Genomic DNA, 72,089 nt, shown 5'->3' with positions numbered 1-72,089 from the left:
CATGGTCAACTTGTAAGTCTGTTCTCAGTTCAGAGGAATAGCTCCCATTCCAAGGATTCCATGGAGTATTTATATCAAAGGAAATGAGATACACTGTGGAGACAGGGAGGACAGGAGTGAGGACTTCTGGGTCTTTATTCCAGGTCTTCCACTTACTCACTCTTTCCCCTGAGAAACTTACTTTATTTCTTGCTTTTGTGTGGGGCCTGAGATCTGTGGCTTTTGTTCTCACCTTGTGCTGCGGCCCTAAGATTCCTTAGTTCCATATGACGGCAACTTCCTGCTCATCCTATATCTGCTGGCCCCAAATTCTTTGTCACCTCCACTTGGATTTTCTGTGTGTTCTGAGAGCAGGACTTCGCAGCCCACCTGAGGAGTTAACACTGTGCCTATTCCTGCAACCCTCCTCTTCACAAGACAGATTCCATCAGGAAGGGAGTGGAGTGTGAAAGCATTGATAATTCTATTCCAGTCCACATCCCAGGGTATTTTTACTTTTATCTGAATCTGTAGGTTTGGAGTCACAGGTTCCCCCTGTTGGCACTTTCATCTAAACCTGCTTGTATAGAATAGAAGACACAGACACCACATAAACATGGTTACCTCAATAAGACAAAGGCACCAAAAACATACATTGGAGAAAATACGGCGTCTTCAACAAATGGTGCTAGGAAAACTGGAAATCCCTGTGTAGGAAAATGCAATCAAACCTCAATCTCTTACCTGGCACAAAAATGAACTCAAAAGTGGATCAAAACTTGGGCACCAGAACAGAGACCCTGTGCCTAAGAGAAATAAAAATAGGCCCAAATCTCCATCATGTCAGCTTAGGAAATGACTTCCTAAACAAGACTTCTAAAGCACAGGAAATAAAATCAAGAATCAATAAATGCGATAGATTTACACTAAAAAGCTTTTCAGCAAAGGAAACAATAATGTGAAGAGAGAGGCTACAGAATGGAAGAAAATCTTTACCACCTGCACCTCAGATAGAGTATTAATCTTCAGGATATATAAAGAACTCAAAAAACTTAACACCAATAAAAAAACAAAAATAAAAAAATAAAAAATAAATAACCAAACAATAAATGATTCAAGGAACTGAACAGACACTCGGAAGAAGAAATACAATGGATCAACAAACATATGAAAAAGTGTTCATCATCTCTAGCAATTAGAGAAATACAAATTCAATCAGAGAAATACAAACCAAAACTAAGATTTCATCTCAGTTCAGACAGAATAACAATTATCAAGAATATAAGCAATAGTAAGCGTTGGCAAGGATGTTGGGGGAGAGGCACACTCATTGCTGGTGAGACTGAAAATTGGTGCCACCACTCTGGAAAGCAGTATGGCGACTCCTCAGAAAACTTGGAATGGAACCAACATTTGACCTAGCTATTCCACTTCAGAATGTGTTTGAAAACTGGGTTCTCTCTTTCCCCTCAACTCTGAATGACTCTGCCAGGTGTGCATTTCTATACTTAGTTGTCATCCTTTAGCATGTTGGTGTGAATGAGTGTGTTTTGTCTCTCAGTTGTGCAAGGACAAGAGAAAGTATTGACACTCACACTGGTGGGCAGAATAAATCCCTGTCCCCTCACATGGGCACATGTCCTAATACCCAGAATGTGTGAATATTACTTACACAGCAAAAGGATTTTTCAGATGATTAAATGAAGGACTTCAAGAATGGAGGATTGCTATGGCTTATCTGAGTGAGCCCACGCTCATCACCCAAGTCCTCAAGAGTGGAAAAACTTTCCTGGCTAGAGTCAGAGGGAGCCATCACTATGGAAGAAAAAAATCAAAGAGATGGTGACTTGGAAAGGGTTCACTCTAAGGTTGCTGGTGCTGAATGGAGATGATGAGGAAGGGGCCATGCACAGAGAAGGGCAGGCAGCCCCGAGAAGCTGGGAAAGACAGGGCCACGGCTTCTTTCCTAGAGCCTCCTGGAAGGAGCAGCCTGGAGAACTCAAGTCAGTCTTCAGAGGTTCAGAAGTACAATATTGACAAGTGTCCTTAAACACCAGGTTTAAGGTCCCTGCTGTAGCACTTGGTGCCTGCTCTCCTGGAGGAGGGCCAGGGTTCTCCCCTGGTCCCCAGGGCACTGTCTTCTGGAAGCTGCTCTGCTGTGTGAGCCGCTGTCTTCTCACCAGACCTGCAGGACTTGCTTCAGATCAGTGGCTTTCAAGCATTTTTTTACCCTGGGCTTTCCCTGGAGAGAAAGGTCTCTCTCAGGATGAAGCCACTGTGCTGAGCCAGGCAGGAGTTAGGGGTCTGGGGCAGAGGTGGGTCTGCCAGGAGGGTGGTCCTGATGAGAGGAGGCCCTGGGCCCCACCAGCCCCAGCTCTGAATATGAGCATTTGGCTCCTTGTATAAAACACATGGGAGAAATACAAAGGTCATGTCAGGTGGATAATCAATGAAAAACCATGATTCTGAAAATTATATGATGTGGTAATTGACGATTGTGAAGCTCTGTTTTAATAGCTTAGTGTCTCAAGAAAGCATATTTTATATTTCCTCAGAAGACTAGAAAGAAAGGTGGGGGGGCATGTTTATTAATGTAACATTTTTAAATGTATATGAAATAAACACTAAATTATTTGTAAGCCCTCCATCCAGAGATATAAGTATATTTTTATGTCTTCCGATTTTTCTCATTTCTCTTTCCCCCTCAATTCCTTACATATTGACCCTAGGAGACAAATGATATAACTGTCAACATGATGGATTTTTAGTCAGAAGCCCTAGGTGGGGTGAAGTCTATCCTGTGTTACAGGAGGCAACTCAGTTAGCCTGTCTGAGGGGTGCTCATCTATATAAGGCAGTGACACAAATCATACTTACTACTATCCTGAGGATAAAGGAAATGATACTGTGATTTTCCATCTTCCCTGCACATTATAATCACTCAAAATCTTTGACATTTACCAATGTATGTGTCCTGCTTCTCCAGAAAGCCCAATGTCATTTTCCTGAGTTTTTAAGAATGCTTTTCCTAGGTTACTTGTGTAACCAGGATTGAGAATATGTGGAATAATGTGTGCAAGCTCTTGCTACTTAAAGAACAAAATGTACAGTTTTTTAAAAACAATGGATTAATAAAACATGTTCCATAGCAAAGTACAGGTAACAGCTTTCATGGTAGATATTTGTACTGATTTTATTTGCATTTTCCATGAACTGGATGGTATTTGGTAGCCCCTTCATTCTAAGTTTTTCATCACAAATTGTAGATTTAGATGACTTTGATTATTTCACTCTTCTAAGGATTACAGGGAATAATATATAAAATAAATATATATGTGTATATTTATTGTATATATTATTATTATATATGTATAGCATATATATTATATAATATATAACCATCCTTCTCTCTATTCAAGTATTCAATATAAATTTGTAGAAAAGTTACCATCTAAGGGTGCTGACTTTTTTTTATCTTCATTCAGCAAAGAATTGAAGAACAGGACACAGAGATAGCAAGCAAGAAGCAGGTTTATTGCAAAGGCAACAGAGATATAGAAACAGACTTTTCTAAAGAGATAGGATGCCAGAGCTGAGAATCTGGTGGGAGAGTTGCAGCCTGTTCTTTTTACAGTCTCTGGAATTTCCTCCTTTCCTTACCTTCTCCCCGTCCGTGAGCTTCTCACTGTTGTGGATTGATGCTCCTTCTGTCCATATGTCTGTTTCAGTTTTTCTATTAGATTCCCCACCTGGGAGTCTAAGTACAGAAGTGTCTGTCTGATGGGGTCCCCTGCTTGTGTTCATGAGCACCTCTGTCAAGCAGGAAGTTGACCTCATCAGAAGACCCTCTTCATGCTCCTGTGTTCTCACCCTGCCTCCAACTGCCTCGCTTGCCATTTTGCCCTGACTGCTTAAGCTGTTCTACATCTTACTCAGAAGAATTGCTGGCTCATAGGGTAAAAACATTTCTGAAGCTTATGTAAAATGAATGGAATGATCATGTTGCATGTATTAGGGCTAAAATAAGAAAAAAAAAACTTACTTCAAATTGACTTAAACCATAAAAGAGATTTACTGGGTCTTGTAGAAGGCAAGGAGTGATTATGTAAATTTTGAGCATTTCAATAATATCCTGTGGACCTGTCCATGTCCCTGCATCTCTCCCTTAGACCACTATAGTTGGTACATTTTTTGTATTAAAATAGAACTGCCAGCATTTCCTGGGGCAGCCTTTTTCCTGAGACGCATATGGAGAGACAGGTCTCCTTATGAAGCTCCCCAGAAAAGCAAGGAAGGTGCTTTCCTCAAAATTCCAGCAAGCCATGCCTCCCCTCTTACTGATCTAGTTTTGATTGATCAGGGATGACAATGTGCTGATTAACTCATCCAGAGGAGTTGGCACTGCCCTTAAAAGAGAAGCCAGCCCTATGGGCATCCTGCAGGGTTCCTAGATTGCAGGGGAGATGACATGACCCGAAGGAAGGGGTCAATAGGAGGACAGTGTAGACTGAGAAGGCACCTACAGTATCCAGGTGAGTGGCATTTGAGAAAGTGAAAGCCCAGTATGTTCAGGGTTGAAAAGAAGGGAAGAAAATGAAGTGGGATTTAGCAGTAGTCCAAGAAAGTTTACCATAAGCAGCTGGTAGAAGTTTCCACTGCTGCACGGACAAACTAGTTGGAGTGTCCTGTGCTGAGAAACAACCCTGGTATGGTGGGGGTGTCCTGTGATAAGCCACACAATTGGGGAGTTTAGAGAAGCAGCTTCACTACCACAGGTGCCTTGGCTCAACTGAAGCCAATGTGAGTAAATTCCATTTTGTATAATATTTTATGGTTCAAATAAAAACAGCCAGTTTCTTATACTTGACAGAGTAGCAAGTATAAGTAAATTGCATTTGTAGGTCTTGTTTCTTACTAACTTCTACTAAACCTGGGGAGAAGGACTTGAAAGCAAGATTGTGGCTCTGCTTTAATATTCAAAGGCCTCTACTCTACCTGGCTCTTATTGGCTCTTGTTTTATAATTCCTGCAGCTTTATAAGCTCATGGCCACCCATTCTACCAGAAGACCTTGTACTTTGGACTTTACAAGGAAGCAGTGATATTAGGAAAGAGGCAGGTTTGTTTTCAGACAGAACACAGTGAGATGCTGAGGGAAGAACTGTCCAGAAAGAAGAACTTCACTCAGTCCTGTGATGAGAGGAGGTTCAGAGATGGCAGTCAGCACAGGAGACAAGCCTGGGTGACCTTCTTGACTCTTTGTGGCTCTTCAAACACCATGGTGTGATGGCTCTACTCCCAGCTGCACCATATCCTATGGAAGGATGAGCACAGGTCACTGCCCACCCCCCAAAACCCAATTTCCAGTCCAGCAGGGCTGTGGTAGGAAGGAAAAGACCAAGCATTTCTGGCAAGCTTCCAGGTAAAGCTGACATGTGCATCCTGGGGTGCCCTTTGAGAACCTCTGCAGCAGTGCAGGGACATTTTGCATCATGAAATGGTTGAAGATGAGGGCTCTGGGGTGGGAGGGTCCTGGATTTGAGTCCAGGTCTTTATCAGCCCTGTGATGTGGGAAAGACTCCTTAATCTTGAAACCTGTTTCTATAATATTGAGGGGGCGATCTGGATTAATAGGTCATCCCAAAGGACAGATATGCCTGTCCTTCCTGTCTGGCACAAGTCTCTTGCCCTGAGGAGCCTACCATCCACTATTAGGTCACTTTATCTCTTAAACACAACAAAAAATCTTATTTTAAATTCATTCCAGTTTTATGTGCATTCATTAGTAGGGTAATTTGAGTAATATCTGTTTCTACCAAAGTATGTTTTGCATGAGAGCAGAAGTTAGACTCTTACTTTTAAGTTAATCATGGCGTCTCCAGTAGGTCTCAGCAGTATAATGAAACCTGCTTCACATATATTTTAAATTGGCAAAATTTAGTATACAAATTAGCATGGTTCCAATTCATCCTTTTCAAGATATAAATTTATAGTTAAATATTTTCAGCTAATTGTTTCATGAACCTTCAACATCAGCTCTCACTCTCCCATCCCCAATTACATCTAAATTTCTTAAGGATATTGGAATGTTGTGTGTGAAACTTGTGTATAAATGGCTGAATCTTATCAGTGCCAGGTGATTGATGGCCTTATGGTGACTTCCAGTGCTAAGCAGGTCAGTGGTTCCCAGTTAAGGCATGTGGTTGGGAGGTGTGCTCACAGGGAGACACACAGTTAGGAATGGCCATTTCTCTAAGCCTCTAGATTGAAGCCCCCTCTCCTGCTAGAGCTTGGGCACAGGTGTCAGGAAAGGTCTTGTGTTGATTTACTTTAAGGCCATCACACCTGTGGCCACCTTCCTTTTAGTTTCCACCTATCCATGAAAAAGATCTCCTGGTGTCTCCTCAGCATGCTGTTGCTCTAGCAATGCTCTTGATAACATTCTGCTCTGCCAGTTTCTTTAAGTCCAGGCTCAGAGGCATCTAGGACATGGAAATATTAATATTTAGATTCATTTCTCCTAGCAGCTGTGTTATTGGATTTCTGCCTCTTGCCAGCTCACATTAAATTGGAGTAACTCTCACCGTCTCCTCTTAAACAGGAAGCACTGGTGGGCTGATGTCTAGTTAAAAAGATTACACCCGTCCAGTCCCCCTCAACAGACCTGAAATACATCTATAAAAGCCCCAGTGTGTCTATTTTAGGGACCTTTACAGATCATTTAGTGCCTCCAGGACTCTGAATAGAGCAATTGTTCATTGCTTTATTCAGAGTCAGAAATGTAATTGTCAAGATGTATGTGAGCTAACTTTTTTTTCCTATACTTTTTCCCTCACTGGCTTAAAACCTTTTAGTTGAAATAAAATATGCATGGTGTCTGTTCAAATTAAACTCTTAAGGAAGAGTCTTGGAGAAATTTGGGAACTCTGAGTTTTGTTACTGGATGAATTAATTCTGTAATATAGAGTTGAAACTTATTTGTATACAGGGAATATGTGTTTAGTTCCACATACTGAAGTGCAAGAAATACAGTTCTCTGTATCAAACTAAATCAATTCTGAGTCCCATTTTTCCAGCTTCCATGTTTTAGTGGGTCCTCCATTTCCCTTCTATCTAGGATCAGGGTATTCTATGTGACTCTGGAGCATGGGTAAAAATCATCCACAATGTTCAGGTAATCTTGGGCTCACTGTTCAAGCTCTATAGATCACTTAAAGCAAGTGATTTGTTGTCTGTCCTGAGTGATATTCTGACCACCCTATGACAGCTCCTTAGCCTTGATGAAGAGTCACAAAATTGCTAACAAAATAATACGTGTTTATTTCAAGGTCATTTGGGGTGTTGATTCTCAGCTCAAGAAAAGTGCATGGAGCACCGAGCGATAGTCAGATTTCAGCACAGTGACAGTGAAAACCCCAGGGAAGGACTGAAGACTGTCCCAGAAGCCAGGTCTTTGCTCCTCCACCAGACCCATTGGTGCAGCATGCACCATTGCAGAACTGTACCCTCCCAAGAACATCCAGAACCTTTTTTTTCTTCCACGGGGAGATATTCACCAAGAATCTAGCTGAAACAGGGCATCTTTGGTTGTCCCCAAGAAAACATCCACACAACTGTCTTCAGCCCCTGATTGCTATTTGGAGACTGGTATTATTCCAGGAAACCTGACCTGATCCCTGGCAATCCCCACCCATGAGAAAGTGGGGGCTGGTGGTGTTACTGGCTACTCTCCCTGTGATAGACAGGAAATATTATTTTTATTTATTTGTCTTAATTGACATAATATTTACATGTTTATGATGTTCCATGTAATGTTTTGATACATTTATACAATGTGCAATGATCATAGTCAACATTTCTCTCTTCAAGAATTTATCCTTTCTTTGTGATGAAAACTTTCAAAATCCTTTTTCATTTGTTTGAAATACACAATTCATTATTGTTATCCACAGTCACCAACTGTTCAACAGCACACTAGAGCTTCTTTATCTTATCCATGACTCAGTACCCTCTGATCTTATCTGTGATTCAGTATCCACTGGTCAACATTTCCCATCCCTCTGCCCGACCCCCACCACTCATCTGCCCACCCTCTGGCACAGGCTGTTCTTTCAACTTCTATTAACTTTGTTGGATTCCACATAAGAGGAGGTGTTCTTATTGTCTTGATCCACCCCTTTGCCTTGGACCCTGTGTATTGAACCTCAGGAGTGAGATTTCTCAGAGTTCTTGTTCACCCTCATGGTGAGCAAATTCTGCCTTGTGCATTTGCCCCTTTGTATGCAGAGGTTCCACATCCCAGAGCTCAACCAACTGCAGATGAAAAATATTTGAAAAAGTGTGTCTTTACTGAGCACATGTAGATTTGTTTTATATTATTCCTTAAAATACAGTATCCCAACTATTGACTGAGCATTGACCATATATTGGGTGTTATAAGTAATCTAAAGATGACTTTTAAAAATGTGTGGTATTTGAACATAACTTACAATTTTATGAAGGGACTTGAACATCTGTAGATTTTGGTATTGGCAGGAAGTCCTGAATCAAGTTTAACTGATACAAAGGGAGGACTTTCAGATTCTCATGTGAGGGTATCTCTTGTCCCTAGAGGCAAGAGACAAAATAGGGCATTGTTCATGGCCTGGACCTGAGGGGGCATCCGAGCTGTCCTTGAGCAGATGGCCTGGGCTTGGGTGCAGAAATGTTCCCTAAATTTCCCTAGCAGTGAGTAGCAGTTTTTCTTGTTTCCCTAAGAGTCCCCATTTTCTTGATAATTCCAGTCCTAGCAATCTGTCCCATAAACACTGGGGTAAATATTAAACAACATTCATGAAAAAAAAAATTTGCGACATATTGATAAAACAAGATAATGGAAACATGAAGTAACAGAAATGTGGTTGGATAAACAGTATAGTTATTCAACAGTGCTGGCACTCATTAAATATGTTGACAAGGAAGGGGTAGGGGGCTTATGAACAAATAGAATTATATTCAGGTTCTGTTATCACAGGGACACCCAGGTGCAGAATTCTGAATAGGTTAGAATGTAGTAACAATGGTTAATGTCACAGGTCCACTCAGCTCAGGTGTGCCTCCCAAAGCCTGGGTCCAACACTAGCGTAGATAGTGCTTGCTGTGAAGGCATTTTGTAGATGTGGTTAATGTTTATAACCAAATGGCTTTAACTGCAGCATCTTAACCTGTAGATGAGCCTCATCCAATCAGTTGAAAGACTTAGGAGTGAAAACAGGTTTTCTAGAGAAGCAAGGATTCTGTCTGAAGTTGGCAGCATAGAAATCCTGCCTGCCTGTGGGTCCTGCGGGGCTGCCCTACATGCTCACATGTCTTTGTATGGCAATTTCTGAAAAGTCTCAAAGTCGATATTTACATATCTGTATGTCTACCTCTCTCCTATTGATTCAGGCTCTCTGGAGAACACTGATAGTTATAGCAGGTAGACAGATTGATAGATATGCTGTTTATTGCCTATAAGGTGAGAAAGTAGAAGGATAAAGTAGAAAATACTAAAAATACTAGCTAGAAGAGGCAATGGAAATAAATGGGAGAAAAATGAAAATGGATTCATTTAAATAATGTAGGTATATTATTTGTCTTTATAAGAAAGTGCAAGTTTTTGCTGATCTTTGATTTTGAAACTGGGAATGCTTTTTATCTCTTCAGAAACTAAAATTTCTTTGCCTTTTAAAAAATTGCTGCATAAATAATTATGAATATTAGAGCAACAGACTGATTAGCTTATAATTTTTATGTTTATAAAAATGGCATCCTTATTTAGAGAGGGGGAAAAAAAGGTGCTATTCCTGAGATCAATCCATGTTAATTTTTGTTTCCTTTTCAGATACCTAGTATAGAATTATGTGACTCTACCAGAGGTTCTTAATTTTTCTATTGATTACATCTCAATAAAATTTCTTAAGCAGCTAACTTATTGAACAAGGGCAAGGTCCTTAGTCTGTTTGCCTAAGGTCAGAATGACACAATTGCTTGGGGACAAGAGCGTGAGCCCCTTGGATCGATTATGGAAGGTCAGTTTGGTTTTCCAGTTATCAATTTGCAGTCCCAACAGGAATGTGAGTCCTCATTGCTCTGTGTCCTTGCTCATACCTGTGATTGACAGCTTTTTACAATTTTGACAAACTGATATGTATAAAACTGTTGAACTTTTAAGTTCCAAGGTTTATTGGTATATAGGCAACAGTTCAGTGACTATCTATTTTTCTCATTTTTTCTATATTTTAAAATGGTTTTTCCTTTTTAATTGTTTTAGGAGTTTTATATACATATATAAATCTAGGTATGTGTATATATGCAAATATTTATGTATATATTTGATTTCCTATTATCTAAAATTCTTTCATATTTTTACCCATTTTATTTTTGTGTTTTTTTAAGGTAAAGCATTCTTTTTTTTAACCTTTATTTTATTTATTTACTTTTATGTGGTGCTGAGGATCAAACCCAGTGCCCCACACATGCTAGGCAAGCGGTCTACCACTGAGCCACAACCCCAGCCCCTCCATTTTATTTTTATTATCTCTCAGGCAATTTCCTGGCATGCTTTAAATCTTTTATTATCTGCTTATTCCAGTGGTGTTTTCTCTGTAGCATTCTTTGCTACATGGATTCTGTGTTTTTCTCCAGGGTAGTTTGTGATAGACACTCCATGAATCCCAGCAGCTGGGGACCAGGTTTGCTGAGGTACTTGAGTTGGGGGTCTAGGAACCACTTGCAGAGTGTGTCAACCTCTCTTCCACAAGGAGCATCCACTATGGTGATGGTTTCTCAGTGGAGAGACTTTGCCTGAAACCATGGCTCAGGCCAAGAGAGAATTTTCTATTGCTTCCTGTCTTTGCATCTCTGTTTCATTTTGTTTTGTTTCCCTTAATCCCCCTTTGCTGAGAAGCCTGAGCATCCTAGCTTTATGTAGTGGTCTGAGTGCCAATTTCTTGCCTTGCTTAGATTTAGGACCTAAACTTCTATGTCTGGGCACTAAAATTCATCCTTTAGTTACAGGATTGACTGTGCCCCATCTTCCCTGAGAGCAGCCACCACTTCAGTGCACACCGTTCTGTTTCCTCTCAGTTTCCAGCATTGTGGCAGGCTATTATTCATGACCTCAGGCAAGCATATGGACATAAGAGGATCACCATATTTTGTGTACTTCTATTGAGGAGATTCAGTGTGATCCAGACTGATATCTGAAATTTGAAGTCTCTTTATTGTGTGTGCCTGGTTATTGACTTGTTTTTAGTTTTATCCTTTCTTTTTTCCTTGCAAATGGACCTTCCTCTCTTCTGCTCAGCCCCGTCAGCTCACTCAAGCTCTAAGTTCTTATATTTTCCCTCCTCTGGGCCCACTGGGCTTTGTATAAGTAAAAGAAAATGCTAGTCTTTTAAAAACAAAAATCCTGCCAGCTCTGACCTGATGGATCCAGGGAATCTGGATTTAATGTTTTGCTTGGGAAGATAATGGGAAAGAGGAATAACAGATTTCCTTCTTTCTCATTCTTTGTAGCAGTGAGAGTATCATAAACTTATATATGATTACATTATTCACTAAAAACTTACTGATATTACTGAGGCAAATTCATTTCAAATAATTCTACACAGATACACACACACACACACACACACACACACACACACTTTAAGGAGCACATATAGACAAAAGTAATGTGCCTCTGAAAAACAAAGCTTTGATACCAAAGCTTTATGCTCTAGGGAAAAAAGGAAAGATGTATGTCTGGGGATAGAATGTCTCAATGTCTTGCTGTTTTTATCTTGACATTCATCCTGGGAAGAATTTTTATTCCAACTGGAAAAAAAGTAGATAATGGATCTTTTAATCTGTTCCCTTTAAAAATTAAGTTCTAAAGGTAAAATTATATGAAACATCAATACTAAATTTGTACTATTTTTAAAGTTTTATGCTTTTTTATTTTCTAAACATTGTAGATACACTATATAGTTAAAATGCTTATTAGTATACTAATAGGCTTTTTTTAAAATCATGCATTTATTTACTTATCAGGAACTAAAGAAGTGCTGGATGATTATTTTAAAATGATTCCTTATGATTTATTCAGTGGAGAACACTAGAAATATAGATTTATAGTAACTAAATTGAAACCAAACCAACAACGAAATATCCCCCAGGGAGACTAGGTCCAAAGTTCAAGTGCAGGATGTGAACTTTATGGTCAAGAATTTTTTAATGTTCCCTTTTAGTGCATCTCCATCCTTTCTACTCTTTCCTTGGTGAAAATCATAAGAGTCTACACAGACATTTGCAGAATTCTGCATTCAACAGTAGAATTCTCATGCACTTTTTCTTATTTGTACTAATTTAGGCCTTGACAAGTTTATAATTTTTCTTCCAGGCTGTGTTACAGGACATTATATCAGGACTTGTGTGTAAGGAGTATTTTTTTCCTAAAAATAGTGTGGCTCTTAAATTTCCAATTGTTATGTAAAACATTCTTTCAGGAACTGTTTTTCTGCTTCTCCTTCCTTCTGAAAAAGCAAAAGTTTACTTGTAAACTCACGTTAAAAATATAAATCAAATAATCTAAAGGTTAGTAACAAAGCAAACATATTTAAGAAATAAAATAAACATTGTTGAACAGGCAAGAACTTTTTTCTCCTTAGAATCCTTTCTTTAGAAAACTGCACTATTTTAAGAACATTGTCCATTAGATTTCTTTGCCTAGAGCCAATGAAACTCGACCAGTTTTAACTGCAATCAGACACTCAGACTCACAGACAGGACTGGCAGGTGAAAACCAAGGGCGGGTGGGGAAGCTGACCCAAGCACAGACCACAGGTCATTAAAATTAAAATAAGGCTAAAAGCAAGCAGCTGTTCACACAGAATCACCCCTAGGTTTGAGGGACCCCCATATGTTAGTCAGTTCTCATTGGGATGTTACTTGCGTCCAGAGATCATTCCTGCCTCACTCTGTCCCACTATCTTGAAGTGACCTTGTTACAGCATCATCACACCCTTTCAACATTTCCTGGTTATTTGCAGCTGCTACTACTAAGTTTTGAGCTGTTATTGGAAAAATATTAAAACCATACTGAACACTAGTTCTTACTGGGGGTTATGTGTGTATGACTTCACTCTAATCCTGATATCAGTTTATAAGGTAAATATTATAGTTATCTCCATTTGCCAACTGAGAAATTATAGACTAAGTAATATGCTTGAGAATCCATGGCTGAAAATTTTCTCTCTAGAATCTGGGTTGTAGCCATTACTTATTTTTTTAAGTGGTTCAAATAGTTCCCTTTTGCATTATGCAAAGCAGGCATCTCCAGCTGAGAGGAAGAACAGTTATGCAGGAGAAATGATTTGGAGAGAAAAAAGTGTGCTCAGTATGTGACAATGTGTGTGTGTGTGTTACCGTTAAAACAACAGCCCGGTGGGGGTAATATCCTACAGTGCTTAAGAACTCTGTCACTGAAGATTCACAGGGAAGGGTCTATTATCAAAAGATATTCTGTAAGTTCTTGAGATAATTGCTTTACTCTAATCAACTGGGCCCTCAGAAGACTCAACTACTAAAGCCCTACCACCAGCAATTTGTGCAAATTACACACAGAGAAAAGGAGAGGAAAATAGTCAACTGAGGTTCTCATGAAAAGTACTAGTCTCTCCCTGAGATGATGATTCCAAGTGATGATGGTGCCCATTACACATCCTCACTGACCACTGATTAGCTGTATTCAAATTTCATTATCTCTCAATTTAAAATTCTGTTAAATTTCATTATGACTTCTTTGACTCCTGAGTTATTTATATGTTTACTATTTAAATTTCCATGAATATAGGCCTTGCATAGATAAATTACATTTATTTATTTATAATTTAATTCCACTGTGGTCAGGAAACATTTTCTAACAGAGCAATTCTTTGAAATTTCTGAGAATTTTTTTTTTTTAAATTTGTACAGTCCAGGATATGGTCTTTCTTTTTGAACATTTTCATTTGTATATGAAGAAAAATTTGTCTTCTGCAGTTGTTTGGTGTAGAGCACCTCAACTGTCTCTCAGTCAAGATGATTAATGTTCTTTTTTTATTTGTTCTTACTGATTTGTTTTGCTTTGTTTGCTCTGTAACAGAGAGGAGTACTAAAGTGGCTAATGAGTACCATGGATTTATCTATTTCTCCCTTAAGTCTTTTAATTTTGCTTCATGATTTTCAAAATTTTCTTTTTGAAAAACTAAAATTTTTGACATTACAAAATATTTCTCATTATCTATTATAATACTCCTTGCTTTAACTTCTACCTTGTGTGGTATTAATATACTAATTTTAAATTTATTATATTTAGTATTGGGTGGTAAGTTAAGGTTCTCAGCTTTTTTCCTACTATCTGTGTAGACAGCATATATTTTGTTCTTTATTGATTTATTGGTGCATTATAGTTGTACATACTAGTTGGGTTTATTTTGCCATAATCATTTTTAAAATGCTATCTCCAAGAGATAAATATCTCACCTCAAAGGCAAAGACATCCACAGACTGAAGGTAAAAAGGTGTGAAAAAAAACATAGCATTCACATGGATCTCATAAATAAGCAGTGGGTTCTATCCTCATAACAGGTAAAGTGGACTTCAAGCCAAGTTAACCAGAAGGCAGAGAAGGACATTTCCTACTGCTTAAGGGAATTATATATCAACAAGACATAACAATTTTAAATATACCCCAAATATTGGAGCTTCTGTGCAATCAAACAAACCCTTCTCGATTTCAAGAATCAAATAGACCACAACACAATAATACTGATTTTAACTTGCCTCTCTTATCACTGGATATATCCTTCAAACAAAAAATAATAAAGAAGCTATAGAACTAAAAAGTACAATTGATAATTTAGACTTAACAGACATATAAAATATTTCATCCATTGATGACTAAATATACTTTGTTCTCAGTAACACTTGATCCTTTTGTAAAATAGACCATATTTTAGCCCACAAGCAAGAGATATTTCCCTGCATTCTATCAGATCATAATGGAATGAAACTAGAAATTTTATCATTGATAAAATTAAAACTAAAAGTTATTTCAACACCTGGAGACTAAATAATATGCTATTGAATGACCAATGGTTAGCTGATGAAAATAAAATAAAAACACTTGAAGGTAAATTTAAAAAATGACACAACATATCAAAATCTCTGGGACATTATGAAGGTGATTCTAATAAGAAAATTCACTGCTTTGAGCTCATTCATTGAAAGAATAGAAAGTCACCAAATAAATAACCTAACATTATATCTCAAAGCCCTAGAAAAAGAACAAATCAACACCAAAAACCGTAGAAAACGGGAAATAATTAAAATTAGAATTGAAATCAATTAAATTGAAACAAATTTTTTTTAAAAATCAATGAAACAAAAATTTGGTTCCTTGAAAATATATATAAAATTGATAAATTCTTAGCCAAGCAAATAAAGAAAATGAGAGAAAAAAACTCAAATAACTAATATCTGTGATGAAAAAAGGTATTATGACAAGCAATACTGAAATATAGATGATAATAAGAAACTATTTTGAAAATTGTACGCCAATATATTACAAAATCTTGAAGACATTGGAAATTTTCTAGAGACACATGACCTACCTAAATTGATTCAGGAGGTCGTAGCCATTTTAAACAGATCAGTTTTAAGCAATGAAATTGACGACTCCATCAAAAGCCTACCAACTAAGAAAAGCCCAGTAACAGACATTCAAAAAGGAACTCACGCCAATCCTCCTCAAATTATTTCATGAAATAGAAAAGGAAGGAACCCTTCCAAACTCATTCAATGAAACTAATATCACCCTGAAACCAAAACCAAAGACACATTTAGGAAAGAAAATATCCCTGGAGAACATAGATGCAAAATTTCTTTTTTAAAATACTGGCAAATCACATACAAAAACATAAGTAAAAATATAGACCACCATGATCAAGTGGAGTTCATGATACAAGGTTGGTTCAACAAACGGAAATCAACAAATGTAATTCAGCACATCAATAGATTTAAAAATAAAAATCACATGGTTATCTCAGTAGATGCAGAAAAAGTATTTGATAAAGTACAGCACACTTTCATGCCCAAAAAACTAGAAAAACTAGAGAGAGTGGGAACATACCACAACAATGTAAAAGCTGTGTATGTTAAACCCAAGGCCAACATCATTTATTTATTTTTAATTGCCTTCATAGATGTACATAAAGGTGGAATTCACTCTCTCACATTTATGCATGCACATAGTATAATTGCATTTCCTCTACTTGACTGTCCCTCCTCCTTCCCCCTCAATCTTCTCCCCCTACATTACTTATCTTCCCTCTGTATGATGTCTGCCTCCACTTTCCACCTCCCTGTACTTTGCTGTAACCTCCATATATGACATACACACACACACACACACACACACACACATACATATGACATATATATATACAACTCCATTGTGTATGGGCATCTGGGCTGGTTCCATAACTTGGCTATTTGTGAGTAGTACTGCCATAAACATTAAAGTGTTAATATTGCTATTATATTCTGATTTTAGTTCTTTTGGATAGGTACCTTGCAGTAGAATAGCTAGGTCTTTTGGTGTTTCCATTCCTAGTTTTTTGAGGATACTCCATACTGCTTTCCATACTGTTTGTACTAATATGCAGTTCTACTAGCAATGTATGTGTGTACCCCCCTTTTCCCCAATCAATAAATGAACAAAGAAACTAAACAGACATTTCCCAAACACAAATGGGTAACAAATATATGAAAAAAATAAGTGATGGATATCCCTAGCAACTGGGAAATGCAAATTAAAGTGGTCCTGAGATTTGTTTTCACTTCAGTTAGAATGACAGTTATCAAGCCACTGCGACTCTCAGCCAGCAGTTCAGTGCCAACTTGGTGTCACGGTGGGAGGGAGCAAGGCAACTGACCTGAGTGGTTGCAGCATGGCTTGGAGTTGGCATCTCCATGGGGTCGACCAGGGGCGCTGGGTGCTGTGAGAGTATTTCCACTTCTAGTCCCAGGACAAAGGGTTTGGAATTCCTAGAGAATCACCTTTGTGAGAAGCTGGAAATAATTTCTTTAATTCCATCTTAGTTTTCCATCTTGTTGCATTTCTAAGGCACATCAAGAAGCCATGAACAACTTAAGTAATGAGTTCAACTGCCACTTCCTTGATGAAGGTTTTATTGCCAAGGACATTCTGAACCAAAAAAAATTATGAAGTGTCTTCTGATGATAAGAATGCCTTTTATGTTGCAAACCATGGAGACTTGCTAAAGAAACATCTAAGATGATTAAAAGCTCTTCCCCATGTCATCCCCTTTTATACAGTCAAATTCAATGCTAACAGAGCTATAGGGAGGACTTTAGATGCCATTGGGATAGGATGTGACTGTGCTAGCAAGACTGAAATATAGTGGTGCAGAGTGTCCAAATGCCTCCAGAAAGAATTATCTATGCAAATCCTGATAAACAAGTTGTCTCAAATTAAATGTGCTGCCAGTATTGGAATCAAATGATGACTTATGACATTGAAGTCAAGTTGATGAAAGTTTCCAGAGAGCATCCAAAGGCAAAGTTGGTTTTGCAGATTGCCACTGATAATTCCAAAGCCATCTGTTGCCTCAGTGTTAAATTTGGTGCCACACTTAAAACCAGCAGAATTTCTTTTGGAACAAGCTAAAGAATGAAATGTTGATGTCATTTTGTGTCAGCTTTCACGTGGGGAGTGGCTGCAGTGATCCTGAGACCTTCATGCAGACCATCTCTGATGCCCACTGTGTCTTTAACATAGGAGCTGATGTTGGTTTCAGCATGCATGTGCTTGATATTTGTGGTGGCTTTCCTGGATGTGAGGATGTGAGGTTTAAATATGAAGAGATCATCAGTGTGATCAACCCAGCACTAGGCAAATACTTTCCCTCAGACTCTGGAGTGAGGATCATAGTTGAGCTAAGTAGATAATATGTTGTTTCAGCTTTCACGTTTGCAGTTAGTATTGCCAAATAAATAAATAAATAGATAGATAAATAATTGTATTAAAGAAGCAGATAAGCTCTGATGATGAAGATAAGGCAAGTGAACAGACCTTTATATATTATGTGAATAATGGAGTGTACATGTCATTTAATTGCATCCTTTATGATCATGCACATGTAAGGCCTCTGCTTCAGAAGAGACCTAAACCAGATAAGAAGTATTATTCATCCAGCATATGGGGACTGACATGTGATGGCCTTGAACAGATTGTCAAGTGTTGTGACCTGTTGAAATGCATGTGGGTGATTGGATGCTTTTTGAGAACATGGGCACATACACTGTTGCTGCTACTTCTACTTTCAATGGATTCCAGAGGCCAGCTCTCTATCATGTGATGTCAGGACCAACATGGCAATGCATGCAGCAAATCCAGAACCATGGCTTCCCGCCTGAAGTGGAGGAACAGGATGTGGGCACTCTATCTGTGCCTTGTGCTCAGAAAAGCAGCATGAAACGTCACTTAGCAGCATGCACCTCCACTAGTATCAGTGTATAGATGCCACTCTGTAGCTCTTCACTGCAAGTTTAGCTTAAGGGATCTGGGGAAGGAGGGGGTGAGACCATTGAAGTTAATATTGCTAGTTTTAAAATGTCTTTGTAAGAGTAGCGTTGGAAGAGATGCAGCAATATGGGAGACAAGAAAGTGGGGTCACACTTATGGAAACAATTTGCATGTTTGTTTTTTATGTATTTTGATTCACTTTTTAAACAAGCTATTAAAGAATGTCCCCTCAGCTGCCCAGCAAGCATTTGTACCTTGTACAATGGCAGAATGAGCCAAAAGCTTAATGTTGTGACTTGTTTTGAAAATAAAGTATCTTAGTAATTAAAAAAAAAAAAAAAGAAATAATAATAAATTCTGAAGCAGATTGTGGGGGAAAAACTGTCTCCAAAAATTTTCTACCATTCTCTTCATACTATTTTTTATTTCTTTTGCTATGAAGAAGCTTTTTAATTTGATGTCATCCCACTTGTTAATTCTTGGTTTTATTTGGGGGGTTTTAGAGGTATTTTTCAAGGAAACCTGTGCCTGTGTCAGTATGTTGTGGCCTTGGCCCTATCTTTTCTACTAGCAGATGCAACCTTTCTGCCCCTCTACCTAAGTGATCCACTTTGAGTTTAATTTTATGCATGGTGAGAAATAGGGATCTCATACCATTCTTCTACATATGAATATCCAGTTTTTTCCAGCAAAATTTGTTTAAAATGCTGTCTTTTCTCCAACATGTATTTTGGCACCTTCGTGAAATATTAGATGCTATAAGCTTATGGGTTTGTCTCTGTGTCTTCTATTCTGTTCCATTGGTCTGTATGTCTATTTTGATGCCAATACCATGCTATTTGCTACTGTAACTTCATAATATAATTGGAGATCAAGAGTGAAGTTTTCAGCATCACTCCTTGCTCAGGATTGCTTTGGCTCTTCTGTCTTTTGTGCATCAAAATGAATTTTAGGACTATATTTTCTGTGAAGAATGTCATTGATATTTGATAGCAGAATGCCAGCTTACTAATGGGAAGTGGTGTGGTCATCAGATGACTCTGGAGAGTAAAAAGCCCTGACTTAGGAATTTTGTTAATTCCTTTACTATAAATATTTCTACAGTGGCTGATTTCAACCTATCACTCATTTGATAACAGGCTTGACAAAGTCTTAAACATTTTCATAAGACTTGTTAGTCAGTTTGGGCCAGTCACCAGCACACCACTGAACAGCTACTACTTAAACATACTGGATTTGTATGTTGCAATAATGATGATAATTTTCCTGCAATGCCTTCATTCAATTAAAACTCGTCTATTAAGATATCATGTCTATGTAAAGACTTAAAAGGCAATAGTGGTTATAATTTTGAGTCATAATTTTGAAAAGCTCATCAAAGCTGTAAGCATTCTCCTATAGAAGGAAAAGTACACATTCAAATTCTTTAATACAATTTTGGAAGAACATTGGGCTTCCTGATATTTCTTCATGGGACTCCGATTTACAATTTCTTTTATTTTTTCAGGTTGGATAAAATAATATGGCAAGCATCTTTTTTCTTTTTTCTATCTGTAATTTTTATTAGTACCTTATAATTACATATGATAGCATTAATTATGATATATTCATACATGTACAATGCATTATTTGTTTTCTTTTATTTCCCCATAACCATATTTCCCTCCCTTCTTCCCCATCCTCTCATCTACTGGTCACTCTTGTATGTTCTTATACATACATGAAGTCCCTTTATTTTTTTCCCTTCTAGCCTCTAAATGAGAGAAAACATATGACCCTTGACTTTCTGAATCTGGCTAATCTCACTTAGCATAATGTTCTCAAATTCCATCCATTTTCCTGCAAATGACATAATTTTCTTATGACTACTGAAACTCTATTGTGTATACAAACCACATTTTCCGTATGCATTCATCTGTTGATGGGCATGCGGGCTGGTTCCAAAACGTGGTAATTGTGAATTGTGGTGTCATAGTCATAGCTGTGCATTTGTGATTATAGTTATGGTATCTTTAAATCTTTTGGATAAACACCTGGAGTGGTACAGCTGGGTCATATGGTGGTTCCATCTTAAGTCTTTTGAGGAACCTACATTTGGATGTTCACAGTGGTTGTGGTCATTTAAAATCAACATTGTGTTAGTGTTCCTTTAACCCCACATCCTTGCTAGCATTTTTTATTATTGTGTTATTGATGATTGTTATTCTGAGCAGAGAGAGAATCTCAATGTAGCTTTTTAAAATATTTTTATTAGAGCATCATAGTTATACATATAACATAGCAATATAGTTTTTGCATTTTCTGATGGCTAAAGATGGTGATTTTTTTTTCACATTTTTTTGTTGGGGTCATTTGTGTTTCTGCTTTTGAGAAAGGTCTGTTTAGTTCATTTCCCAATTTACTGAGTGGGCTATTTGTTAGTTTTTTTCTTAGATTGTCTGAATGTTTTCTATAGTCTGAATATTCATCCTCTGTTGGAAGAATACCTGGCAAACAACTTTTCCCATTCTGTAGGCTCTTTCTTTGTGAGCTTAATCATTTCCTTTGCAGAAGATTTAGTTTGAATGCTATTCAGTTTATTAATCCTTAGTTTTCCTTCCTGAGTTTTAGAGGTCTTATTGAGGAAGTTGGTGCCTGCTCCTGTATGATAGTGCAGACTTCTAGCTGCTATAAAATTTCTGCTCTAGTTCCTAGGTCTTTGATCCACTCTGACTTGTATGCAGGGTGGGAGATGAGAATGTAGTTTTATTCTTCTACATTGAGTTTCAGTTTTCCCAGGACCATTTGTTTAAAAGGCTGTCTTTTTTCTTTAACATGTGCTTTTGGTGCCTTTTTCAAGGATCTGGTAACTTAAACTATGTTGGTTTGCCTGCTTTCTAGTTAATTCCATTGCTCTACATGTCTATGCCAGTGGCATGCAACTTTTGTCCCTACAACCCTGTAGTATAATTTGAAGTTGGAAATTGTGATGTCTCCAGCATTTTTCTTATTGCTCAGCTTTGCTTTGACTATTTTGGATCTTTTATATTTCTAAATAAATTTTAGGACTTTTTGTTTTTTGCAGTTCTACCATTACCAGGAATGCCATTGATAACTTTATGGAAATTGCACTGAATGTATAAATCACTTTTATTAAGTTGGCCATTCTGCCAATATTAATTCTGCCTGCCCAGGAATATAGGAGATGTTCTTATTATTTAGTGTCTCCTTCAATTTCTTTCTTTTGTGTTCTATAATTTTCCCTGCAGCAGTCTTTCACCTCCTTGGCTAGATTTATTGGTATTTATTTTTTAAGGCTATTGTGAATGGAATTTTTTTATGCTTTCTTTATCAGCAGACACATTATTAGTGTGTATATAAAAGCTATTGAATTATGTATTGATTTTGTAAACTACTTTGCTTTAATTTTAATCAGCTCTAGAAATCCTCTGCTGAAGCCATTAGGATTATCTAAGTATAGGATCATATCATATACAAATAGCCATGTATTTGATTCTTTCTCAATAAGTCCATGCTATTTCTCTTGCCTAATTTCTCTGACTAAAGTCTCAAGTACTATATTGAAGACAAGTGGACCTCCTTTTCTGGTACCTAATTTTGAAGAAAATGCTTTTTTTTTTCTTTCCCGTATTCTATAATGTTGCCTTTGGGGTTATCCCTATATAGCTTTTGTGATGTTTATAGAAGTTCCTTCTAGCCCTAGTTTTTTAGTCTTTTTAATACAAATTAGTGCAAAATTTTGTCAAAGGTTTTTTTTTCTGTATATAATGCCATGGTCATATGATTTTTGTCCTTAATTATGCAGCTTTGAAATCCAGAGGATTATTGAGGACCTCTTCATAAACTTGTATGCCAGTAAATCCAAAAATCTAGAAGAAATTAATAGGTTTCTAGACATATGACCTTCCTAAATGTAACCAAGAAAATGGTAAGAAAAAAAAATCTAAAGAGACTGATATTAAGCAGTAAGACTGTAACAGTCATAAAAACCATCCACGAAAACCTGGCATCAGATGGATTCCCAGCTGAATTCTACAGGATCCTTAAGGAATTAATGCCAATGCTTCTCCAATTGTTTCAAGAAATAGGTGGGGTGGGGGTAACACTCCCATGTTTATTCTATATAACCCGATTCACTCTTATACTAAATTATTAGCTTCAGAATCAGTGGTTTCTTTTTCTGTTCATGCACTGACAGCAGCAGTATACTTTTAGTCCTGGTCATTAGAGGCTGATATTAAAGATATTGACCTTAGTAGATTCTCTTTCAGAATGGTTCTACTGTAAAAAGCCCAAGGAAAATTTACTTGTCCTCATGTCTTAGATTTGTTTTTGAGTGTTTTCAATTCTTGAGCATTATTATGTTCATCATGGTAAACCATCACTGGAGAATTCTGATTCATAAAGGTTGGGTTGTAATTGGCAAGGATGATTTTTTTAAAAAAATATTGAATCACTTTGAATATGATTATTATATTGTAAATGATATCAGATACAATACTCCCATTTATCAATGGGATTGTTCATGTAATTTACAGGACATTCAAAAACTAAATGTTAGAACTAGCATGATTCAGCATCAGTAAGTCCATTCGTATACCACAGACCAAATGACCAGTTGAAGGCCAAGTATCCCTAAGAGAAACACAACCTTAATCTTTTGGCTCTTAATTGGTTCCATCTGGAATGTTCCTATTGTTCAATACATTGAAATGTGAAACAAACTCACTTGATGACATATTTATTAAACACATACCATTGTGATACATTGCTAGGATTCCAGTAAGAGAAAATAATGAACACGAGATACTTCATGCCTTTTACAAACTAACATTTTTGCCAAGCAATACTATAGATCACTGAAATACAAAATCAAGTGGAGACAAAGCTTAACAAATGAAGTCAGATACATATTTACCTTAAAAAATCAAGCAAGGTCCATGGAAGAAGGTACCATATTAAAGTGAACACTGAGGGACAGCTAGGAGACAAACAGATGGAAATTGGAGATAAAGAAGGTATTCTAAGTGGAAGGTGTTTGTTTTAGTCAGCTTTCTCACTGCTGTGACTTAAAGATTCACCAGCACAATTGTAGAGGAGGAAAAGTTCATTTGAGAGCTCATAGTTTCAGAGGTCAACAGAGGGCTCCATTCTTCTGGGCTGGAGGTGAGACATCAGGAGAGTGTGTTGGAGGGAAGCAGCTAACATTACAGTGATCAGGAAGCAGAGAGACACCACTCACCAGATACAAATATATACCTGAGAGCCACGCCCCAATTCCCATCTCCTCTGGCCAGACATGCCCTACCACTTTGGTTAATCCCATCAGGGATTAATTCACCGGTTAGGCTAAAGGCTATGACCCAATCATTTCTCCTCCAAACTTTCTTGCATTGTCTCACACAGGAGCTTTCTGGGGATACTACATCTAAATCATAATAGTATTCTATGTGCAAAGATGAACAGGTTGGGAAATCTATAGGCCACATCCTCATAAGAGTAGAAAATAATCTACTTTGAATGGAATATACATTACTTGTGATAGTATAATGGAAGATGAGTCCAGGAAGCCAATTTTTGCCTCTATTATATGAGTGCAGAGCATTATTTAGGTGATAAAGGACTGAGTGTGTTAAAGTCATGAGTTTGGGACCAGTAGATGACTTTTAATTTGTCTGTGTCCCAAGATAATAGACCATACCTCTGTCTGTATATGAAACAAGATGTTAGAAATCCAAGTTTGGACCAAATTATAAACATGACTAAGATTTTCTTTGGTGGAGTTTAGATCATTTTCAACCTACCTCCACACCTTCTCTCTCTTCCTATCCCATTCTTTTCTAAATTGAACTTGTGTCTGATCCCATTGTCAGTGATGAGTAGACTCATAATGAGTTGGAGACTGGGGTCCAGGGCTAACTGCTCTAAGGGCATTCCCATGTCATCCAGGGAACTCTTAATCTGAAAGGTTTCAGGACTCTAAGGGGTCAAATTATTATAGCGGTATGTGAGTCAAATAGATCATGCATACGGTCTTCTCACCTCATGAAGAGTGGAACAATACTTATGTGTCTTCCTTCCAGGGCCCCTAGCAGCCATTGGCTATAAGCAGCATCCTGACTCAGTGTAGATGTCTTGGGACAAACCAGTCCTCACAGTGGAAATTGTTCACACTAAGGCCAGCCATGTTTTGCCAGTCATGTCATCATGAAACCAGAAGAGACATGAGGCACTTAAGATGATGCAAAGATGACTACATATCCGAAAGCTCTTCAGTTTAGACCCAGATCCAAGACTGAGTTTCATAAATGTTAACAAAGTACTAGGTACAGATGCATGAGTTCTCAGAACCATTTTATCTTCCTGTCATCCCATGAGGAGGCACAGATTATAGCCTGACCCTCCCTGCACTGCTGAGACATGGAGGAATGCACCTCAAAGATAAAAGGTACCTTGTAGAGATGGAATCTCTGAGAGTCCCTTTCATGGGGACGGTGGTTCAGAGCTGAGAGTTGCAGATGGATGACTGTCAAGGCAGCTGGGGACCTGTGTCTTCAGTCAGCTTCACAAGGTGGCGATCTGTCAGCAAGATGTTCTGCTGGCCTGCTGGCTTCCGTGAGTGATGCCGGGAGTACCATCTTTTGCAGGAAGGAGAGATCACTTTCTGAAATGATTCCTGAAAGCGGCAAGACAGCAGGCTATAGATGACAGGCTTGACAGCTGAGCTCAGGTAGAAGAAGACACCTGGAATAAGGTAGAGACGTGTGGAGAAACTGAGTGAGAGGCCCATTAGGCTGGAAGCATGAATATTTAACAAAGACCTGGAGTCCCTGGTGTTGGCTCTTTTGGAAGTGATGATATATACAAGACTTTCATTGACAATGCAAAATGCTCTGAACTGATCTACCACCTGTGCACTTAGGACTCAAACATAAAAATTGCAATCCTCAAAAAGTTTAGGCTGGCGCAGGATCTCTCTGTGATAGTAACTTCCTTTGATCCCTACATGAAGAAAATGTTCCCATAACATTAATAAAAGATGTTTAAGAATTAGAGAAAAATTGTTTTCTCATTGTAATTTTACTTAAATCTATAATTTGAAGCTGCAAGTGATGGAGGAAGGGTAAATCCACCAAAGATTAGTTCCTGCTGAGATTCCTGAAAAGCTCTTTTTTAAAAAAATTTTTTAGCTGTTGATGGACCTTTATATTATTTATTTATATGTGGTGCTGAGAATCAACCTAGTGCCTCACACATGCTAGACCAGTGCTCTACCACTGAGCCACAACTCCAGCCCACACTGAAAAGCTCTTTAAAGAATGGTTCTCTCAAGTCTTCTCCCTCCCTACCTTTCCTTGATGGCTCTTCCACCTTATTAAATCATTGTGTTTATCATTTATTTTGTCCATTTGCACTTTTCACATAACCATTTTCCTGTTTCTTATACTCTTCCCTATTACCATGTCCTGTGTTATGTCTCCTAGGTTTAATGAGTGTAAGAATGGGAATCTTAGGACCTCGTATCTGTCATATCTGTCAAAGCAAGAAACTGAAACTGAAACACACTGGCATTTCAGTTTCTTCCAAAGTGTGAAATGGGGAATAAAAATTTAGAGAAGCACTGGCACTTCAATTTTCTCCTAGTTATAAAATGAAGAAAAATTACAGCCTCGCTCATTTTCCCTCACTATTGTGAGCATTGTGTTGCGATACCATCCACAGGGGGCTGAGAATATAAAGCAACTCAGAGGTACAGTGATCAGCACACTCCTTGTTACCTTTGTTAACATGATCCACAGCAGTCAGAGTGCCACATGCCATGTGTACAGGGTGGCAGGGAGGAATACAAAAGGAGATGTTACTATTGACTGTTTGTTCATTCAAGAAATAAATATTAACTGAACCCTTACTAAGTGCCAGGAACTTCAAGGCACAAGTGAATTGTCTAACAACTTTGGATAGTATTGTCAAGATGAAATCCATGGCTAAATTAAATAATTTATGGCACAGTATCTGTTAAGAGCAAACCATGAGCTATTAAGTCCTGCTATGGCAGTTTACATAATGGGGTGAACACAGTGAAAGGGATTCATCCATTTGGTGGGTGTGGCTGGGCTTCATCCTGACCTTGAGATGAGTGGGAGATGAGAAAGAAGGTCGTTGGTTGCAATTCTCTGTTTTTAATAGACAGAAACCTGAGTTTAAAGTTCAGTAATTTGGGGGTGAGTCCTGGGTCTAATATTTACCAGCTGAGTGCCTTGGGCAGTCACTTCTTCTAGTAGTAAAGCAGACCAGGGACCCCCACTTAGAACACCCTTACCATAATTACACAGAAGCCCCCACCATGTTTGTAACATATGAGTTTCTCTTCTTGTCAGAAAGATTTTTTACAAAGGGTATCAACAAGATATCAGCAAAAATTTTGGCAGAGGGCATGGTTGTTTGCATTTCCCTCTTGTTTATAAAGGCTAGATTTGCAGGGGGAAAAAAACTTGTAAAACCTCTGTCTGACTTAGGAATATGGGAAAAAGAGTATGACCCCTCCCACTACCATGTAATCATCCCACTGACTTTAAATCTAAAAGAATTTCCAGATTTGGGATCCAGAGAGTTTTGGCATTAACTTCCTCTGGACTGCTGCAGCTAATAATCCTGCTTCCTGAAAATTCCTCAGGTGACCAGCCTCTACATTAGCAGAACTGGATTTTTTGACTATAAAATGGTTTATGATAATATCTACTTAACAACTTGTGATTATAGAAATACAAGTGGCATTTATAGGCTAAAACCTCTGTAACACTCACTGGCTGACTGCCTATCATCAGAGCCTGGTGTCTAGAGCAGATGCTGGTGCCGTTTTACAGCCAAGGAGACTCTGGCATGAAGGCAGCCAGAGTCTCCAGCTCATTCAGCACATTGAAGTGGAATTGGGGTGCTAAGCCAGGTGCTCTGACTTGGTGACTTCCCACCAATATTTCTATCATCTTTTGAGGTATTCTGGACAAGGAGAGTTACTGACGCCTACAAGCAGATCTTGATGCCCATGAACACCTTTTGGCTGCTTTCATGAGGCCATAGGAGATGATAGGGACATGGTGCTTACCAAATAAGAACAAATCCGATCCCATGGCCCTTGGAGGGGAAACTAAAGAAAGCACCCTGGACTATTTTCCTGCTGCAATCCTCACACTTAGAGTTCAGGTATTTCATGAGGCAGCCTTGAAATCAGACGGCTGTTTCTTTGGACCAGCAACACGTCTAGTCAATCTTTGCCTAAAATTGAAACCAAGTGTCTTCACTCCAGGAGGAAAGATCCCCATGATAGTTTGCTCTACTCTAGCAGGCGAGCAAGCTGTAGGAAAAGCTGCAGTTGCCCAGGCTCTTGTCACACAGGCAAAACAGCTAAAGCTTTACCTGACACCACATGGAGGAGGTTGAACACAGCAGCCAGGGACTTGGTCCACTCCTCCACGAAGCTGAAGAAGAGGCGATGAATGTGGATTGGGGCCCAACAGATGGCAAATGCTAAGAACAAGACAACTGAAACAGAGGATAAATGCTAGAGGAAAAATCAGTGCAGACAAGGATAGGTACAGGCTGCTCACCAAGTCATCCATTCCTTCTAGCAGCTTTTCTCTCCACCTTGGCCAACCCACAGTCCTTATAAGCAAGCTAGATCCCATGGAGCCCTTCATGGAAAATTCAAATGTAAGAGCTCAGTGTGTAGAATCTAAGAACAGTTTTCTACATGGTTATACAAGATTTCACAAAATGTTTTCTTTAGAATATTTAGCATAGATCTGAATTATTTTAAACTTTTTGAAAGTACTTTATTGTGGAAAATCAAGTTTGCTGAAAAGATTATTGAAGTCACAAAATAAATGGTTGGTATCAAGCAGTTGGAGTTTTCTAAAACTGTTAATAACAAACTATTAAATGTATATATGCATTCATTTTGTTACTCTAGAAACAGAAGTTTCTCTGAATTTGATCATATAAAATTCAGTGAGTGGGGAAGGAGAAAGAAAAAGTAACTCCAAGCATAATATCACTTTATATGTATCTTTTGATTGGGAGGGATGGGTCTATTATATTAAAAATTGCTAGAGCACAGAATTCCTTCCAATTTCTAATTTTTGGTGCTCAAAACATTGAGTAACACTGCTGTAGTTTTTCTTCTGAGCATTTAAACTCCATGAAGATAGATATATATTTTTAATCTTATAATGTTTGGAAGATGTTCCTTTGCTGTGACATGCTACTTGAGATTTATCCCTAAATAATCTAATGGGCTGGGGGAGAGGTCAGAGTATAGATAAAACATTAGCAAGGAGTTGGTAATTTCTAGAGCTGAGTGATGGCACATGGCATTGATTTTACAGTGTCTGTACTTGTGAGCACTTTTGAAGTTGTCATAGTGGATAGCATGTATATTTCCTGCTGGCATGAAACCCACTCAGAGTAAATCATCTGCCTGTGCTGTGGTTTCAGGGATATGGAAGCTCCTGAGCTTACCCCCCAAGGAGTTCTCAGTCTGCCTCATTCTGACTGTAACTCCCCTTATCTAAACTTTTAATTCCAACAGAAATCGAAGCTCTCTTAGAGAAAAGACATTATATTATATTTTGTTATTGTGACTTTTCTTGTGATCCAAGTCTTTTGTGGGTAGATTACGATCAAAGAGGAGAGAAAAAAAATGAAGATTAGATTTGTTGCCAGCAAAAGTCATGTACCAATAGGAGCTAAAACATCCCCAATAAAATAATTATGAGCATCAAAAGACCAACATCAATGACTTTGCGGGGATTTTTTTAGTCAAATGTCACATTACCACATGTGTTCTGTATGCATATTTACCTTGAGGATTCATTTCTTTTGAATATTCACTTTTAATTTGGAAAGTACATGATAAATCTCTCCCTTGTCAGAAAATCTCATGAACTAGTATTGGACTAGATTGATGAAATAAATATATATATTTTGATAATATTATTTTTGGAGAGTCTGGATTAGTACTTGGGGGATTTTTTTAACATTTTATCTATACAAAAGTATACTTTTTGATAGGAAGTTACAGATTATCTTCATGGAAAGACTAGTTAGAGGTGTTCCTGGCCTGATGTTCCTAATCGGGAGTTCATGAGTGAGCATGTGTGTCCATGTATGAGCATCAGGGGGTCATGATCCCCAGAAATGGACTATAAAATATTTTGTGCCTATTCATTTAAATGTGTTTTGGTTGCAGAATCCACTGCTTTATCATATTTTTAAAGAAAGTCATAACACAAACCGGTCAAAAGCTGCCTGCTGAGTTTGCAGACAGGAAATGGTGCTGGAAGTCTGAGAGTGAATGTGATTTCCCACACAGGTCAGGGAGGGTACTCCAGTGAATACAATGTAGCATGTAGTTCTAAGGATTCCAAACTAAAAAAGGAAACTAGACAGACAAGTACCAGAAATTTGAATTGGCCACGGAAACAGACTATGATGCTAGGCACAGCAGCATATGCCCATAGTCCCCCCTGACTCAAGAAGCTCAGGCAGGAGGATACAAGTTCAAGGACAGACTCAGCAACTAAGAGAGGCAATGTCTTGGAATAAATTTTAAAAGGAAAGAGCTGGGGATGTAGCTCAGTCGCAAAATGCCCCTGGGTTTGATCCCCCCCCTACCACAGGTCGGGATGTGGGTCAGGGGAGACTGGGACGTTTCAGGGAAATTTAGAGCCTGACCCAGGCAGCACTGGTCAGAAACAAATGCAAGTCCATTGCTCTTGCAAACAAAAGAAAATAAAACATAAAGTGAGGACTTACAGAGCATCTTGTATCTTTTTTCTGGTGGGTCTATGGATAACTCCAGTCACTTTATCTGCCTCAAGGAATTTATTTTTCTTCAGCTGAAAGGGAAATGGAGAGAGATGGTAAGAACAGGAAGCATTTTTTTTAAGATATGAAAAGTATAATTCTAATGCTAATTTTGAAAATGAAATAAATCAGATTTAGAGGAATGTAAGAACATGTTATAAGTTTAACAGTAAGTTGGAAGCAGAATTTGATCCAAGTCACTGAACTTGACTGGATGCATGCTACTTTGTAGTTTGCCAGAACGTATAGTGGGTTCCCTAATGGCAATACAACTAGTTTTTATTACAATTTGATAGAGTACTAGTTCTGTGGTATATTAATAAGTGTTTCCTAAAAAATGATAGCATTTTTTTTAACTTTAGAATTTATCTAGGCCTTTCCATTCACTCATTCATTTATTCACTTTTAGATGTATATTAGAGTGAAGTCCCTCTGCAGGTGGGAGCCAGGCAGTAGAAAACAAAAGCAGGCACTCTTCCTGCCTCAGGTAGGTTATAAGTCCCATGGTGGGTCTTCCAGAGCCTTTGATATGCTCATGGGCATTAGGATTCTTCAAGGGGGAATGGGATACCATCCCTCCCCACTTTCCAAACCCACATCTTCCATTTCATCCCAGCCAAGGGAAGAAGAGTTTGACTAAATGCCTTCCCCAAATCCTCATCAGGGAATTGCCTGGAACCATACTGACAAGACAATTTGCTGTTTTCTTGATTTAAAATAAATGCATGTTTTTCTGAGTTTAGGTGTTAAAATGTATTCATCCTAATTGGACTGGACCTCTGAATATTTCATATATCAACACTTCCTGAACATCAAACTTTCCTGCCCAGTTCAAGTTCCACCTATTCCTGGAAGACTTTGGTGTCTACATTATCTCATTGTGCTCTCTCCTTCCTCCTGACTCCCATAGAACTAAAGATCTTTATTATTGATCTAGTTGTGATTTTTTTCTTTCTAATTTATGTTTATTATGATTTGTGGGGATATTCAGCCAGAAAATGGGAATTTTTAAGGATCCATGATAAAATATAGTCAAATGTATGGAAATTAATATAGTATATACTTACCTATTGATTCCCTAGAATTTATTTTACCAGTAGCATCCTAATTTTCTTGTAGTAGTTTACTCCTTCCCCATACCCAGTCATTAGTTTGGATGAGAATGAACCCAACTCTGGCTCCAGGAATTGTTCTTAAGTTACTGAGGCACACATACTGTCTTAGTCTATAGTCACAGTGATTTGATAACTGGGTCCAGCAACCTTTCGCATATTTGCTTATATTCTGGAAATGGAAATTTGATTTCTATTTCTATTGGGACTGCAGGAGATAGCCTTTCTTCTCTGCATGTAAGGTCTGAAATTCCATCAGCTACCTTTTATTTGTCAGAGAAGAGAGTTTGGAGCCACCAGTGGGCTGCTGTGTGGAGATGAAATTTAAAAGCAGTACAATAGAAAGAAGAGTGAAGAAAGAGAAACAAGGCAGGTCCTCCATGTTTTGTGTTTTACTGGATTAATTTTTGCCAGGGGCCAGATCTACATACTGACTTTTCAGATCTCTGGCTCCTTTGTCTTTTGCAAGACTGAGAAGAGGGTTCCCTCGTGGCAAAACAACAGTCCTAACTGAGTGAATAAGGCCATCCAGTGGAAGAAAATTTCCAATTATCCTATATTATCTCATGACTAAATTAGGATTAGTCTGACTTATAACTAGATTGATTCAAATTCAAGGCAAATAAGTAGCCAGTGTGATCCTGTGCACTAATGGAACATGGCTGTAAGAAGCTAGATGGCATTTCAAGGGTATTTAAAATTAGATGAGACCTGGAACAGTGGGTCACTCAAAATTGCCTCTACGGTTCAATAAATTGATATTCTGTCTCCCTAACAAATATATAAACTACTGGAAGTCAGATAGTTCTCATTGATACCACGGGCCTAAGTGTCCACCTGAATGGTTAACAAGCCTGGCCATCTATCTCAGGATGGGGCAAGGGTTCTATGCATGTGCCTATGTTTTTGTAAAGTAAGGGATTGAAAATGCTATGAGACAGGACGCTTTCGGAGTCCCCTAGAACTTGAAACAAGGGAATCGCTGTGCAGTGATTTAGGAATAAAAGAAGAAACTGAAGGTGTGATAGGATGTTTTTAATGCACACTCTTCCAGTGTTATTTAATAGTGTATCTCAGTGCCTGGAATTTGACACTCAGCAAATGATATCTAATGGCTATTATTGTGATTCTGGTTGTTGTTCCAAGCCCACTCAAAACACATAATGAAAACTGAATTTCTTTTAAATATAATTATTTATTTACATAAGTGTGACTTTGGTGTGGATTAGTGAGTTACTTCTAGAAATTCTTTCTCCTGCTATCACTCATGGAAAAGCAGTGCTGTCCTGATGCAAACCAGCAGTTAGATGCACTAAGAAAAATAAGTTCAGGGTTAAAGCAGCACAGCAGACTACGTCCTTCAGCAGTGCGTGGTCCATTAAGTCTTTTAATTATTTCTTGCTCTTAAAAATTCTAGCTGTTATGAGATAGTTATTTCATAATTAATAATGACAAAATAATGAAGTCTATTAGTCACTTCTTGACTGGGTTTAACAGTTCTCAGTGGAAATATCTCTACCCCAAGAGATAAATTTCCTAAATATCAAGCAAACAGTTCACATGGCTCTTTTATGATCAGGCTCCCTGTGCAAGTTGCTTTGCACTGAAAGAAAAATGCCTGTTGTTATTTTGCATCTTCCTGAGAGGACAGCGACATGAGTCACTAACTGGAGGAAAAAATGAAAATTAAAGTTTTATATATGTTATAAATTTTTTCAGAGTATTTGAGTGGTTTACATAATAGAATAAAATTTGCCTGACCAATGTTACATGCTCTTTTTATTACTGAGTAATTTCATTTACTGTCAGATGTAGAACAAAGCAGGTATTCAATCATTAATTGCTTCTACCCTCTCCCAAAGTTTATTTCAAAACTTGGGTAGCACAAAGAGGAGTAAAAACTATGGTCATTATAAGGGAAGTTCAGGAGCTTTCCATCCTTCCCCACCCCCAGCTATAGAGCATCCAAGTGGCAGGGGAGTTCATGGGCCCAATTATCATTCAGTTTGGTCTTTTATCCTGTTCAGTTTTTTTTATAGTGATTGAAATCATCCCACCAGATGATTGCTTGCAGAGTTTATAGGGATTTCATTTCAGAACACCAAGATATAATAGATTTTGTGTAACTATCTCTACAATCTTAATGCAATCTATTTATCAAAAATTTACTTGTGTGTGTCTCTGTGTGTATATATGAGCATGTCTGTGTGTGTATGAGCACAACCCTTTCTGGCACGGTTGGATTGTGCTGCAGTCCACACCTGAATCCTTTCAGTGCTAACACTAAAGTGGCTAAACTTTGAAACACAAGGACGAGGTCAGCCTTACCACACCCCCTCCTACGTGGGAAGGGACTTGCCCTGGCATCGTCTGATTTCTGTATCCATAACATGCTGCCCTGGGAGAGGGCCCTGGGAGGATCAAGTCCTGGGATAAGGAGGCATCGCTGAGCCTTCTTCCCCCCTGGACCTGTGATGTCATCAGTTCTGGGCTTGCTGTCGTGGGACCCAAAGTCACACTTTTAGACTTTCCAAGAGCGTTAATAACTTTAAATATCTTTAGGATTGCTTGAATCTCTTTAAATATCATAGGTCAAATTATTCTTGTGAATTTGCTAAACTCTTACATCCTATCATGATTAGGAACATAAAACTGCCTGGGATGATGGAGATTTTTGTGAGGGTCATCCTGTGGAATCAGATGGTTCTGAGGATATATGTGTATGTGCTACTTAATGGGAATAGAAGAACTAATAGCATCAGTAGCAACCACATAATGAGGGCTTACTCTTCCCCAGGTATCTCTGTTTGCATTACCTTTATTTTGCAGTAATTGTACAGACTAGATGTTATTCTCATTATATTAACCAGGAAACAGAGTCTCAGAGGGGTTGAGTCAATGGCAGAGTCAAGGAACTGTTATGTGTCAAGACTGAATTGGGATTCAGAACTGTTTGATCATAAACTATGCATTTTTTTCTACTACTCGAATAAAAATAATTTACTTTTTCTGAAAATGAATTCTGAACAACAAAAAATATTGTCTGTGCTTAGAAGTACCAATGATAGCTCTTATAAGTAGCAACAGTAATGGCCAAAACAAAAACTCAATTACTGAGCACCTTTAAAATACCAGAAACTTTGGGTTCATTATCTGCAAAAGTCATAATAATCATTATATCATAATAATTTTATTTAAAGGTTATTTTCATTCCTGTTTTACAAACAAGGAGACTGAGGCCTAGAATGGCTAAAGATTTGCTCCAGTAGATAACTGGTAGTTGATGGAGTTGAGTTTTAGACCCAGGTCTACAGTATCCAGATTCTAAATCTCAACCATTCCTCACTGATGAAAACTGGCTAAAGTGTCCCCAGATTTAGTGGTTTTAGCCAATAATGCTTGAGGAAAATGATCCCACATTCCTAACTGGGGAGTCAAGTCAAGTAATGAACCTCTGTGGAATGTAAGAGAAGGGGTGCACATCTCTGAGTGTGTTTTCTTCCCAGCTTGAAAAGTGCCTTAGAAGGAAGAAATGACTGTATTTAAAAGAAGTTCTGAGTCATTGAGATGGGAAACCTCTCCCACAATTAGATCAGCCTGCCTCTGTAGGCAGGGAAGGAATGAAGCAAATTAGATTTTCCAACAATTCTCAGAGGGCATGCACCCAACTTCTGTAGTTCATAGGACAAGTCAAGCTTTGATTTGGGGCAGAATGACCCCTTGTAGAGAGGACCAGCTGACTAGATTGTTTCAGCTTTCAGTTTTGTTTCAATGTGGTAGATCTCTGGAGTCAAAGTCTCAGCACTTTGTTTTATGTAGAACTTATTGATATTAAATGGCTTGGTGTTTGAAGATTTTTTTTTAAATTGTAGATCAAAAAACATTTCCAATGTTTGAAAAGTACAAAACTTGAAGCCCAGGAAAAGAGAAGTCATTTAGCCTCATCCATTCACTGAGCTTATGGTTCAGTTTAGGAGAAATAAATTAAGGAAACTACCAATATAGAATTACTAATTGTAATAAAGAAAAATCACTAGGGTCTCTGAGCACCTATAACATGGACTAGAGGACCTGGAGAGCTTCCTTGAATAACTGTGACTGAGTATGACTTAGAGGATAATTAAGACTCTTTTTAACTCTTAGTGGACAGCAGGGATGTCTTAGGCAACAGGTACAAAATCCCAGCCCAGCAGAGCTGACTTCCCAAGCTTCCAGAACACAGATATTACACTTGTTTATAGAAAGAATTTCTGAGCATGTGACTCCTTTCCTGTTGTCCTCTGGTACCTGGGTAACTTCCTGAGAATAGGATTTTATAAGTTGCATTACACCCAGAAACCAAACCTGGTACAATGAATCACAATGCATTCTGCTGTCATATATACCTAATTAAAATAAATAATTGAGTTAATATAAAAAATAAAACAAAGTTTAAAAAAAATTTAAATAGTAATGTTCAGTATGATGCTATCTATATAAAATTGTTGACTTACGCTACCAGTCCAAAAATGTATATAAAGAAGTTTAGAAGGATATGTTCTAAAAATTAATATTCTTATATGCATGGGGTAAAATTCTTGACAATTTTATTTTCTTCTTTGAATATATGTGTTGTTTAAAGCTTTTACAATAAACATGTATGATAATTAAAAGAAGAAACAAAGAAAGAAAGAAAACCTGGGTGGTTTCTAACCTGTTCTCTGTCACTCAGTTCCTGAGTTAAAAAAAAAAAAAAGCTAAGAGGCCCAGGCCTGAGCTCACAGTCTCACTCATCATTGTCCTGTGTGCTGTTGACACTGGGCATGGGACCTGGCACCCACACCATGGAAATTGTTATCAAAAGTTATCCCAGAAGACAGTCCCTGACCAGTAACAGTAGAAGAAAATGGGAAAGATGCCAAAAAGCTGGCACCCCACCACAACAACCGGTTCAGCTGGTGTTCTAGGTGCAAATCCAAGGCCAGGCAATCATGAGGGTTCAAAGAAACATAAAAAACAACATGATATTGCCCGAAGTTCATGAAAAAAGGCCACCAATCTTCAAAACAAGATATAATGTCTCACAAATGTTGGTGACATGAGGCATTAACTTTTGTGGCTGCTGCATAGCTTTCAACAATGTAACAACCACATTTCTCATTAAAAGATACCTTTTCAGTAGCAGCTATATGGAATCAAAACCCACCATGACAGTGGCTTTGGAGGCTGAGGCAGAAGGATCCCAAGTTCAAAGTCACCCTTAGCCTCAAAAAACAAAACAAAATAAAAACAAAAACCACCCATGATTCTGTGCTTCAGTTGAAGGAGGGTAGATTTTGAAACTTGTACCATGGGATCTGTTCCCTCATTGATGCAGAAAATAACTATAGTGGTACTCACATTTGGTCTATATGAAGACTCATCTTGCCTTTTCCAAAAGCACCTCACTGCCCCAGAGTTTGCAATTCAAGACATGACAATGACAGGGACAATAGAGTCCTTTTCACTCCTTTTCAGTCATAAGAGAAATCCTCTCCTAGAACTTATCAATGTCATTTTCTCCAACACCAAACACTTATCTGGGGTCAATTTGGGGAAAATATTGAATCTGAACAGATACATGTGGAAACATTTCAAGACCACAAGCATCATGACAAATTCACAAACACTTAGACCTTCAGGGCATTGAAATGCCCTGGAATTGGAATGTATTATCTTGGCTTGGTGCCCATTCATCTTTGTAATGGATTCAGCAAGGACCTTTGCTTTGATTTTTAAGGTCCCATTAAGGATCATCTGCCTACTGCAATGACTCACAGTGCTCAAATGGTCCATGATGTTATCTGTGAATGTCTGTTGGGCGCCATGCTGTGATTGTTGTTTTTCCATTAATGTTGTGAAAACTCACATACAGTCTCAAACTGGTGCATTTTTAGTCTTTTCCAAAGGTGTTCAAACCAATCTGTCTAGAATTGGACAGGACATTGACAAGGCTTTTCAGAGGTGCCCATCTGAATTACCATCAGTCTCTCATCTCTTGGCTACTACTTATGAGCTCTTGTTAAAAGTTATATGAAAAACTTCATTAGGGAAGTGCCACTTATCAACTTAAAAAGACCTAAGAATAAAGTTTTCTCTTGTTCCTAATTGGTGCAAACCAAGATGCTGTCCTTAATTCTAGGCTGCAAATAATGGGCAAAGCTACTTTCCTTAGGCCTCAACAACAAACAATAAAAATTTTCAGTAGAAAAATTCAAGTCTTTATTCTTGTTATTTTTGTTGTTTCTATCATGATCCAAGAGCTTTAGGCTAATTGCCTAGTACAGGCTGTCTATATGATGGTTTTTTACAGGGTAACCTAATAGCAAAGTTATATTTTTTCCCCAGAATAGCCTATAAGTCTTCTGTATTGAAACATAAATGATTGTGACCAACTACAGAAAATACTCTAGGGCCCTGGAACTTCTTGGGTCGACTTTGTTACCCTGTCTCTTGCTTCTCTGCTCTCTTGCTTCACTGAACTCAGGCATATACATGCCAGGACAAAGGAATAGAACAGAGAAGAAAACCAGCTTATTAGGTATAGGCATTTCATGGTGAATTGTTGATGATAGTAATTATCCCAAGAGGTACTTAATTTCAAAACTACCCAGACTTTTTTTTTAGACATGGTAGAATCAAGTAGCTAACTACTTGATTTTCCCATTTTTGCTTTCTAGCTTAGAAATGTTTCTATTTAATTCTGAATGTGATCTCAAGCCCTGGGAGGATATAACAGAATGAATTACTTACAACATAATTTAAATCATAATTCCATAGAGATTGTCCCTTTTAATCTGTTTGTTTAATTATTGGTGCCAACTTAGCAGAGAAATTGGGAATTTTTTTCCCACTTGAATAGTAATACATCATATTCAAGCATCCTGTTCTTTTGAAACTATTTTTTTAAACATAAACACTTCCACAAACTTAAGAAAAAACATCAGTGACTTTATGACAATGAAACAAAGGTGACAGTTGGGTAAACATGTGTCTGTTCAGATTTCAATATTTCCCCCAAATTGACCCCAGTTAAGTGTTTGGTGTTAGAAAAGATGATATTGATCAGTTTTAGGTGAGGGTTTCTCTTATGACTGGAGATGTCTGAACATTTGTAGGTGTCTCTTCCTCTGAGATGCACAAGGCATCCTAAGACACGGCTGGGAGCTGCTCTGGGGTGACATATCACCCGGAGAATGAAGAGCTACCCTCCGGGAGGAAATTGACACAGTGCTTTATGTGATTAGGTATACGCCAGCGCTCAGAGGTCCGTGACACTGAAAATTTGTTCTTCTTTACATAGACCTTGATGTTCATCTTAGGGACAACATGTCTTCAAAAAGGTTCACCTGTGGAATGCTCCATTTTGACAATTCTCTTTCTCAAAGTTGGACTCAGATGAGCATATGTTAATTGTCACATAGAGTCAGAGCCATCTTAAAGCATAGGATGGATGTAACTATTTTGTTTTCCTTCCATTCATATCACGCATGGCTCCCCCTCCCTCCCTAAAGGAATAACAGACCTCTAGCATTAGACGGGGCCTTAAATGTGACCTGATGTGGCCTTTTTATTTTATGAATGGAAGAGTCATTCAAGGAGAATATGTGGCTTCCCTAAAAGCATACTCGATGTCAGCCGAGGTCCTGGGAGTATATATCACTTCAAAGCTGTCACACAAGCTACCTTCTTACACGGGTATAAAACTGTCACAGTCAAGACTTGTACCTCCATACATCTGGGGACAGAATATACCAGGAATTACATGGACTCAATCCTACCCTTGTCAAAAAAACTCAGCTTAATATAGTCCTAGAAATGGAAATTAAAAAGTGAAGGAAAGAAAGAATGAAGGAATTAGTTTCATGACACAAGAATAGGAAAGAAACATCTAATGACAGGAGATTTTATAAATTAAGTAATATTTGCCTTAATTCCAGATGTCTCTTATTCACATTTTCTTTTTATTGTCTCGCATGTGGTCTGTTTATCTCCCCACCTCTCAAACTCCACCTGATTAAGAGGAGAGCAGGTTGATCTTATTAAAGAGAATATATATGTGTGTGTGTGTGTGTGTGTGTGTGTGTGTATATATGTGTGTGTGTGTATAAAATGTGTGTGTATGTGTGTGTATATATATGTGTGTGTGTATATGTGTGTGTATATTTATATTAATATTTGAATTTTTGTTATTTCAACCACATGGTCAAAGCAACCACAAGGAAGTATTTGATTTTATGTTTCAGACTAAATAGTAGTTATCTATGTTTCATGGTATACTCAGACCAAGTTCATAAAGAGGTCAATGTCAACAAAGGCAGTAGATAGGAAAGAGACAGTAGGGTGTGGAAGAGTCCCTCAGTGTTTCTACCAAGCCCAGATGGCCTGATGCACTTATCTAAAGTGAGGCCCCACCTCAGACCTCCCGAAGCTGATTTCCCTGTGGGTGAGGTGTGCCTATTGGGACCCATAGTAAGTTTCCCAGCCAATTCTTATTAAAAAAAAAAAAAAAACTTAGATAAGAGAACAAGTATAGAGGGAAGAATGCTAGCAAATTGTTAGCTACTGGAAACGGTATGTGGTTGTAGGTTTGCTCCTCAGCTTTGGGCAAGTCCTTTAACTTTTTATTTTCCATCTGAACTCATCCTATTTTCTTCTATGCTCCTTTCTGATTCTGACGTTCTCAAATTGTTAAGTTTGTCTCTGAACTTTGAGGCAGTGAAAATGAAGCAATGCTGCCCAAGCCCGTTATCCTGGCTACTCACCCTGAGCCCCATCAGGTAGTAGAGGACACTGATGAGCGTCATGGGGAGGACGTAGAAGAGGAAGGAGGTGACCTGGATGAAGACATTGTAGATCCACGTGGGCTTGATGACTGTACAGGTGGCAGAGCCATGAACCCAGGTCTCACTGGGGATGTGGGGGACCCTAATGCCATAGATGATGGTGCTGAGCACGGAGAAGATGAGGGAGAAGCCCCAGATAAGGCCGAGGATGCTGCGTGCCCTCCGGCAGGTGCTTTTCTGTTGGGCGCGAAAGGGGTGGAGGATGCCCAGGTAGCGCTCCACGCTGACCGCAGTGATGCTGAGGACCGAGGCGGAACACACGGTCTCAAAGAGAGCTGTCTTGAAGTAGCAGCCTGGGTGCCGGAGCAGGAAAGGAGAGTAGCTCCACATCTCGTAGACTTCCAGGGGCATTCCCAGGAGCAGGACCAGGAGGTCACAGACGGCCAAGCTGAACAGGTAGTAGTTTTTGGGTGTCTTCATGGCCTGGTCCCGAAGAATCAGCAGGCACACCAGAAGATTGCCCACCACCCCCACCACAAAAAACAGTAAATACATCACTGCGAGAGGGAGAAAGAAGTGGCTGTGCCAAGGCCCGCAGAGGCAGCCCTCGGAACTGTTGAATGAGGCATTTTCAAGTTTTCCCATCACTGTCAGTAAAATCAAAGATCCCAGCGTTCCCTAGTATGAGGCTCTGTCCAAAGCAGAGCCAGATAGGAAAGAGAACGCAATCTAGAGCGCACAGACTCGGTGAAGAAGGCTGGGAGAGAGGAGCGCTGTGGTCTCCAGCTGGGGCTGCTCAGGCTGCAGAGCTCTGTGCAAGAGCCCTGGAGACAGAGCCCTGGAGACAGAGCCGCCCGCCCCCCAGAGGCTGCTGGCTGCAGAGCTCCTGGAAAATGCTGGACTACAGGATGTGCTGGTTTCCTGCGCTGGGAGCAGGGAGGAGGGAGATAGCTTTTTGTGAACGGGAAGTAGCTGGGAATGAAACACACACAGTCTATGACTCTGGAACAAATAAGCAGTGGGTGGGCAGTTCCCGCAATGCAGTTTGTCAAGTTTTGGGAAATACTGATGAGCGTCATGGTAAACATGTAGATTTGGGTGGAAATACAAATGCAAGTTGTGCAGTGATGAGTAGCACAGTACAAATCACTGGTGATCCTTGTCACCTGTGAAACATGACAAAATGGAGCATCAATAGGTTTGTCAAATTATCTTTTCCCTTGCAGATTCAGGGCTCTCCAGAAAACATGATCAATGTGACATACAGATATAGAAATAGAGAAAAATAAGGAAATATCTTCAAACTCCCAGTCTTATTTCCTTATTTGCATCACTAATTTTATTTTGTTCCACAAATAACTCTTGAGAATTCACTGTGTGCCAAGCTACATTTTGAGCTTTGTGAAAACATCAGTGAACAGGAAATGCAACGTCCCTACCCTTGCTGATCTGCTGTTACATTAGGGAATCCTGAAATACAAATGAATTAATAGCGAACACGATTTCAGATAATAACTGACAATTATTTATCAAGGACAAACAAGTTTAGTGCAATATCACACTTTGGGCTGAGGTCAAAAGGATGAAAAAATGAATCAATTTGAAATTATAATAACTCCAGCATTGCTCTTTGTGCTCAGGATTGCTTGGTCTATTCTGGGTCTTTTCCATATAAAATTTAGGACTTTTTTCTTTAGTTCTGTGAAGAATGTCATTGGTAGTTTGATCCAAATAACATCAAATCTGTATGCGACTTTTTTGTGTGTGTGTGCTGGGGATTAGAACCCAGGGCCTTGTGCATACGGGGCAAGCACTCTACTAACTGAGCTATATCCCCAGCCTCCCATGGGTCACTTCTTAAAGAGGACATTTTAGTATTAATTCTGGATGTCCATGAACATGGAAATTCTTTTCATACTAAGTGTCTACGTCTGTTTCTTTTCTCAGCATTCTGTAATTTCCTTGTACAGATGTTTTACATTGGATAGACTCATTCCTAGGTGTTTTTTAAAGCTATTGTGAATGGAATTATTTTCCTAATTTCTTAGTGGAGTCATTGTTGGTATATAGAAAAGTGATTCTTTTGTGTTGTTTCTACTCACTCTGATTAGTTCATTTATTAGATCTATGTTCTTCCAGTGGAGTCTCTAGGGTCTTCTAAGTACAGGATCATATCAGCTACAAATAGGCTTCCTTTGACTTCTTCCATTTCTATTTAAATCCCCTTTATTTTATTCTCTTAACTAAATACTTTTGCTAAAAAGCAAGTACTATACCAGGCATGGTGACTCATGCCTATAATCCCAGCAGTACAGGAGGCAGGAGGATCACAAATTCTAGGCCAGCCTCAGCAACTTAGCAAGGCTTGGAGCAATTTAGTGAGATTCTGTCTCAAAATAAAAAATAAAAAGTGCTGAGGATGTTGCTCAGCGGTTAAGCCCCAGGGGTTAAATTCCCATTTCAGGGGGAAAAAGAAAGAAATTCAAGCACTATATTGGAATGGTAAAAGTGAACATCCTTCTGTTAGAGAACATGATTTTAGTTTTTCCCAAATTATACTACAGAGCTATAGTAACCAAGACAGAATGGTCCTGGCATAAAAACAGACACAAATGTCAGAGGAACAGAATACAAGATGTAAAGATGAACCCTCACAGTTACAGTCACCTGATTGTGTGATGAATGTGCCAAAAACACACATTGGAGAAAAGGTAATCTCTGTAAAAAAGGTACCGGGGAAACTGGATCACCATATGTAGAGGAATGAAACTAGAGTCCCATCTCTCAGCCTATACAAAAGTCTACTCTAAATGCATCAAAGACCCAGGTATAGGACCTGAGAGTGTGCAACTTGGAGAGGACCACATAGAGGAAACACTCCAACGTACAGGTCGAGGAAACAGCTTCCTGAATAGGAATCCTATATCTCAGGAAGTAAAAGTAAGAATCAATAAATGGAATTCTATCAAATTAAAAAACTTTTCCATAGCAAAGGAAATAGCAGTGTGAAGAACAGGCTACAAAAATAAGAGAAAATCTTTCTAACTACTCTACTAAGGGAGAAGCTATAGTCCAATTGTGTGGAAAACTCAACATCAAATAAACAAATGACCCATTCACAAAATGGGCACATGAACTAGATAGAAACTTCTCCAAAAAAGTGCAAATGGCCAACAAATATATACATATTTTTATAATATTTCAACATCTTTAGCCATCAGGGAATGCAGATCAAAAACTACCTCGAAATTCCGTGTCTCTCTAGTTCAAATGAAAATCATTAAGAATACAACAATAAATATTGGACAGGTTGTGGGGGAAAGGAACTTTAATACACCATTAGATGGAATGTGCAACCACTATGGAAATTAGTTTGGATATTTCTCACAAAACAAAACTGGCAATATCATGTAATTCAGCTATACCACTCCTTGATATTTATCCAAAATAATAAAAGTTAGCATGGTTTGGAAACGCATGCATGCCCATGTGTATAGCAACATAATTCACCAAAGCCAAGTTAAGTAATCAGCCTAAGTGTTCATCAACAAATGAATGAATAAATGTTTGATATTCATACACAAGAGACTTTCATTCAGTCCTGAAAGACAAGATTGTCATTTGCATAAAAATATATAAAACCAGAAATCATGTTAAACAAAGTAAGCCAGACTCAAAGACAAGTGTGGCATTTTTTTTTTATCATACATGGACGTTAGGGACTGAAACTCATTAAATTATAAATATACCCCAATGATACCCCACTGTTTTGTGTAACTAATATGCACCAATTAAAAAGTCAACCATAAAACCTAAAGAAGTATATTCCTAGTAAAAGGAATAACAAGTGCAAAGGATCTGAGGCAGAAAGGAGCCATGTATCAGATATACCAAGAAGACCTGGATAACTAGAACTTCATGACTGGTCAGGAGATTCTGAGTGATTAGATTGAAAGGATTGGCAGAGATCAGATCAGGTACTTTCATATACCATGATAAAGAGCTTGAATATAATTTAAACTAGAGGGAATTTGGATCTGATTCAAGCTGCAGGAAGAATTTTTTGGAAGTTTAGAACATAATTAAGGAAGGTGAGACCAATAAGAGATGGTAGTGGCTTAGATTATTATGCTAGCTATGAAGTTGAGAGAGATCTTTGGATTCAGGGATATTTTAGCAAGGAACAATACCTTGCCTGATTAGTAAGAATAAATCAGCATATTAAAGTGCCTCATATTCAAGAGATGCTTACTGAATGTTCTTTTTTCCCCTTTTATTTGCTAAGTCAGGTGATGAAACCTAAAGACCAAAGAGATAAAATGACTTATCTAAGAATAATATGGTTGACTCTACAGTAATGATTTTCTCCCTATCTCAGTGAGTTAAAATGAGACTTGTTTTTCACTCACACTGCAAATCAATCACGTGTCTGCTGGGGGCATCCATGCTGGATTATACTCACTCAGAGCCCAGGCTGCTTAAGTGGTCACTTGCTGATTCTTGCTACAGAGGGAAAGCAGCTTTAGAGGCCTCAGGCAATTACATGCTTCAGACCAAAGGATAGGAACATGTGCAGGTTTTGCTTATTCTACAGACTGAGGCTGGTCATATGTATCAACTCAACAACAACAGGGGCAGGAGGTGCTGTCCTATCATGTGCACAGAAATCAGAGAGAGGGCCAGATGTAGTGGTGCATGCCTCTAACCCTAGCAACTGGGGAGGCTGAGGCAGGAGGATCACAAGTCTAAGATCAGCATCAGTAACTTAGGGAGATCCTGTCTCTCAAAATAATAATAAAAAAAAAAGGTTGGGGATATAGCACAGTGGTTAAGCATCCTGGATTCAATCCATGGTTTAAAAAAGGAAAGGAAGAAGAAAAAGAAAAGAAATCAGAGATAAGAAAATCTGTTGAATAGCAGTAAGTGACTGCAGACATAGAGCAGCCCACTGCAGACCCAGAACTGAAGCCCTCATGCAAATAAGTTTGATGCTGAAATCACTACTAACAACCTTGAATGCATTTCAACAACAGGGGAAAAGTTCAATTTTATAGATGTTTATATCTCAATGAGATTTTGCATCTCAAATTTTTTTCCAAATTATATGAGATATTAATTTTGTTTCTACCTCCTGGTCCAATCTGTTAGTGTGAATATTTTAAAGGGCAAAAACTGTGTCATATTTGCCTTTTACATTGAAATGACCTTGAGTTTTCAATTTTTTTTCATTGTACACAATTGCAGTACAACTTTTCATTTCTCTGGTTGTACACAATGTAGTGTCACACCATATGTGCAGTCATACATGTACCTAGGGTAATGATGTCCATCCATCTCATTTCACCAGCTTTCCTGTCCATATACCCCCTCCCCTCCATCCCCTTTGCCCCATCAAAGCTCCTTCATTTTTCCCATACCCCCCTACCCCATTATGGATAAACATCCAGTTATAAGAGAGAACATTTGGCCTTTGGTTTCTTGGATTTGGCTAACTTCGCTTAGCATTCTATTCCCAACTCCATCCACTTACCTGCAAATGCCATAATTTCATTCTCTTTTAATGCTGAGTAATATTCAATTGTGTATATATACCACAGTTTCTTTATTCACTCATCTATTGGTGGACATCTAGGCTAGTTTCACAGTTTAGCTACTGTAAATTGAGCTGCTACAAACATTGATGTGGGTGTGTTAATATAGTGTGCTGATTTTAAGTCTTTTGAGTATAGACCGAGGAGAGGGATTGCTGGGTCAAATGGTGGTTCCATCCAAGTTTTCCAAGGAATCTCCAAACTGCTTTCCAGACTGGTTGCTCCAATTTGCCATCCCACCAGCTATGTATGACTGTGCCTTTTCCCCCCACATCCTTGCCAACATTTATTGTTGTTTGTATTCTCAATGACTGCCATTCTGACCTGACATGAGATGAAATCTTAGAGTAGTTTTGATTTGCATTTCAGTTACTAGAGATGTTGAACATTTTTTTCAGATATTTGTGTTTGATTGTATGTCTTCTGAAAAGTGTCTGTTCAGCACCTTAGCCCATTTGTTGATTGGGTTATTTGTTTTTTTGGTGTTTTTTGACTTATTTATGTATCCTGGATATAGTGTTCTAGCTGATGTTCATGTGGCAAAAATTTGCTCCCAAAATGCAGGCTCTCTCTTTACCTCATTGAGTGTTTCTTTTGCTGAGAAGAAGCTTTTTAGTTTGAATCCATCCCATTTATTAATTCTTGATTTTATTTCTTGCACTTTAGGAATATTGTTAAGGAGGTTGGGGCCTAATCCAACTCGATGAAGAATTGGGCCTACTTTTTCCTCTATCAGGTGCAGGGTCTCTGGTCTAATTCCTAGGTCCTTGATCCACGTGGAGTTGAGTTTTGTGCATTGTGAGAGACAGGCATTTAGTTTCATTTTGATGCATATGGATTTCCATATTCAACATCTCTAGTAATTGGAGGAAAACCAGTAGAAGCACTTCTAGGTAACATAAATGTGGACATATTATTCTCTCACTCTCATCTTTCTGAAGGATTCCTCCATAATTTTTGCCTTTAGTATTGGTCTAGGCAATGGGCCTTTACTCAATATTTGGATCATAAATAAAGGGTCACTGTACCAACTAGATTCTCTAGAAAGCAATCATATTTAAAGCTATAACAAGGAAAGCCAGTAGAAAGCTATAGGAAAGTGTTTACTTTATAGATACTAGTGATTTGAACACACAGCAGAATCCTGTGAATAGAAACTTCATTCCGAGGCCTAGAGTTCTCAGTCCTCAATCTGGCATCCTCTCTCCTGAAGCTTTCCTGCTGTATTCTTGGTTTGATTTATTGTGCTGTACCCTGGGCTGTGATGATCAGTCCATGTGCTCTCTCATTAACCCAATTTTCTTTCCTGTGATCTGCAATGAAACCATAATTAACACCACTTCCTTGGCTCTGTGTTATAGGCTCTGCATATCTGCCTCTAGTTAATAGGAACAAAATAGTACTTAATCCACTCTGGCCGTGGTACTGCCATGATAAGTAAAAGTCTACTCTCCATATTGTTAGAAACTATAATCTTAACCTTTATGGAAAACTAAGTTTGCCTTTGCATAAAAAGATAACATCCACCATGCTTGCTTTTAACTTGCAGCCTGGTTTTGATCAAGCAATCAAGAAGCATCTACTATGTGCATAGACCTGGAATTGAAAAGAACAGACTGAAAAAAAATAACAGAGGAGACTTTTTGTGTGTGAAGTGAAAGGGAAATAAGGTATTGCACATCATTCAATCACATTCTTGTGTCCCAAAGCTTAAATAAAGTGATATTTTTTCCTGGAAAATTTCTATGTGGCAGTAAACATTTTGTCATCTACCTAAACAAATCATTTACCTAAGTAAACCCCCTTCTTGGTAACTTATCCCTTTCTTGAATGTGCATCAATTCCCACACTATGCTGTCTTGCTCATACAACCCCACCTGGGTCACCAGGTGAACAGAAATACCTGAGTGAACTCAGCATATACATGGAACAGGATCAGCTTAGTCCAATAAAACTGCTATACATGAAAAAATAATCGTTGTAGTTTTAAGGTGCTAAAGTCTTTTTAAATTTTTTTTTATTTATTTTAGTTAGTTATACATGATAGTAGAATGCATTTATGCACTTTGATATATCATACAGGGATGGGATATGATTTCTCATTTTTCTGAGTGTACATGTTGCAGAATCATATTGGTTATGTAGTCACATATATACATACAGTAATAATGTCTGTTTCATACTTAGTTTTGAGGTGGTAAGAGATATTTTAGAATGATATATGCTGAGGATAAATAAGCTCTGATCAGAAGTGCACTGTATATACAATAACCTGCTATGGATTAAATACAACAGATTTAGTAACAGACTCTGATATTAATTTAGAATAGTCCAAAAACTCATTTTCTTATGCTTTTACAGCCAGCTTCTATTTTTTTTTCAGACCATAAGCCTAGTCTCCATCACAGAACAGGGACTTCTCTTTAGTTCTTTGAAAGAGCCTTATTTCACCTCAAGATAGTTGCACATATGATACGGCCCTTGCTTGAACTATTACACTCCTCATTCAGCTCTCATACTTCAATTTTATTCATCCTCCACCTCTCGGTTTAGAGGTTTCCTTTTCTGGCAAACCTCCCCTGGTTCCTCAGTCTAACCTACTACTTCCTCCCCAGCACCCTATACGGCTCCATCCTTATTCACTGTGCTGTCCCTTTATCAGCCTCTTTGCACAATCGCCAAGCTCTCTGCATACACAGGGCACACCATCTCCCCTCGCTGTAAGCATGGTCTCAGTTTAGTGGCACTTATGGCCGACTTGGTGATCCTGGAGAGGGGGCTTCCTGCAGAACAGGCAGCCCCCCCTCTCACAGGCCCTGCTTTTCATCTCCTCACATCACTGTTGGCCGGAACATAGCACCTCCTCCATAAAGACCTTCAGTTCCATCAAAGGCTGCTGGGTCATCAATCACACAGGGTTTATGCTAATGATCAGTTTTCCATTAACTTGTACATCAAAGAATGGTTTTTCTTGGGCTTATATAGTACAACCTATCTACACCAACCCTTGGTTTTCTCTGTTTCCTCACTGAAATGATTATGTTAGTGATAATTATCTGTATAGTGCAAATCCCAGGGGTGACCACATTTAGATAGGAACTGACTTCTTTTACAAAATCTAAACGCTGATGATAGAATTTCAGGAGAAATCCTGATGCTGGCCAGGATTGGCAGAGTTATTGAATCCCATAGCATCTTGCCAGTGTTTACACAGCATGCTGGAACTTCCAGGTTGGAAAGAAACTTCAATGTCCTATTTATAAATCCATGATTACATTTCTTCATCAGTGTTTTTAAACCTCAGTCACTCATATCTCTATGTGTGTGTGTATATGTGTGTGTGTGTGTTTGTGTGTGTGTATGTGTGTATCTGCTAGCACACGTCACTGCAGTGTAAGTCATTATTAATTCTCCAGGTCAAATAACCTCTTAAAGGGGTATATTATATTGCCCTCCATGTTTCTATAGTTGATTACAAATAATAGATGCAACAATTCTGCTTCATTGGTCATGCCATTTCTCTGCTCAAGACTCCAGTATCTTATTTAAGAGTAAAAGACAAAGTACAGAGGAGAGTGAAAGGCCTCCAGGGTCTCCCTGATTACCATGCTGACCTGACTTACTACTCTCACCTTCTCACCCACTCCTTTGCAGTCACATGGTCCTCCCTCATCCTCACCTGTGCAGATTTCCTCCCACTTCCTTGATTTTCTAATGGTTCTGTCCTTGGCCCAGCACATCTCAACTCCTTTATCCATTTCCACATGATTCAATTCCCCTCTCTCCTTCAATTCTGCTCTTAAAATGCCCCTTTCTCAATGAGGTCTGCTTGAACATTCCATTTAAAACAACTCCCTTGTAGTATTTCTGGCATCTTATTACCATTCTTCCTATTTTCCTTAGCTCCTCTCTAACCCATATCATAATTTATATGCTTATTAAGTTTGTCATCTCTCTCTCCCCCCATCCCAGACAGAATGTAGCCTTAGTGATACAGAGTTGTTTCTATTATCTAGAACAGGTTTGCTCAATAAGTAATTATTGAATAAACAAATGGAATAGTCTCATTTATGCTTCTACCAACTTATTTCTTAGATTTTTGAGAGCTTATGAAATTCTTAAGATCAAATTGTTTATGTCCAGTTAGTCCCAGATAGCAACAAAACACTAGTTTTGTATTATCCAACTTATTTTATCCAATTGACATTCTATGATTTCAAATCCCATCCCTAAGTTTTGGACTACCTTATAATTCTTCTGAAAATCCTTTGTTATTTGCCATCCTACCCCTTGTTCTTCCTAACCCTTTATCTGTGATCCCTAACATGACCTTTGTGGACAGCCTCATTTTCCCACCTAAGATTAGACAGTCTTCTCCGTCTGCATAAGAATATACTTAAAATAGGCAGGGTGTGTTGGTGGAGTAGATAAGGCAGAGGTCTGTGAGGGAAGTCAAGATGGTGGCCACCATTCTTTACCTAACAAATGCACGTCCTTCATCAAATCAGTCCATATTTTTAAGAGATTATATAAGTTTAAAGATTAAGAAGTATACAGTGGAAAGAGCACAACCCTGTTGCTCAGGAAGCCTGCATTCTGTTCTCATTTCAGTTCCTGGGGCCATGAAGACTTTCCCTGTTCAAGTGGTCCTGTGGCTTCTTCCACCAAAGACACCATATGCTGGTGTCTAAAAAATAGGAGACTTCAGCTTGTAAGTTGGAGCCAGGCTGGTGCTGCAGATGAAAGGAGGATCTCTGACATTCTGGCAGAAGGCCCCCCAATACCCTGAATCCATTTGGCAGAACCAAATAGTTAATGAAAAACAACTCCTCTTCAAGATGTGACATGTCCCATGTGAGCTGTTGAAAGGGAAGTTTATATAAGGAAACTACTATCGTGGATCTAAGCCATCTGAAATGGCCCAATTAGGAGTCTTTATGAGAAGGAAGAAGTGATGAATCCAGGTTATGCGATTGGTTAGCCCAAGGAATTAAATCATGGTGCTAAAAAATGTAAATGAAAAGTTTGATTTTTACAGCATTGTCGTGTATAAAGTTGTATACTGCATACTTCTTGGATAAATACCATGCAAAAATCTATTCACCCTGCTCCCACCAATAAAGTGCCCCTGATTTTAAGCTACCCTCTTCACCACGGGGTCTACTGATCAGGGTGCAGAACCACAGGTACTCCATTGCTCAAACCCATGAGGTGGTTCTCAAGCAGACATGTGAAAATGTGAACCCAGAGAAAACTTATTGTGTGGGAATGGTGGGGCAAAGGTGAAGCATCTTCCTCCTCCTTACCTCACATACTCTAAATTTAAATGTCAAAGATGTAAGTTCAGGAGGCAACCCACCTCTCTGACACTTCTGCCACAGGAAATCCACATAGACAGTGGTGAACTGAGAGAAGAATCCAGCTTTCCTCACTACCACCCCGTGCCCTATCCACCATGTGCTACTGAATCATTGAAACATGGAATGCTCTATTTAAAGTATCAGCTGAAAAAAAATATAAATGAGTAAAAGGATAATCTGATAGCAGAACCAACCCAGAAAAAAATGAATATGAGTGATGGTTTACTATTTTATTATTGGAAACCTGTCTCTGGACTTTTTAGTCAGAGCAGTCAATAATTTCTGTTGGCTTTTAGATCCCTATGGCTTTTATTCTGAGCACTTGTAATGCAAAGATTCTTAATAGAAGCATGGGGTTTTCTGAACACAGGGGCTTCTTAAACCTTTCCCACAGCTTTGTGAGCACACAACACTGAATATTAAAGAAGGGGAAGAGGAGAATCTGCACTCCACTTTACTCCATCAGGGAGAAGGAGGGCTAAGGGTCCAAGGCCCTGTGTACACATTTCCCCAGTCTCCAGGGGATCGGAGGTGGCTGCAGACTCCCTGTGAGCAAGAAGCTGATAATGGGGCAAGCCATGCCCTCTCAGGGTGGTAGTGAGAATGGCATGAAAAGCTTGTGAATGAGTGTTGCCAAGTCTGAAGCCTGTGGCACTATCTGGCAGTAGGACTGCTCACAGTTCATGCCTCCATGAGTACAATTGAGAACCACACTGAGCAGTGAGCACTAATCACCAACATTGAAAAAATTAAAAATGTGCATGTTTGGTGCTGCAGCAAGTGGGATGAAAAGGTCAAACACTGATTCCAGTCAGCAGTGGTCATTAGAGATCAATACTTGCCACATCTGTATTTTACTAGAAAGTTCTACAGAAAAAAAAAGCATATGACCTTTTACATTGATTCTTCTTTTTCATTTAAAGAAGCTACCCTTGACCATAAACCCAAAATACTGCACAGTGATTCTACAAACAAAAGCATATGAACAGAGACCTATGATCTAAGTGCAAGCTCTTAAATTTGTTAAATCAATTTTTAAAATCAATAAAACTGAAAAATGTGACAGGTGAAAAACACAGCTATCTTCCAGCACATCAACCATGGGCATCACATCTACACAGTCACATATCTCCCTGTGTAAGTCCCTAACCTCAAGGTCTGGGTGTTGATACACTTAAGGAATAAATAGGAAATTGAGGGTTGACAGCTTTTAAAATAGTCAAGATATTTTAGGTACATTTCCTATTTGGTTCAGAACTACCCCAAGGTCCACACTCCATCCCAGCCCCTGTCAAAAAAAAAAAAAAAAAAGCTGTCAAGAAATACATGCTTTGGACCTTGTAAATTAGCTTTCTTCTAGCCATATATATTAGAAAAATAGTTTTATCTCATTTTAATCACTCATAATAGGTCACTATTGCATTAATACTTCTTAACTGTTACTCAGTTTTTTAAACTTCTTGTCAGTGTGTGTCTTAGCTAGCTGAACTTTGGTTCCATGGGAGGCACTGATAGTTACATGTGGAATCACAGAGGAGTTGACAGATGATCAAATGTGATGGGTAGATGCTGTGATGTGCTCTATGAAACAATATGAAGAAATGGACTCTGTAATGAAAAGCAGGGACCTGTGTGAACCTCAGGAGATGGCACTGTGTTCTCTATGGGATGAGCCACATTGCCTGATCTTGGCATGAAATGGCTCCCATTTCCCCTTCGATTTCCTCTCTCACACACCTACCTACTCATTACCAAGCTTTGGGCACCTTTTTTTAGTGCTTCAAGGCATGTCAATCCATTTGCCTTATTGAGTACTTTCTGCTAACCGATAAAACTATATAACTGGCTCTTTCTCAGATCTCACTTGAATGGAGTGACAGGTGTTACTTAACTACCCTTGAAAGTGCATCCTCTCCCATTTCTCTCTAACCAAAGACCTCATTTATTCACTTCATAGCACTTAAGATAACCCTTAATTATATCCATAATAAGTTACTACTTTGGCATTTCTTCTGGAACTATGCTGTGTATGTCGGTAGCCACTAGCTAACATGGGACTGTTTACATTTACATATAATTAACTAAAGCCCTAGCCATAGTGCTTCTAATGCTAAATAGAATAGGTTAAGCACTCATAATGGGTCACTATCGCATGAATATTGCCACATGATGGTAGCAGATACCACATTAGACAATAGTAGTGTAACCTGCTTTCATTATTGTAGAATAATGAAACAGATGATTCTGTTCTAAAGCAAATTCCTTTAATAGGGCTCACTCTCCACCTTATTCACTCTGGTATTCTAGTGCTCAGCACTAAAACTGGAAAACAGTGGGTACTTAAATCTTTGTTGAATACCTATGTCAGTGAGTGAATAAAGAAAGAAAAAACTTCAGGAAAAATAGTAAAAAATTAAATTTAGTGGTAGTGTTTTTGCCTAGCATCCACAAGGCCCTAAGTTTGAGCCTCAGCACTGCAAAGAGAATCTTAATCTAAGACCAAGAACTCAGTGGGTAGCTGGCACAGATTATTTGGAAGGATTCAAGCCCAGGCACTCAGGCAAAGTTGTCGTAAAATCAACTACAAATAGTTGTTGACTAGTTTACTCTAAATCTCCCTGACAACGGAGACATCATCTTCATTGTTTTATGCCCAGAACTTAGAAGAGAGTCTACCTATGGTAAAAATATACACTAACTCTCCCCTTTTCATATAATTACTTTCTCAAGTAAAAACGAGATAACTTCAGTTCTAGAGAAGGTTGCATCCATTTTCCAAATACCCCCATCCATCTCTTTACCCTTCATATGGCCACTTCCCAATCTTAGTGGCCACTTTCCAATCTTACTTGTTTTATTCAATAGAGCTCCCCCTGATCCTGAGCAGACACCGGAGAGAGGATGGATTGCTGCAGCCAAGGTCTGCCTCGTCCCTAGCATCACCTGCCTCTTCAGGATGTGAGCTCCGCTCAGGATCTCCTCTTTTGTATCCCATCAATACCGGGATACACACTCCTGATTCCAACAAACAAGTGTCACCAGAATGAAGCATCTTGTAGATGTACATGGATTAAACTCCTTCTCCCAAGGTGAAATGAATGCTGAGCAGGATTTCTTGTAGTTTTCTTAATCCTAAGTCTTATTCATCACAGTCTTTAGTTTATACTACTTCATTGTCTTCAGGAAACTCTGACTCCTGGGATTAAATATAAACACAATCTTGACTTTAGCAGAAGCCTGTTTGAAGTCCATCATTTTCTAGGTGTCAAAAGATGGCAAAGCTCAGCTCACCTTAGTCCCTCTACACTAAGTCATTTTTTTTTTGTCCTCTCCCCTCTCATAGCAAGCACCTGCTCCTCTCCTATGACACATTGCATTATTATGATTCACACCCGGGCCTGTCTGTACAGGGAAGGGATTGACCTTCATGTACCACCCAGATCTACACAGGATGGGATGCAATACACGATTTTCACATGAATGAGACGGAGAGTCTGGAGCTGGCCCATGGTTTGTGGTTCACATTCTTATTTAAGAACGTCTCTGCAAAATCTTAGAAGTGGAGAAGGGGAGTCACTTGACCCCAGGAAAGAAAATAATGAAGACAAAGCAAACAAATATGGAGTCAAGAGGACTTAACAGAGCAGGATCTAAAACTTATCACAAGCTTCGCCACAATTGGCTTTTGCCTTGAGAAGAGCAGTAGTGATGGAGGAAAGGCAGGTTACAGAATGGTTGTATTATGTATTGTTTGATTAGACAATGGGTTAGAATGGAGTTATTGTCCAGACAAGCCCCTGGGGAGGACAAGCCCTGTGGGAAGATGGAAGAAGAGCAGGCAGAGGCAGGAGCTCTTTAGAGCAAGCAGTACCTCACAGAATAATGGCACAGACTCTTTGTCCTGAGGTTCATCTCAAAGTAATGTCACACCTGCAATTTCTGGTAGTGCTACAACAAATTACAGCATTTGTCAGGTATATCTGGGAATCAAAGTTCTTTTGTCTTAAAGACAAGCTTCTAAATTGTGAAATCCTCTTAAAGTGTTAACATTCATGGCTAGGACATAAATATCTGAAATGATCTAGTTGTGGAGAAAAAAAAGTTATCCACTGGGCAATATTATTGCAGAACTGGACCTATCTCTATTTGCCAGTGAGACCCTGGTGACATTTCAGTGTCTTGGTGTCTATGTGTGTAAACTGAGCAACGGGTTTCATGGAAACACATGAAAACATGTGCATAAACACACACAAATGGATGTATGTGTACAGGCACTTGTATGTAAATAGATTTAAAAAAAACATGTGGCAGGTACTAGAAATGTCTCCAAAGCACTGTTTCTTCTCCAAGAAAATAAGAATGGACAGATAATTCATTAGAGTGTCTGATTCATGTTTTCTATTTAGCAGGGAGAACTATGGACCAAAGTGGTGATGTCATTTCCTAGAAAATATTTATCTGCTCCTTTCTATCTGGTACAATTTTCTTATGGGTAGCACATCATTTTCCCAATCCTATGTCATGAGATTCATGAGGGATACTCCCCATCCCCAACTCTAAGGTTGATCCTGTAACTCGGGGACAAAGGCATACACAAAATATGGAAACTGGAATAACACAGAGGAGACTTCAGCCATAGACAACCTTAACAACTACAGAGGTAAGAACTGAGGGATAACCAACCCTGCCCAGGAGAAAGAAATTTAGTGGATCCATCCCACTGGCTGCAGGGATGGATTCAGGAATGGTAATGAGGGACAAGCCAAGGCAATGAGCAGGGCCAAGGCTCTTGGGGAAAAGAAAATTCCTGCCTCTTTGGAGGTTTGTTGAACTATGACAGTTACACTGTAATGTGATTAGAGTTATCATGTAGATTCTGAGAACAATGCCAATACAGAGGAATGAAAATAAAAGAGATGCAGAAATATAAGTTTCTTTTAAATTTGCTTGGACTCCTGATCCAGCTTCACCTGAAGCCTATCCATGTGAATCAATAATCCTTACCTCTTTTGTTAAAGCCAATTTTACTTCTGTTTCAGTTACTTGCAACCAAGTTGGTTCTGAGGAATGGGCAAGTTTACTTAGGAAAAGTGGCAGGACAAGATTCAAATGCAACAGTGTCTCTGAACTTAAGTGTCATTTCCATCATGTCAGTAGTTCTCAATTGGAAGAAGAAAGGAGTCCTAGGTAATGGAAGAACTTGGAGGACATTTAAAACATACATTAATACGCTTGAAAGTCACCTGTCTTAAGGGAAAACAAGATGAAGGAAAGCTGGGTGTTGGAGGTAAGAAGGGTAAAAGAATAGAAGCAAATTCATTTTAAGATAGCTCCCTTAAGTGATTGATCCCCCTAGCTCTGAAACAACTCTAAGTCAAGTGCTGCTTTGCTACATCAAGTGCCAAGGGCACAATTACGATGCAGAAGTGAGGCTGCAGTTGAAAGCACTGCCTTCCACTCTACAAAGCAAATAGCTGCCTGCTCAGTGGCCACCAGTGAGCAAGGCAGTGGAGACACTTCCCTCTTCAAGGAAATGAATGGCTTCTCTGGGTCCCTGGAATGAAATTAATTTTTAGAATTGCAGGAACTAAGTGCACAACAATCATGCTTTTGAAAAGGGAAATGCACCCATGACTGATGGAGGGCCACTTTGTCTTCTTACCAGCAGAAATGACAACATCTTCACAGACGGAGAACAAGCGAAGTGCTAGGTCTGTCAGCTCTGCACAAATTTCATGTTCCTTGGATGTTTACATAATTTTGCATGCATTGTAATGCTGCAGCTATCTTGTTCAAAGGTTTCAACACACAAGAGGAGGAAAAAACAATAGTTTTATATTACCTACTAAAGAAACTGTGGTTTCAGGTATGGCTTTAGATTGAGGGGTCAAGGCAAACCTCCATGCAGATCTGTGCCTAAAGCAAAGAGGCAAACAGGGTGATCCTGAGGACTTAGTTATCCTGGCCAGAACACCACAACTGTGAAGCCTCATCTGGATCCAATGGGAAAGCATGCCATGATTGATTAGTGATGTCTGTCATGGTCATGGAAGTGCACTGTGGTAGTTTGAGGGCAACTACCTTATCCTCTCTGTCCTAAACCAACGATAAGTGATAAAGGCCTGCTGAAATTCTATTTTTCTATTTGTACAATGTCTCATAAGTACCCTCACATAAGTAATTATATTGGTGTTCGGTAATTAATTTAAGCAATTAGCTGGCTTATTTTGAGAAATAACACTGTGATGAGTGTATTCGTCAGCAACTACACCTCTACTGACTTTCTAGGTAAACTATTATCCTCCTATTTCTTTTTAATCTAAAATTGTGCTCTATATGTGTATTATGAATTGCAATGCATTCTGCTGTCATATATAGCAAATCAGAGTAAGTAAATAAATTAAGTCAGTAAATAAAATAAGTGAATAGGGTTGATGGTAAGTTATGATTTTCACTCTTAGGGAGAAACACTATTCTTGGTAAAACCATGTTATGTACATTTAAAAATGTTAGACCACTCATGCTTCTTCCTAGTATCATTCTATATCTCTGTGCTAATCACTTTACCTTCTGAGCTCCTAGTTCATCATCTGTATCCTGGAGAGACCTGCTACCTCTAGAGATGATCCATTCAAATAATGTAGGTAAAAATGATTTGGAAATTGAATTATGCTATAAAAATATGAGTTCCATGGGTTAAAAAAAATTCTGGAGAGCCTGCTATCTAAAAGCGAGAGATCATTTCTAATGACAGAGCTCCCAAAGTCTATGTGTTTCTTACAATTAAGTGAACTCAATTCTACCACATAGGGTGAGGACAGTTCAGGTCAGTATTGTTCAGTGGCTTACCAGGTCCTTCAGCTTGTTACCCGTTGAGTGCTGTTCCAACAACCTTACAGGCCTGTGAGAGTTCTCTTCACAAGCTCCCTTCTGGGCTCTCTTGAAGAATATCATTCTTGTATTTCAGAGTCAACTAAACTATCATTTCCTACAATACTCCATGAAATAATATTCTCATAAAATCTTTGATAGTAGGTAACTAAAATTTTTGGAAAATGGAATTCTAATATCTTTTCTTGGTTATACTGAATTTATCAGTGGTTTGTTAATGTGCTCCATGGCACTTAGAATAAAACAAACTATATCCTACTTCTCAAACTTCATGACACAAACACTTAGCAGAATTAGACAAATTGACCCACAAAACAGATTTTGGGAAACTGTATCCTATATAATAGGATACTCTCCTAGCAAACAGTTCTTATAAGTTTGGAGATTTAACACAAACTTATTTTCCCCTTACATGCAGACCAAATCAACCTGGCTGCTTTTCTGATATGCTACACAATATAGTGGTACATTTAGAAAAACACCAGTTCCTCCAAATCTAATTAAGAAACCACTGGCATCTATACTGGGATTTCCTGGAATAAAATCCCAGGAGGTACATTCAAACTGATTTTATTTCTCTTTATCCATCAACTGTATCTAAAGCCCCTTTATCTCAGCAAAGCATCTGACCACCACCTGAAATTGCAAAACTGTCCTCCATCCACCTGAAGCAGGTGCTTATCTTTTTCATCCCACTTGACTTTCCTTATTTTTTCCCCTTTTAAGAGAACTCCAAACTAACTCCTTGCAGCCCATCTATGTTCTCACCATCAACACTCCTTTCCACTTCTACAAAGAATCCCAGGAGCAGTAGAAGTCCCCTTGGAGGAACAGGAAGGCAGAAGAGCTGTGCTCTCTCATCCTCTAGCCCACTTCCTGGAAGACGTTCTTTTCATTAATTTCATGCAAGTTTAATCTGGTCTCAAGGATTAGTAAATGGGATGAATTCAAACTAAAAAGCTTCTTCTCAGCAAAAGAAGCAATCAGTTCTTTTGTTCTTGGGAACAAATTTTTTCACTTGCACATCAGATAGAGCACTAATCTTTAGGGTATATAAAGAACTCAAGAAGCTAAACTAAATAACAACAACTACAAACAAATAACCCAATCAATAAATGGGCCAAGGATCTGAAAAGTCATTTCTCAGAAGAAGATATACAATCAATCAACAAATATATGACAAAATGTTCATCATCTCTAGCAATTAGAGAAATGCAAATCAAAACTACTCTAAGATATCATCTCACTCCAGTCAGAATGGCAGCTATTATGAAGACAACAATAAATGTTGGTGAGGATGTGGGGAAAAAGGCACACTCATACATTGCTGGTGGGACTGCTAATTGGTGAAGCCAATATGGAAAGCAGTATGGAGATTTCTTGGAAAATTGGGAAAGAAAACACCATTTGATCCAGCTGTCTCTCTCTTCAATCTATACCCAAAATCTTAAAAACAGCATACTACAGGGACACAGCCACATCAATGTTTACAGCAGCCAGTTCACAATAGCTAAACTGTGGAACCAACCTAGATGTTCTTCAGTAGATGAATTGATAAAGAAAATGTGGTATATATACACAATGGAATATTACTCAGCAATAAAGGAGAATAAAATCATGGCATTTGCATGGATAAAGTTGGAGAAGATAATGCTAAGTGAAGTAAGCCAATACCAAAAGACCAAATACCAAATGTTTTCTCTGATATAAGGAGATTGAATCATAGTGGGGTTAGGAGGGGGAGCATGGGAAGATTAGACAACTGTAGATAGGGCAAAGGAGAGGGAGGGTGGCAAGGGGGTAAAAAAAGATGGTGGAATGAGACAGACATCACTACCCTAAGTGCATGTATGAAGAAGACACAAATGGTGTGAATATACTTTGTATACAAGCAGAGAGGCGAAAATTGGGCTCTATATATGCAATATGAATTGTACTGCATTCTACTGTAATATATAACAAATTAGAATTAAAATTTTTTAAAAATAATGAATAAATGGGATGGATTAAAAAATATTTTTCTCTGCAAAAGAAACAATCAATAATGTGAAGAGAGAGCCTACAGACTTGGAGAGAATCTTTCCACATGCACCTCAGATAAAGCATTAATCTCTAGGATATATAAAGAACTCAAATCACTTAATACCAAAAAACTAAATAACCCAATCAATAATTAGTCTAAAGAATTAAACAGATACTTCACAGAAGATATACAATCGATCAACAAATTTATGAAAAGATGTTCAACATCTCTAGCAATTTCAGAATTGAAAATCAAAACTATTCTGAGACTTCTTCTCACCCCAGTCAGAATGGCAATCATCAAAAATACAGGCAACAACAAATGTTGACAAGGATGTGGAAAAAAGGTACAGTGGGACTGGAAATTGATGCAACCACTTTGGAAAGCAATGTGAAGAGTCCTCAGAAAACTCAGAATGGAACCACCATTTGACCCAGCTAACCCACTCCTTGATTTATATCCAAAGGACTTAAAATCAGCATACTACAGTGATTCAGCCACATCATATAGCATCTCAATTCACAATAGCTAAACTAATGAACCAACTGTGGTGTCCTTCAATAGATAAATGGATAAATAAAATGTGGCATATGTATACAGTGGACTAAAGAAAATGTGGCACATGTATACAATGGACTTTTACTCTAAAGAATTTTGGCATTTGCTGGTGAATAGATGGAGTTGGAGAATATCATGTTAAGTGAAATAAGCCAATCCCAGAAAACCAAAAGCTGAATGTTTTCTCTGATATGCTAATTCACAATAACAAGGGGGCACTAGGGAATAATAGAATTATTTTCGAGGGGAGGGGAGGGAGTATTGGGGGTAGGAAGGATAGTAGAATGAAACAGACATTATTACCTTATGTACGTATATGACTGCATGACCAATATGATTCTATGACATGTACAATCAGAAAAATGAGAAGTTATACCCCATCTATGTATGATATATCAACATGCATAAATGCATTCTACTGTCATATATAACTTATTAAAACAAATAAAAATTTTTCAAATAAAAAAGAATACCAGGACCTCTGGGTGGACATGTTTCTCCCTTCATATGGGCAAGGGGTTAATCTGCATCCATCACAGACAAAATACTTTAACTTTTTGTTAGATTCATTTGTTTTAAAGACGAAATACAACATTCTTCCTGTTACCCTAGTGAAGGACATACTGCATACAGCATAGGAGAACACAGTGTCTTTAAATAATTGTAACACTCATGTGTTGGATTCATAATCCTCTGTTTACTTTCAAAATATTTTATCAGAACTGAACTGGGAACAAGAAAATAAGGTTCATATACTCTCTACCCTCAAAAAATGACCTTGGAGAAATTCCAATATCTTTGATTCTCAGTTTCCTCATCCATAAAATGAAAGAGTCTATCTAAAGTACAAAAAAAAAATGATGCTTTGGTCAATGATGGTCAGCTTTCAAAATGGTCATCCCACAGGATTTTAACATCTAATGCCATCATAGCCTTCATGATTTGTGTAAATCTATTCTATGATGCTCACACAAAGTTCTCCGACTATGCATTTCCCAGAACACAACCTGTTGGGAAGTGACACATGACTATCACTGAGGTTCCCATTGGCTGTAAAAAATAACTTCATATAATGGTTCAGTGCTCTTAGGATTTTGCATCATGATTAAATGATCAAGCTCTGACTTTGAGTCTTTGTTGTTACAGATGTATAAAGAGTTAATTACTCAATCTGGGTCTCGCTGCCTTAATATATAAAACAGAGATAATCATAACACACCCTACAAATTTGGGAACAGATTGAAAGATGTAATGTACTTAAAGTACTTAGTTTCCAGCACCTACTTCTAGCCCAGGACATAGAAGGTGTTATCAACACTGTTGTATTTTTTAAAGGTTTATGCAGCATCTATCATAACTGCTGGTGCATAGCATTCAGTGAACAGATGCTCCCTTCACTTCCAGATAAACCCTCCTTGAATATTTAAGATCATTGCTTTTTCATCATTAACCTTCCTTTAGTCTCTTTGGCTTAGTTCTGCTCAGAGATTGTTCATTGAGCACTTGATGAAGCACTCAGTAAGTGACAGACACTACTCTACACACTTTGTAGTATTAACACAACATTTCTACAACCCTGTGAATTAGATTATCTTTTCACTTGTGAGAATGAGATGGGGAGACTGAGGCACGGCAAGGAAAAGGGACATGCTCCTAAGCATGATCCAGCAGGTGGCACATGCCAGGTTTAGATGCAGATGTGGGCTGCCTGGCAGGGAATCTGCATACTCACCAAACCTCACTGCCAGCCTCTGCCCTGCCCTTCTCTGATGTGCCCTTCCTGAGGGTTTTGTGGGTCCCTTCACCATCCCCCAGCTGTTCAAGTAGATGTCCTTATTCACACTGATAATTGCAACCTCCCTCCCTCCCAGCACTTCCTAGCCTATCACATGGCCTCTTCCAGGTATTAGGTGGGCCAGAATCTCAGCCACCTGTCAAGGCTTCTCGCAGTTTTCTACCCATTTTTGTATTTAGTTTTCCCTTTTAGTGAGCACTTGGATTTCTCCTGTCTTGTGTCCTACACTTGCAAGCAAAGTGGATCTGGGGGCATGTCCTCCCTTCTTGCATTTACGACTCTATCTATCCCAAAAGACTGTAATTACTTAGGACAGGATCTCTAGCTTCCTGGTGTATTTTAGTCTCATCTTTTCCTGTCTGTCTTAAGACAGTCCTAGGAATGCCTTGTGAATTGAAACAGTGGGATGGGAGGCATTTCTCTGATCACCTCCTCCATCCCCGCCTGCAAGTCAATCTGGAAATAGACCCAGCGCTCTCATTTGGCACAAGTTAGTGTAGAGTGACACCTGGTGGCTATTTCCTTAAAGGGTTCACAAACACTACATCTCTGGAAATCTGTTCCTTAAGGAAAAGGTGTGTTGACCTTCCAAGTACAGGTCAGAATTGAGCAGCCCACCAAGACATCAGGAAGGATCAGCTGCGATCAGATAAGCAGAAACCACTGGACCCTCACTAGGTCATACAGTATGGAGCACTCTCCAGAGAAGGGAAGACCATGGGTACCGAGGACCTGGCCAGAGCCATGGTCCCAGTGAGCTCCTGGAGAGCAGTCTTTCTCTTGGCATCTTATCTGTGGCACTTTTTAACAATGGGAGTCAACTTGATCTGAGTTATTTCTTGTCCTATAAAAAGTATATCATCCACAAATAATTACATAAAACCAGGCATTTGCAGCCCTGCTTAGCAGCTGCACCTTGTGCCCAGGATGCCTCTGAGGAAGGAAGGGTGGGGGTGGCACAAAGCCCCCATAGGGACAGCTGCCATAGCTTGAGGATGTTCACATGGGATCATAAACCTGCCCGTCCTGTAAGACTTTAATGCCCTTCCCTCTTCTCACTGCCTGACCTTCCTACCTGCCCCACCTGCTGAAGCACTCTTGGGACAAGAGAAGCCCAAGGGCATGTGGCTCAAGGGCAAGGCTGACCCCCATGTCTCTACTTCTTCACTGGTCCCCAGCCCAAATCAGGCTCAAACCTGGGGAGGGGTAAAGCCAGAGACTGAGAGAAATGTGGGAGCTCTGATGTCAGGCTGCATGAATGTGTTCCACTCCTTGAAAATGAGACTGCTACTGCCACTGAAAGTGACATGAGAAGCTATGGGACCTACTTAAGTTAAGTTCAGGGCTCAGAAAGGAGGGGTGACAGTAGGGTGTGACCGTGATGGAGGGAAGAGGGAAGTCATTTTCTGTTGAAGGCGTCCCAGTCCAGCTCATTTAAGAAATCATGCTTACTGTTCTGGGTCACATAGAACGCCTGTTTTGAAAGATGAGTAAGCAAAGAAAGCAACCTGGCACAGAAACGCTGAAAGAATGGAGGAGACGTGGAATGCAAGACATGGGGAGGAAAGTCACCCGCTGCAACCGTTGTCGCCTGGCAAAGAAATTACAGAAATTATGAATAACCTGAAACAGGAAATAAATTTACATGACACAAGGAAAAGAAAACTAAAAGATATGACACAAACCCTACAAAAGGCACCAAGAAGAACTCGCACTCATGAAAAATAAACAGTCAGTGACGTGGAGGGTGGAGGGCAGGTTTCAAAAAACTTTAAAAAAACACCATAGTACAGATCATTAGAGAAAATACAAAAATGCAGAAGGGAAGAGGTGATATAGGTCAACTATGGGAGAAAGGACTCTTCCTGAGGAACAGAAGAAAATAAAATAGGGTATTATAAAATGTCAAAATATACTCTACTGTCATGTATGACTAATAGGAACAAATTTTTTAAAAATGCATTCAGATATAATAAAAGGTAAACACTCAAAAATAAAGGCAAGAGGCTAGCTAAACTTCCAACGAGTTTTCTAGTTTCCAGGAAAATATAGTAGTAAGTGCCCCAAACATTCTTATTCAGTTCTACACTTCAGCATTCAGAGCTTCTTACAAACAGAAGGTATAAAATAAAGGGTTACTCAGAGAGAAAGACAAAATATATTAGACCTTGACGTCTCAGATGGTTTAGCTGTGAGCAGATAACAGAACTATGCATAGAGAACTGTATGGTTGTTCAACATTGTATTGGACAAGTGGAGAGTACACGTTTATTTGGTCCACAGTTCTCTCCTAAACACTAAACTCATTCCAGGGCTTCATCTGTATCTCCACATCATTATCCAATAACCAAATCAAAGCAAAATTTCCAAAACCAACATCCAGATCTTAGTCCTGAAAACTAGACCTTGCTTTATACATGTAAGTTATTAAAAATGCTTTCTCAGGACTGGGGCTGGGGCTCAGCAGTAGCGCTCTTGCCTGGCATGTGTGAGGCACTGGACTGGGCTCGATTCTCAGCACCACCAATAAATAAATAAAATAAAGTTCTATCAAAAACTTAAAAAAATGCTTTTTCAGGTTACTCAGGCAAAAATTAAAAGTGGATGGGTGGGGAGAGAAAGAGCAGGAAAACCCAGAGTATAGTTATGATTCATACACAAACCCCTCTCTCTCTCTTCCCAACACTGGACTATTTGCAAATCTCATTGGCTGTGCTGGGAAAGTAACACTTGGGAATCCCACTTGATTAATAACCAACTCCCTGCTATCACCCCTTTCACACCACTGCCATTTCCTAGCAAGACTATTAAAGCAGTTTCTTAATTGTCCCTCTGCTTTGGTCCCTGCCCCTGGTTGTCTATTTTCAGGGGACTCTGTTTCATCATCTAACTCAGGATGCTTTGAAGTGGCCAGAAAAGTAGGCAAAAACTGGGACCATCCTGCATAAGCCAGGGCTCATGGTCACCATAGGAAATGTCAACACAGAGGCCAGAGCAAGTGGGAGAAGGAGGAGGGAGGAGAAGCTTCTTTGTGCCCTGAGTGGGTGGCAGGGGAAGTCACAGGCAGGATGACTAGGAATGAGGTGTCCAGTGGGATTGCTTAGGGGGAGTACAGAAGCCAGAGCTTCTCTACATGATCTTATTGGGGAATCAGGAACAAAAATGAGGAATCGCCAATTATTAATCAAGTCCTGGCCTTTAGGGTTAGTGTTATGGAAGCTTCTGCCTGGCTGTCTGGACTGCTATGGAGACGGAAGTTTACTTCCTGCAAGACTGACTTAATGACTGCTGCCTCCCTGAGTATTATTATAGGAACCCAGGAGACCAGCTCCCTGAGCTGGGCACTGCATGTGTAGGTACACTCTCTCAAGTACCTGACTAGAGCAGGTGCTAAGTAATAGTTGTTCAGTGAATGAATATCATTCTATTTCTATAAAATCCCCAAATTTATACAATTATACAATATTGCCTAAAAATAGGAATGTATAAGATGGAAATATGGAGAGAAGGATGAAGCCTGCAAACTATTACATTTAAATAAAGTTAAGAAAGTTTGAAATAAAAGTAAAGTTTGTTATTCAAGTGTTCAAGATGCTATTTACATCATAAAAGGGTTTATAATGTGGATTTCTTTACAGTAATATAGTTTAAAATTGACAGCAAACATAGTTGCCATCTATCAATCTTTTTGCATTGAAAGATATGAACACTTATATCCATAAAGACAAATCTGAAGACTAATTTACCTTGAAAACAGAGTAAATACACTGCAAAAAGAAGATAGTCTTTTCAAATCCTAATTTTAAAAAAAAACTTACAATATCATATAGCACCAAGAAAAACTTCATTAAGTAAAATTATAAAGTAGGAAACATGCTGGCTTGATTTCCTAATTTCCACAATGAAATAATGAAAATAAAATTCAAAAGTGAAAACAGTCTCAGCAGTTTTACCAGCAACTCGTCAAATGTTACAGAACAATCTGACAGAATGTGAACCTTCCTCCTAATACTCCTCATGTCACAAAGGAAATCAAAATCTCAAGTACAGAATTTGCTTCCAGCCACGTGGTGGACTAGATTCTTTACTGAGACCTGGTAAATTACAACACACATACTTTTTACTTCATTACTAAGTGCTCAAGAAAATAAAAGCAAATAAACAGCAAGGGTCAGCTGAAGCAGAGCACTAACCAAATGTAAAAGCCAGGCTGCCTGCCCCCCAGGCAGTGCTGACTGGGGAGGGTGGGGTTCTTGTGAAAGACTTGTCCTCCCATATCAAGCCAGGAACCTCCAGAGGCTAACACCCTGGCAGTATCTACAAAGGAAACCTCAGGGAATCCTGGCTGCAAACTTCTCCATGTGCATTTTCCCTTGAGAAATGTAACCCAGCCTGCTCTCACCTGGGCTGGTTGGGGGTGGAGTAGATAACAACTGCCTGGTCAGAGAAAGCTCAAGCCAAGAAAATCAAGCAGTGCCTCCCTGATAGTGCCCCCTGGGGTCAGCAGAAGGAATTGCAAGCACACTAGGGAGCTATGCACCCTTAACTTGGGTCCTCTGCTCTTCTTTGATTAAGTTCAACCTGAAATAAGCTCATGAAAAACAAGTCAAAAGAGAACCAAAGAAACAAGTAATCATAAATAAGTCAGAAACTCCAAACCCCAAGTAGACTTCAAATACTGGAATTATCAGATAGAAAAGATTAATCGTTAAACATCAAAGTTTTAAAACCAAGAGAAGAAATCGAAACAAGAAGGAAACTCCAAATTTAAGAGGAGGGTTCTCTGGATAGTGGAAGGGGAGGGGACAGAGGCATCTTGACACAACGAGTATTGTTCCTTGTGAAGGTAGGGTTACAGATGTTTGGTCATTATCATGGCACATATTAAATACTACAAAAAAGTATTTTTTTCAAATATTATATAAAAACATTTTAAACACTTTAAGAACCTTTGTGAGCATATACATTTACTTGTTTCCTGCTAAAACTTCGGAAAATTTTTTCTAAATATTTTTAAAGGTGTGAAATAATGCACTCAAAGAGTCTAGGTGAAGTAACATGAGACAAAATTGATGGAGCAGGGAGAATGCTGCTAGGAGCAGTTGAGTATCATCCCCTGCAGGTTGTCTACAGTGCAGCACTTTGAGGTAGGAAGGTCTGTTCTCCATCTGCTCAGCCTCAGAAGTGCACCAACAGCATGCTGGGCTTCCACTCTCCCACAGTCTGTCCTCCTGAGAAACACCCCTTTACAAGGACCAACTCCCTGTTTCTCCTTTAGTTACTTCCCAGCTACCGAAGAAACTCTCAACAACAATGATGATGTTCTGAATCAGGTGAAAGGTAGCAAGAAGGAGTGTTCAGACTAGATTCCAAGATTCTTGGAATAAGTACAGCCCCTAGTGGATACAGATGCTTTATGAGCTGCAGCAACAGCACTTCACAGCTACCGGCAGTGAACAGGATGTGAGTCCAGGGTGAGGAGCCCATCTCTGTTTCGATCTGGAGTAGATTGTTCCACCCTCACCCCAACATGGCAATAGACTCAAGCACATGGGACCATCAAATTGCCTCCTTTACGGGCTGGGCTGAGCTGGTAAAATCAGGAAAGAGATGTGAGCTCACAGAAGTATTTTATATTACCCCGTGTTATAATATAGATTTGGATGTAAAGGGACTGTGCAACTTCATATACTTCAGTGCCAGTCAACTATCAGAACAAAACACTGAAAATTCTAAGCACAATCAGCACATTTGAGAATTAGGAGGAACCTCGGAGGTGATGTGGTTTAATAGTCTCTGTGAATACATGAGGACACTGATACCCAGGCACAAGATGAAACATTCCCCAGTTGTACAAATGACAGATCAAGATTGAAAACTCCTAAATCTATTCATTTCCTAAATCTATTCATTTCAATTCTTTAACTCTCTGCAGCAGAAATTAAGAAATATCAGGTTCTGAAATCTAGCATTTGAATCAAAATCTAACTTCTGTGATTTGGCAGAAGTTAGAAAAAAAATATTGGATGTCTCAGTTTCCTCAAATTAAAATGACAGAAAATGTCATCCTTAATTCATGGATTGATTTGAGGTTTAAATGAGGAAGCATGTAAAAGTGCTTACATAGTGATGATACATAGAACATACCAGTTACTGTTTTCTTTTGCTACCAATGTTTTGAAATTACTTTTTGAGACTATTATTTTAATTGCTATATTAGAACCTCCTACAGAGATGGTTGAATCCTCTTACTCACCCCTACCTCTTCTTAAAAATCCCAATGAAGTAGCCTAAGTGTAGATGCAAATGTTCTGGATAGATCTCAGTAATTCAAGCTTGTCTTTTAACTGCCCTAGACTTATCCATTTTCATGATGCCCTTCCCATTTCCTGCTTGAATCCTCTTTATGTTTTAAGACTAAAGTCAGTTTATAGCTTTTTAAATATCTTCCCTGAGCACTTTTCCTTCTGGGATTTCTCCTCCCTTCACATCTCCAATTAATAGTTTCACGCTGAATCATTATGACATGCATGTTTACATAATTGGTCTCATACCACAACTGGATTACAGATTATCACCATGATTCATCCTTTAAACTCTCTCTCCCCTCCCTTCCTAGAGACATGAGCATGTATACACACACACACACACACACACACACACACACACGCATGCACCCATCCCTAGAAAACCTCTGCATTTTAATGAGGATTTCAAATCATTCCTGTGCATACATTCAGATTCAGTATACTAACTTGCTGCCGAATCTTTGTTCATTTCTTATCTCTACCCTGCATCTCCAAGTTTTGGTCTCCATTGTAGCATGTGAATTGAGCATAAGCAGTGATTTTCTAACACCAAAATCAGCAGAAGACAGGAAATTATCAAAAGCAGAGCCAAAATCAATGAAATTGAGAATAATCTAAAAAAAAAAGGTACCAAGGATCAATAAAACAAAGGTTGGTTTTTTGAAAGGATAAAAAAGATTGATAGACCTTTAGCTAAACTAAGTATAAGAAAGAGAAGACCCCAAATTAACAAAATTAGAAATGAAAAAGGCAATATCACCACAGACACTACTGAAATCCAGAGGATCATCAGAAACTATTTTAACAATTTATACTCCAATAAGCTAGAAATCCTTGACGATACTGACAAACTCCTAGAGACTTATGACCTATCCAAGTTGAACCATGAAGATATGAAAAACTTAAGATCAATATCAAAGTAATGAAATTGAAACAGTTATTAAAAGCCTTCCAAAACAGGAGAAGTCTAGGTTCCAAACAGATTGTCAGCCTAGTTCTACCAGACTTTTAAGGAAGAACTAATACCCATCCTTCTCAAATGATTCCATGAAATAGAAAAGGAGGGATCACTGACAAATTGATTCAATGAAGCTACTATCACCCTGGCACCAAAACCAGACAAAGACACGTCAAGGAAAGAATACTATACACCAATATGCTTGGGGAACATAGAAGCAAAAATATTAATATTGGCAAAACTCATACAAAAACACATTAAAATACAGTGTACCATGATCAAATGAGTTTTATTCCAGGGATATAAAGTTGATTTGAAGTACAGAAATCAATAAACATAATTCACAACATAAATAGAGTTAAGGACAAGAATCACATAATTAGTTCAATGGTTGCAGAAAAAAAAAAAAGCATTTGACAAAGCCCAACAACATCCAGTCATGTTTGAAAAACTAGAAGAATTAGAGATAGAACAGAATTACCTCAACATTATAAAGGCTACATATGACAAACCCATGACCAATATACCGAATGGAAAAAAAAAAACTAAAAGGATTTCCTCTAAAGATAGAAACAAGATAAGAATCTCCACTCTCAACACTCCTGTTCAAAGTAGTCTTTGAAACTCTAGCCAGAGAAATGAGGCAAGACAAGGATACAAATAAGAGTCAAATTATCTGTTTGCTGATGGCATGATCCTATATTTAAAAGACCCCCCCCCCAAAAAAAAAACTCTACTAGATGACTTTTAGAGCTGATAAACAAATGTAGGAAAGCAGCAGGATACAAGATTAACATTCATCAATCAATAACCGTCTTATTCTCCAATAGTGAATGTGCTAAAAGAGAAATAGGAAAACTATCCCATTCACAATAACCTTAACAAAGTACTTGGGGATTAATCTAATGAAGCAGGTGAAGGACCTCTCCAATAAAAACTATAGAAAACAGAAGAAAGAAACTGAAGACCTCAGAAGACCTCCCATGTTCTTAGGTAGGCAGAATTAATAATGTTTAGATGGCCATACTACCATACAGATTCAATGCAATCCCAATCAAAATACCAATGACATTCTTCAAAAAATGAAAAAAAAGCAGTTCTGAAATTTTCTGGAAATATTAGAGACCTGAATAGCCAAAGAAGTTCTAAACAAAAAGAACAAAACAGGAGCCATCACAATACAGGATCTCAACTTATACTACAGAGCTATAGTAATAAAACAGGGTGATATTGGCATCCAAGCAGACATGAAGATCAAAGCAAAGAAGACACAGAGACAAGCCTACATCAATAGTTATTTGATTATAGACAAAGAGACCAAAAACATATGTTGGAGAAAAGATATCTTTTTTTTTTTTTAACAAATGGGGCTAGGAAAATTGCATATCCACTTGCAGAAAAATGAAACTAGACACCTAATCTCTCATCCTGCACAGAAGTCAACTCAAAATGGATGGAATTAGACCAGAAACTCTGCAACTGCTAAAAGAAAATATAGATATAACACTCCAACGTGTTGGCACAAGAACCAACTTTCTTAACAATATTCTTAGGGCATGAGAGACTAAAAACTAAATAAATAAACAAACAAACAAACAAATAAATAAAAGAAATGGCATGGCATCAAATTTAAAAGCTTCAAAAAATAAAAATTTAAAAGCTTCTGCAGAGCAAAGGAAACAATTGAGAGTGTGAAGAGAGCCTACAGAATGAGGGAAGATCTTTGCCACCAGATCCCCAGACAGGGCATTGATATCCAGAACATATAAAGAACTCAAAAAACTTAACTCTGGCCAGACAGATTACATGCTTCTAATTCCAGAGGCTGAGGATGGAAGATCTCAATTTTGACGTCAGCCTCAGCAACTTAGCAAAGCCCTAAGCTACTTAGTGAAATCCTATCTCAAAATAAAAAATAAAAAGGGCTAGAGATGTGGCTCAGTGGTTAAGCATCCCAGGTTCAATCCCCCAGTGTGAAAAACAACAACAACAACAAAAAAAAAACACTTTAACACCAAAATCATCATCATCATCATCCAGCTAATAAATGGGCAGAAGAACTAAACAGACACTTCTCAAAAGAAGAAATACAGGGACTAGTGTTGTGGCTCAGTGGTAGAGCAGTTGCCTAGCATGTGGAGCACTGGGTTTGATTCTCAGTACTGCACATGAATAAATAAAACGAAGGTCCCATCAACAACTAACAAATATTTTTTCTAAAGGAAAGAAATACAAATGACCAACAAATACATGTAAA

The 72,089-nt window shown here is 38.6% G+C and overlaps 3 pseudogenes; 2 read left to right on the top strand and 1 right to left on the bottom strand.

Annotated features, from left to right (window-relative positions):
• Positions 1 to 17,163: 17,163 nt before the first annotated feature.
• On the top strand, positions 17,164 to 18,564 carry LOC113182434 (ornithine decarboxylase pseudogene; annotated as a pseudogene).
• A 6,505-nt stretch (positions 18,565 to 25,069) lies between these two features.
• Positions 25,070 to 40,993, bottom strand: LOC113182423 (neuromedin-U receptor 2-like; annotated as a pseudogene).
• On the top strand, positions 36,545 to 37,599 carry LOC113182433 (mitochondrial nicotinamide adenine dinucleotide transporter SLC25A51-like; annotated as a pseudogene).
• Positions 40,994 to 72,089: the final 31,096 nt, after the last annotated feature.

This window comes from Urocitellus parryii, chromosome 1, assembly GCF_045843805.1.
Source record: "Urocitellus parryii isolate mUroPar1 chromosome 1, mUroPar1.hap1, whole genome shotgun sequence".
Classification (NCBI taxonomy): Eukaryota; Metazoa; Chordata; class Mammalia; order Rodentia; family Sciuridae; genus Urocitellus; species Urocitellus parryii.
Note: the sequence above shows the minus strand (reverse complement) of the source record. Positions and strands in the feature narration are given on the sequence as shown.